We start from the raw sequence: 72,089 nt of genomic DNA on the forward strand, positions 1-72,089 counted from the left end.
TTCTTCATACATAACATTTTGCGATTCCTAAATAGCGATTCCTTAAAAATCGCTATTTAGGAATCGCAAAAGGCTCCAGACGTCAACCTCGCTAGCGCCGAACACCTTCACTTCCAGATCCACACCGACCCCAAGACCACACTCAGAGGCACCCTCCTCTACCGGCCTCCAGGACCCCGTGCACAATTCAGTGAAGACATCAATGACTTTTTCACCCCACACGCCCTCCCCTCCGAGGACTACATTCTATTGGGAGACCTCAATTTTCACCTGGAAAAGAGCAACGACAGCAACGCCACCACCCTTCTGGACAATCTCGCCAACCTCAGACTCAAACAATTTGTTAATACCCCCACTCACTACGCAGGTCACACACTCGACGCCATCTTCACCTCCAGCAAACATATCTCCTTCAGTCACACCACAGTTCTCCATTGGACGGACCACAGCTGCGTTCACTTTTTCTACAAAAAGACCACAACCCACAACCATCCTCAACCTACTCTGCGAAGAAATTGGAACAAAATCGCCATTGACCAGATCTCCTCATCGCTTCTTCAAAACCCCCCTGCCCACTCTTCGAACCCCAACCAAGCAGCCATTAACCTCACTCAATGGCTAACCAACAGCGCCGACAACCTAGCACCTTTGAAAAAACGTCAAATCAAACTAGGCAGCAAAAACGCTCCCTGGTTCAACGATGATCTTAAGAAATCCAAGAAACTCTGTCGCTCCCTTGAGAAGGCCTGGAAAAAAGACCCAAACAACAGCACCAGGGACGCCTTCAAAAACGCCACCCGCATACACCACCAACTGATCCGGACCGCCAAGAAAGCCGCATTCAAAGACCGACTAGACAACAACGCCCACAACAGCAAGGAATTATTCAACATCGTCAAAGAATTTACCAACCCCTCAGCCAACTCCAATGACATCACTCCCTCTCAAACCCTTTGCGACTCCCTAGATTCATTCTTCCACAACAAAATCGCAGACATCCACAACAGCTTCAACAACCAACCCGGAGACCAACCCACCCAACCTTCTGCCGTACCTTCACCCCCCTTGATCATCCTTAATGACTGGAACCCAATCTCCACTGAAGACACCATCCGCCTGATGAACTCCATCCACTCAGGATCCCCCACAGACCCATGCCCTCACCACATCTTCAACAAAGCAGACTCCATCATAGCACCACACCTCCGAGACATCATCAACTGCTCCCTCAACTCCCGGAAAGCTGGAAACACGCCGAACTCAGCGCACTTCTGAAAAAACCCACAGCAGACCCCACCGAACTCAAAAACTACCGCCCCATCTCGCTCCTTCCATTCCCGGCCAAAGTCATCGAGAAAGCTGTCAACAACCAGCTCGCCGCCTTCCTCAAAACCAACAATTCCCTCGACTCCTCACAGTCCGGCTTCCGAGCAAAACACAGCACTGAGACCGCACTCATCGCAGCAACAGACGACATTCGAACTCTACTGGACAATGGAGACACAGTCGCCCTCATCCTCCTTGACCTCTCCACAGCCTTCGACACAGTCTGTCATAGCACCCTGCTACAACGCCTCAGAAACATCGGAATCCAAGGAAAAGCACTGGAATGGATCACCTCGTTCCTTACCGGAAGAACTCAGAGAGTCCGCCTTCCACCATTCAAGTCAGAGGCCACTGAAGTCATTTGCGGCGTGCCACAAGGATCTTCATTAAGCCCCACCCTCTTCAACGTATACATGAGCCCCCTCGCGACCATCGCACGCCAACACAACCTCAACATCATCTCCTACGCTGATGTCACTCAACTGATCCTCTCACTCACCAATGACCCGAACACCGCCAAAACCAACCTACATGAAGGAATGAAAGAAGTAGCCGAATGGATGAAGCACAGCCGTCTGAAACTGAACTCAGACAAAACAGAAGTCCTTATCTTAGGTACCCCCCCTCTGCCTGGGATGACTCTTGGTGGCCAGAGGCCCTTGGAAAAGCACCCATCCCGACGGACCACGCACGGAACCTGGGCGTCATCCTGGACTCCTCACTCTCAATGAACAGACAAGTCAACGCCGTTTCATCATCTTGCTTCAACATTCTTCGCATGCTCAAAAAACATTTCGCTGGATCCCCACCGAAACTAGAAAAACGGTCACCCACGCACTGGTCACGAGCCGCCTGGACTACGGAAACACCCTATACGCCGGTACCACCGCAAAACTTCAGAAAAAACTCCAACGCATCCAGAACGCATCAGCCAGACTCATACTAGACATCCCGCATAAAGACCACATTTCTAGTCACCTGAAAAACCTCCACTGGCTCCCCGTTAATAAGAGGATAACATTCCGCCTCCTAACCAACGCTCACAAAGCACTTTACGAACTTGGACCCGAATGCCTCAACACACGACTTTCCTTCTACACCCCCTCCCGCCAGCTACGCTCCACCAACCAAGCCCTTGCTGCTGTACCTCGCATCAACAAAACCACCATGGGAGGAAGATCCTTCTCCTACCTGGCAGCTAAAACCTGGAACTCACTTCCCACTCACCTTCGCCTCACTCAGAACCACCTAGCATTCAGAAAGCAACTTAAAACTTGGATATTTGACAAGTAATTCCCCACCCTTCATCAAGCGCCTTGAGACCCTCTGGGTATGTAGCGCGCTATATAAATTATTTGACTTGACTTGACTTGACTTGTTGATACATATGGCCCCTAGAACTTTAAAATATTCACCTAAAATCATCCGAACAACAAATTCTGATTTACTCACCTGTTATTAGGAGAGAACCCAGTGCTGCATCTTTTAGCCCAGCACTGACCCTTAAAAGTAATTCTAACCATACTTACAAGTAACTTGTATTTCCTTCCATAGGAATCCATTGTCTGGTTTTCACCAACTACAAATATTCCTTAAAATTTGCCTGTATGACTTAAACGCATTCTTTCAACTGTTTACAGGAGATGCACCAGTGCTGGATCCAGGATCCACCACTGAGTAAGAAAAAGTAACGATAACACTACTTACTTACCAGAGACCACCTATGAGGCCTTCATGGGGGAACTGGACCTACCCCAACTCACCGACATGCAAAGCAAAGACCTACAGCGCAACATCTCACTAGCGGAAATTAGGCAGGCAATACGAACCCTCCCTAGGAACAAGGTCCCCGGAACCGATGGCCTCCCAGCCGAATTCTATACAACATTCATTGATCTCCTGGCCCCACGTTTACACGCTGTCTATTTGGAAGCCTTATGGTCGGTCCCCCTACCACAATCAACCATGCAAGCATTGATCACATCCCTCTTAAAACCAGGCAAAGACGGGCTACAGCTGGTCGACTACAGACCTCTGTACCTCCTTAATACTGATTCAAAGATCTTGAGCAAAGTGCTGGCGATGAGACTAGTGCAATATATACCACAGTGGATCCATCCAGACCAATGTGGTTTTGTACCGGGCCGGAGCACGGCCATGAATCTTAGACGCTTAGCCCAGCTGATGCTAGGAAACCTGGTGGGCGCGGGCTCGGAGGGCTGCATATCACTGGACCTGAAGCAGGCGTTTGACTCCCTTAGATGGGACTACATGTTTGCCACACTTTCGAAATTCGGGATACCACCCAAATTCGTCGCCTGGGTCAGACTTCTGTACACTCTCCCTACAGCGAGAGTACGCACTTCCAGGCACATTTCGGGACCCATGAGATTGGATCGACCCATTAAAACTGGAGGAGGGCTAGCCATTGTGTTTAAGCAGGAGCTAGACGTTACTATCATTGAGACAGTGTGTACTCCCCAGATGGAACTTTTAATTTTTAGACTTAACTCTAGCTCTAAAGAAAATAGAAAGGGAGCGGTAGTTTATCGCCCCCCAGGCCCATGTGAAAACTTCTCCATACTGCTGGTTGAGGCCCTGGCACCATATGTACAGGAGAACTCAGACTTTCTTTTGGTAGGGGATTTCAACACCCATAGCGAACTAGATAACTGTGTTGAGGCCATGACCCTATTGACAGATCTGGACACTTTGGGGCTTAAAAAGATCAACCAGGGGCTAACACACCGGGCAGGCCATACTTTGGACTTGGTGTTGTCTAATTCAAATGCTATAATATGTACACCTCCCATTCAGGTGGAATGGACAGACCATTCCATCATCACATTTCATACTAGCATTAACAACAAACCGCAACCCACTCAGAGGGTGATGGCAGATACCAGGAGACCCTGGCACAAATTGACATCATATGGTTTTAAGGGGAAATACATTGAACCCAGTTGTGGCAAATGTACAGCCAACGTAACCACTGCGTTATGTAACTTCGAGAAAGCAGTGACAGTGGCCACAGAGGAGGTTATACCTTTGAGAACTTTTAAATCTTGACCTGCTTCTAAACAAGAAGTATGGCTCACAGAGGACCTAAGATTATTAAAATTAACTACCAGAAAATTAGAAAAACTCTGGAGGGGAACTCACAAGGCAGAGGATTGGGTGAATTATAATATCTCTCAAAATATCTACCACAAAGCCATCCGCGCTGCACAAAAACAACACATAGCAGCACAACTATCAGCAGCAGGAAACAACGCAAGGGTTTTGTATCAAGTTCTACAAACCTTCACTAAACCTGCTGCCTGTGAACCATCGAGATAGCATCCAAGGAACTCTGCGACAATATATCCCAATTTTTTGATAATAAGATCAAGGCTATATATGATAAAATAATAGCTACCAAAGATAAGAACATAGTGGACAACATGGCTCACCTAGCCACGGGAGTACATATGGATATTATCCACCCTAATAAGATGACAGAATTCCCTCCTATAACAACAGAGGAGGTAATTACTTTGATTAACTAGACAAAGAGCGGGTGCCCCTCTGACATCATCCCAGCATGCATTATGCCATCCGTGGCTGATGTTTTGGCCACAGGAATCCAGCAGGTGATCAACTTGTCCCTGAGTACAGGGGAAGTCCCCTTAGATTGGAAACGGGCACTGGTAAAACCCCTGAGGAAAAATAACACCATCCCCTGGACTGAATTGACAAACTTAAGACCCATTTCACTCCTTCCACATCTTGGAAAACTGACGGAGAAGTTTGTCAATCGGCACTTATCAAATTACATTGAGAGTGCAGGGGGGTTGGATCCCTCCCAGTCTGGGTTTAGACCTAGGCACAGCACTGAGACTGCCCTGTTGTCCGTCGCTGACGATCTTCGCATGCTACAGGATGCAGGCTTTTCCGCTATCCTGGTGCTTTTAGATTTGTCAGCGGCGTTTGACACGGTGTCTCATGACATCATGACCGCCAGACTAATTGACATCGGCCTGGGAGGCAGAGTGCTGTCCTGGTTAAGGAGTTTTCTCACTAACCGTACCCAAAGTGTCACCATGGGGACGTATCGGTCAGAGGAGCTGGAGATCTCTAAGGGGGTGCCACAGGGCTCATGTTTGAGCCCCACTTTATTTAATATCTATGTGGCCCCCCTGGCGAACATCATGAGATCTCACGGCTTTATTCCAGTATCGTATGCGGACGATACTCAACTCCTCTTTCCGTTTAAAACTCTGACATCTGAAGTGCGAAACTCATTTGCCCGGAGTATGAAAGAAGTGGCCCACTGGATGGCCTCAAACTATCTACAATGCAACGTTTCCAAAACGGAGGTGATGCTCTTTGGGGAAGCCAAATGCCTGTGGACTCCTGACTGGTGGCCGCAAGATCTAGGCCCAGTCCCTGAACCCAAACAATGTGTGAAAAATCTTGGAGTAAAACTGGATCAGGAGCTTTCATTGAAACAACATGGAAACCAAGTGGTGGGCTCCTGTTTCCATGTCATTGGGCTTCTCCGTAGAGTGTTCCCCCTGCTCCCTGATACCACTAGAAAAACCTTGGTACAGGCGCTTGTGCTGAGCAGGCTTGATTACTGCAATGGATTGCTGTTAGCTGCCAACGAGGGGGTCATCTCCAGACTGCAGGTTGTACAAAACACTGCTGCACGCCTTGTCCTCAATGTCCCTGCACGTACTCCATCTAAACCTCTGTTAACTAAGCTTCACTGGCTTTCAGTGAAACAGAGAGTACTGTTTAAGACATGTTGTGTCATCCATAAGTGCCTTACAGGGAAAGGCCCTGAATACCTGACAAAAACATTTAATGCCTACGTTCCCTCCCGATCTCTTAGATTGGGAGATCAAGAACTCCTATGTGTTCCTAGGATTAAGAAGGCAAGGCAAGGGGGTAGGGCCTTGTCAGTGGCTGGCCCGAGGCTGTGGAACATTCTCCCCAGAGAGATCAGACAATGTAGGGATCATCTTCCTTTTAGGAAGAAACTAAAAACTTTTTTCTTCCAATATTAGTTATATACCTTATTGTAATATCTCTACTATCAGGACCTGCTCTGTTCAAAGATGATGCCAGAGGCGCGGAGATACTCCTTCGGGAGTCGATTCCCAGCGCGGTACAAATCTGTAATAATAATAATAATAATATTAGCTATAGCGAGGGGCACCCGACAGGGCTGCCCACTCTCCCCTCTCCTATTTATCCTTGCCCTCGAACCATTGCTCTGCAGACTAAGGACGGTGGCCCCCGCTATGGTATTCAGAGGCATGGGACGGCACACATTGTGTCCGCTTATGCCGACAACATCATATTATACCTTCGGGACCTACGGGGCGACCTGGGCCCTATACCCCAAATATTTGAGGACTTCAGGGCGATCTCAGGCCTTACCATAAGCGAACCCAAGTCTTATGGATTCACCTTCAGGAATGCAGACTCATCCACTCCCCTACCCTTCGCCCCACACGAATTCCAGATAGCAGGAACCACCTTCCGATATCTTGGGATGCACATCTACAGGGAAGCTGACATGATGATTGACGGCAACCTTGGGAGGACCATGAGAGCACTGAAATCACAAATTCAATTCTGGCTGACGCTGCCCCTCTCTGTTGCTGGCAGAGTGGCCATTTCTAAGATGGTAATGCTCCCTCGCCTCGTTTACCACTTCACCAACCTGCCATTCCGGATCCCAGCAGCGACATTTAAACATCTCGACACACTACTCACGGAACTTGTATGGGGACACGGGCGCAGACGCATAGGCCTCGCTAAACTGCAGCTCCCCTCAGGCTCTGGTGGTATGGGCCTACCGGACTTTAGGGCATACAACTATGCGTGCCAGCTACAATGGCTGGCCTACTGGGTGGCAGGCCGCAACCTACACGAGATCGACATGTCAGAGAGGGAGCATGAAAGAGGGGACATACACAAGTTGCTTCTACCCCAATCGGACTTGCCGAGAGATGCCCCACCGCTCCTCCGGCTGGCGGTGACATATTGGCGGAAGGCAGTGAAATACACTTCGCCCGCGACATCTTATGCCCCCACGATCCCACTTTTGGGTATCCCGCTGGGCTCGGGAGCACTCACGACGAACAAGCTAATGCCTTGGCAGGACGCAGGTGTGACACATGTGGGCGACCTGTTCGCTGAGGGGCACCTACTGTCCTTTGAAGACTTCAGGGCTGCGCATGGCATTCCTAGAGGCTCATTCCTTTTACACACAGGCCTTCGTCACTATATAACGCACAACTGGGCACCTGAAGGACAAGAGCCAGCTATAAACCCCCTGATAACAATGCACTACCTCATGGGCACGGGCGGCCATCTGACCAAATGGCTCACTGCTAGTATCAAAACGGGGAGGGCGGTCCCTCTATCATCACTCAGGACAGCATGGGAAGGAGATGTTGGTAGGCCACTGAGGGACAAAGAATGGGAACGCATTCTCCGGTTTCCCAAGAAGGTAGCTAGAAACCCCAAATTCAAGTTTATTCAGCTGATGTTACTACATAGAGCCTACCTGACCCCACATCGCATACACATGATGTTCCCCGACGCGAGTGGCAACTGCCCCCGGTGCGACACTGACGACGCATCGCTAATACATATGCTATGGCAATGTCCCAAGTTGGGTCATTACTGGACCACCATCGCTGACTCGCTTGAAAGTGCTGGCACCCTGTCCCAATCGCTCACCCTAGAATATACACTATTGGGGCTGGGACCGTCAGCACGCACGAGACCGTGGCGACACGTTTCACAGACTTGGCCCTATTACTAGCGAAGCGAGCAATCACGATGAGTTGGAAATCCCCCAGACCACCTGACCCGGATTTATGGAAAGCAGAGGTAATACGATGGGGCAAGGGAGAAGGCGAAGCGCTACAGCGAGAGGAACGCAGAGGTCTCAGGAAAACACTGATTTCCCTGGACTGGTTCACTGTACTGGGGACCTTCGAGGCTGGGGATGAGGGGGATGATGGGGATACGGATAACTCAATACATACAAGATGAATGGGTCCAGCCCTTCGGGACATTATTTTATTTTATTTATTTATTTTTAATATTTATAGAGCGCTGCATATACCCTTGGGCGTCTTGGCGCACAAATATCATCACGATGTAAGGTGCACTGAGTTGAGGTACGGAGAACCCCGTACCATTGACAATTCTATCCCAGCCTGCCTATGTGTATGGGGAAAAACTGCAATTTACGGAGAAACAAGTGACCAAGATGTAAATATCACAATTATACGCCTGTTGGAAGAGTGTCGGGAGGGATTCTAGAGGGTGGGGGAGGGTGTGGGAATGTTAGGGGATTGTTAAGTTGCAACGGTTCCGGACAAAAACGAAAAATCAATGGTACTAAGTACCTGTAAGTACTGAGCAAACATATAAATGTGACATTCTGATTATTGCTGTGCCCGAATATGTATGTAACTGCTCCAATTACTATGCTAATAAACAGATTTTCCAAAAAAAACACTGCTTACTTACTTACTTGCTAAGGGAATTTCCTACCATAGGATAACATAGGTGATTCTATGTGAAAAAGTTTCTAAGTGTAAACTTTTAAAATACAATAATATTAATCAAAAATCACTACTGTAACCACAACGCTTTTACTCAACTGTTTAAAGGTGATGTCCCAGGACTGAATCTAGGATGCAGTCCTGTGGTTAGAAAAGTAGTCCAAAAGTGGTACAAAAGGGGGTGGTGATGGACGGAGCATCTGAATCAATCAAACACTCACACCCAGTCAAAAGATCTGGGTTTAATCCATCACCGTTCTTTAGCCCACTCTGCCACCCCAGTTCAGACATGGCTGTATGCAAATCAGTCTGACCCTGTGCCTCATGGGAACAGTCCAGCCCGAACTGCCAAGCCATGTCTTCCCTGGACCGGAAACAAGCTTCCGAGGACCGGTTTCTGGCATTCCAGACGTCTTCAGCCTGGTTTGCTTGAATCCAGTGGCAAAGTGAGCAAGGGACTCACGTCTGAGCATACCCTGCCACACTTATGGCGGCCAAAAGCGGTACAAAAGGGGGTGGTGATGGACGGAGCATCTGAATCAATCAAACACTCACACCCAGTCAAAAGATCTGGGTTTAATCCATCACCGTTCTTTAGCCCACTCTGCCACCCCAGTTCAGACATGGCTGTATGCAAATCAGTCTGACCCTGTGCCTCATGGGAAGAGTCCAGCCCGAACTGCCAAGCCATGTCTTCCCTGGACCGGAAACAAGCTTCCAAGGACCAGTTTCTAGCATTCCAGCCGTCTTCAGCCCGGCTTGCTTGAATCCAGTGGCAAAGTGAGCAATGGACTCACGTCTGAGCATACCCTGCCACCCTTATGGCGGCCAAAAGTGGTACAAAAGGGGGTGGTGATGGACGGAGCATCTGAATCAATCAAACACTCACACCCAGTCAAAAGATCTGGGTTTAATCCATCACCGTTCTTTAGCCCACTCTGCCACCCCAGTTCAGACATGGCTGTATGCAAATCAGTCTGACCCTGTGCCTCATGGGAACAGTCCAGCCCGAACTGCCAAGCCATGTCTTCCCTGGACCGGAAACAAGCTTCCGAGGACCGGGTTCTGGCATTCCAGCCGTCTTCAGCCCGGCTTGCTTGAATCCAGTGGCAAAGTGAGCAAGGGACTCATGTCTGAGCATACCCTGCCACACTTATGGCAGCCAAAAGCGGTACAAAAGGGGGTGATGGATGGAGCATCTGAATCAATCAAATACTCACAACCAGTCAAAAGATCTGGGTTTAATCCATCACCGTTCTTTAGCCCACTCTGCCACCCCAGTTCAGACATGGCTGTATGCAAATCAGTCTGACCCTGTGCCTCATGGGAACAGTCCAGCCCGAACTGCCAATCCATGTCTTCCCTGGACCGGAAACAAGCTTCCGAGGACCGTTTTCTCGCATTCCAGCTGTCTTCAGCCCGGCCTGCTTCAATCCAGTGGCAAAGTGAGCAAGGGACTAACGTCTGAGCATACCCTGCCACCCTTATGGCGGCCAAAAGCGGTACAAAAGGGGGTGGTGATGGACGGAGCATCTGAATCAATCAAAAACTCACACCCAGTCAAAAGATCTGGGTTTAATCCATCACCGTTCTTTAGCCCACTCTGCCACCTCAGTTCAGACATGGCTGTATGCAAATCAGTCTGACCATGTGCCTGACAGTCCAGCCTGAACTGCCAAGCCATGTCTTCTCTGGACCGGAAACAAGCTTCCGAGGACCGGTTTCTGGCATTCCAGCCGTCTTCAGCCCAGCTTGCTTGAATCCAGTGGCAAAGTGAGCAAGGGACTCATGTCTGAGCATACCCTGCCACACTTATGGCGGCCAAAAGCGGTACAAAAGGGGGTGGTGATGGACGGAGCATATGAATCAATCAAACACTCACACCCAGTCAAAAGATCTGGGTTTAATTTAGAAAAGTAGTTCATACAGTAACTAATTGCATTTAACTAGAAATTCCCATTCAGCTCAAAGTTGCATTGTGTTTGAAATTGTGTTGCCCATTGCAACAACTGTAACTACTGTACTTAAAAGTCTATTGCCTATTTGCAAAGTATTTAAACTAAAGTAATTCATTGTGAGAAAGTATATTTTGTAATGTCATGTATAATGTAATTATAATGTCATATAAAAAATAAAATATCTAAAAATAAACAGTTAAAAAAATAGTACATCAGTATAAAAAAAAATATATAACAATTAATACATTTAAAAATTGTCATTTACAAAACCCTCGAAATTCACTGAAAAAACCATAGGTTTCAGACATGTTATAGTTAGGAATTAGCATTTAAAAAACCTTCAAAATTCACTGAAAAAACCATAGGTTTCATACATGTTATAGTTAGGAATTAACATTTAAAAAAACCTAAGAAAGTCACTGAAAAAAAACATAGGTTTTGGGGGTGTTATAGTTAGCTGGACATTTCACTCGTACAAAACCATTGAAATTCCTCCGTTATAGTTAGTTGTACTAACTGTAACTCTCGCGACCGCAATCCACTGCTGATGATGTAACATATTACATCATTCATGACATGGTCAGTGACTTCACTGATGACATCACTGATGACATCTCAAATGACATCACTGATGACATCACTGATGAAAATCACCCACTTGACAATCTGATATACCTCATCATACACTAGTATAACCTTTCAACACTCATTATAAAATATGGAGTACCATATTGGAATCCATTAACACACCAATACAAGTTTCTAAAAACTCACTCAGTGATTCCTACATCTACACACACACATCTAAACACTTACCTATAGAGTCACTCATACATGCTAACATAGAACACTATTAAATATACTGATACTCCTACATCGACATTACACACCAGCACACATCCTATTCACTTATGCAGTCATCCTGCTCACTTATGCAAACAATTGATCATACTTACATTTACTAGGGTGCACACTTATACAAACAACACTTTCTTTATTTATATAGATAGAAACTCATACGTAGTGTGTTATAAAATCACTATTACAAGTATACAGTTTTCGATACAGTCGCTCATATAATCACTGAGTCTTATGTATACATATTTACATAGAACAACTGTCACATACACTGCCTTTTATAATTCTTCTTTGTTGGACTTGTATCATTGAGAAATATATTTACTCATCATCACACATATAAAGAGATTCACTCACCCAAACAACTGTTCCCACATGCAGTTTTACCCTCATGTACCTACTAAATCAACTATTTACACATCTTTGGACAGTCACACACCTCCCACCAAACCACACACACATGCACTATCCCACACAAATACTCACTTAACTAATTAATACTAATATAGACTTTCACATAGCTAGTAACCAACTTATGCAGTAGAGTGATACAGATATTCACACAGTTTAATCACTATCCCATACATTTAGTAAGACACTTTAAATTAGTCACTTAGACAGTCAATCACAGTACTACTAAATCCTGCTTCCAGACACTTATACATCCACGCAGTCTTCAATGCAGATTGTTATATATATATATATATATATATATATATATATATATATATATATATATATATATATATATATATATATATATATATATATTCCAACGTAACCCAGTTTAGAAAAATAAATAAATCCACTGGTGCCGTGGCCACATTTCATAAACGGTCTTTATTTCAGGCTTTCGGGTAGACCCGACGCGTTTCGCAGTTACCTCACTGCTTTGTCAAGGGTGATTCAATAAAGTGCAATACACACATTTAAAGGTGCAGGGTTCAAACTTAATAAACATAGTAAAAATACTTCCGTTTTTGGTTTCAAGCAGAGTAAACATACTTAGTTTCCCTTGTTGCCCTTGAATACATTGTAGCCATTCATTAATCGTGATTTTTCAAACATATCTAGCCCAAGTGGGCTGGTGTCATAATATTGTTGATAACAAATCAAAGAAAATTCATAACATGCAAATAATACGTTTCAACATTATATCAGTCGTGGCTTTCAATATAGTCTCTTTGTGATGTAGCTCTAGTGAGCAAATACACCGCTCTGGGCAAAACATCTTTGGAAATTACGTATTTTTGTCTGCAAAGAAACAAATGGAAAACTGACTTTAAAACTAGTTTGAACTCTTAGTGTCCAAAACATACAAAGCTTCAAACTTTAAAATCAAATCAAAGCAACAACGCTGTTATAATGGCTTCGGAGAGAAGCAGTAAGCGACGAGAGGCAGCAACTAAGCTGTTTACGAAATCTGTGGATACAGACAGTATTGGTGCAACAGCAAGCAATGCGACTGCTGTAATTGACGAAAAACGAAAACTATGGGATGCGTTGTGGAAGGCATTAAAGAGAGAGCAAGCGAAGGGTTGGGAAGCAATGGCCCTCCAACAATATGTGGATGTCGGACGAGTACCACGAGGGCTGCGAATATACACGATCCCCACCTTTCAGAATCCAGACCCAGATTTAATTGAGGAATGGATGCAAAACAATGAGGAATGCTCCAGAAATATGCTTAAATTGCTTATAAAATATGCAGAAAAAGAATGCATGAAATTGAATGAAGAAATCGAGGGATTAATGGATAAACTAAAAAGCCTATACACCGCAGATGAGTTTGATATGGAAATGAGCAAAATCACTAAAAAACTATTCAAAATTGAGGAAGAAATTAAATTGAAGAAATTATCGAAATTTGAGCGAGATGAGACTGATTATAAAAATGGACAGATCCTAACATTTAGCAAAAAGTTCGATCTTTTGAGAAAAAATACTCAACAGCCTAGCAAACAAGTGGTATCATCTCCTCCAAGTACAGAAGAAGTACCTGCATTAGAAGGGAGTAGCAATTCGATGACAGGGAACACCACACCAGATTCAGCCTCCAATGAGGTATCCACGTCAGAGGGAGTAAAAGAAGGTTTTTTAAAAGAAGTTACGCTAATGACAAAAGGAAGAGTCCAGAATCTTCAAGTCAACAGCAAAAGCCCAATAAGAGGACGTGGTCGAGGAGGCAGAGGAGGAAGAGGGAGGAATTACGCCACAAACAGCACAGGAGGAACCCCAGTGGGAATGGTGACCAGGGAAAGAGAGGCATCAAAGAAATGAAGAATCAAACTGTGGTAAATCTCTATAATTATTTATTGACTGATGATGAACTTGATGTACTAGCAAAAGGACTGTCATTTTGCCCATCTTCCAAGTTTAACTATACAGAAACTAGAATTGACCTTTTTAATTTTACTAGAAAGTTAAAGTTAAAAAAATGGTTTGCTAATCACAAAAATAGACAAACAAATAACTCTAACCAAACTCCAATCAATTTGAATATATCTGACATAGAAACATTACATGTGATACATGAATTGGGCAATACAGAAAATTTCATTGATGATCCCTTTTTGAACCTTATAAACACAGACATTGACATCGGGATGAGTGGTGGAACTAGTTTCAAACCCAAATCCACTTTTATCCCTCAGATTAATAACGATGCGATCAATTGTTTTGAGAGAGGCATGATTGAAGACCTCAGAAATATTGAGAAGAAGGGCTGTAAAAGAAAACAAAATCTGTCGAAGAATCAAAGACATGCAATTAAATCGTTGGAAGATCGCAGAGACATAGTAATTAAAAAGGCGGACAAGGGGGGAAACGTGGTTGTCTGGCCGTTACAAATGTATTTGGATGAAGGTTTGAAACAACTATCAGATTGTACTAAATACAATGTAGCTACTAGAAAAGAATATGATAACACCATTGATGAAGTGTCTAAAAAATTGATGAGTTGGAGGAATGATGGTATTTTAGAACAAAATGAATATCTGTTTTTACAATGCAAAGATCCCAAAATCCCAATTCTATATCTCTTGCCGAAAATCCATAAACATGCCACTATACCACCAGGGAGACCTATAGTATCTTCAAGGGGTAGTGCATTGGAGAATGTATCAAAGTACGTAGATTATTTTCTTCAACCCTACGTACAAGGTCTACCGGCATATGTCAAGATACGGGAGATTTTCTGAAAAAAATCAACGGAATTGAATGGAAGGACAGTTATCTCCTTATGAGTTTGGATGTGTGCAGTCTCTACACCAGCATCCCTCAGGCGGCTGGTGTAGATGCATGTAGATATTTTCTAAGAGAAAGGTCATTATCGTTTCTGTTACATACAGACATGGTACTTGAAATGATTGCACTGTGTTTGAAGAATAACTTCTTCATTTTCAATAAAGTTTAGTACAAACAGACCCAGGGGACGGCAATGGGAACCTGCTTCGCCCCCAGCTTTGCAGGTCTTTACCTCGGCTGGTGGGAGGAGCAGGTTGCCCGGAAGATCGATCAGTACCAAGATCATGTCGTCCTCTGGGCAAGGTACATTGACGATGTATTCTGTATCTGGGATGGTGAACAACAACAGGCAGAAGAGTTTGTTATCAAACTGAATCAAAACGATTGTAACTTGCAATTTACTTGTGAAATGAGCAAGAAGAAAATCGAATTTCTTGATTTAGAACTCAATATTGTCAACAACACGATCTGTAGTAAATTGTACAGAAAAAAGACAGCTGGCAACAGTTTACTGTTAGCTCAGAGCTGCCACCCGAGAAACCTTATCAATAGCATCCCCTATGGGGAATTGCTGCGTGCTAAACGCAATTGCAGCTCTTCCGGGGATTTTGAAACAGAACAACAAGTGATGGTATCTAGATTTAAAGAGAGGGGATATAGCTCTTCAACTATTCAAACAGCTGTTGACAAAGTTGCCTTAGTGAAAAGAGAGGATTTGCTCATTCACAAAGAGAAGGAACTGTCTAGTGACAATAAGATGAGATTCATTACTACATACCATAACCAGGCATGGGAGGTACGTAGGAGTTTGAGAAAGTTCTGAGAGGTTCTTAGAACCGATGAAGATTTGAAAGAAAACCTGTCTGATCAGCCATCTATAACGTTCAGACGAAATAAATCATTGAAGGATATACTTATGACAAGTGAGATTAGAGAGACTAAGAAAAGAAACCCAGTACAAGGATTCTTTATATGTTCTAAGTGTAAAGCTTGTCGTTTTAGCCAGAACTGTAAAACTGTGAAACTAAACAAAGACCTTGCTGCATTTCAAATATTGAAACACCTATCCTGTGAAACAGAATTTGCTATTTATGCCCTGAGATGCCCATGCGACCTATTTTATATAGGCAGTATGATCAAAAAGGCTAAAATGCGCATCTTAAAGCATCTGCGTGCAATCACTAAGAATGATAGGCAATACCCGGTTGCTCGACACTTTTTTGAAAAACACAACCAAAACCCTAACCTGCTTAAATTCTGTGTGCTAGACACAATACCCCTGAGAGAAAGATGTGGGAATCGCACAATAGAATTAAGTAAACTAGAGTCAAAGACAATTATAAAATACAACACCGTGATTCCTTATGGTCTGAATGTGGATAATGAGATTTCTATACACCTGAGATGAATCATGTTCTGTATCCTTACCTCGTTCTAACTGCATATCTTTGTTTGATTTTAAAGTTTGAAGCTTTGTATGTTTTGGACACTAAGGGTTCAAACTAGTTTTAAAGTCAGTTTTCCATTTGTTTCTTTGCAGACAAAAAGACGTAATTTCCAAAGATGTTTTGCCCAGAGCGGTGTATTTGCTCACTAGAGCTACATCACAAAGAGACTATATTGAAAGCCACGACTGATATAATGTTGAAACGTATTATTTGCATGGTATGAATTTTCTTTGATTTGTTATCAACAATATTATGACACCAGTCCACTTGGGCTAGATATGTTTGAAAAATCACGATTAATGAATGGCTACAATGTATTCAAGGGCAACAAGGGAAACTAAGTATGTTTACTCTGCTTGAAACCAAAAACGGAAGTATTTTTACTATGTTTATTAAGTTTGAACCCTGCACCTTTAAATGTGTGTATTGCACTTTATTGAATCACCCTTGACAAAGCAGTGAGGTAACTGCGAAACGCGTCGGGTCTACCCGAAAGCCTGAAATAAAGACCGTTTATGAAATGTGGCCACGGCACCAGTGGATTTATTTATTTTCCTAAACTGGGTTACGTTGGAATTTTAGGGAGTGTCATTCCCTGCCGTGTTGCCCGCCGTGATTGTGGCTTGGTTTTCTGCCACAAAATACGTTGGGATATATATATATATATATATATATATATATATATATATATATATATATATATATATATATATATATATATATATATATATATATATATATTCACTGAAAAAACCTGAGGTTTCACACCAGTTATAGTTAGCTGGAAATTTTTCTGACATAAAACCATTGAAATTCCCACGTTATAGTTAGTCGGACTCACTATAACTTGCGCATGCAATGCACTGCTGATGACATCACATATTACATCACTCATGACATGGTCAGTGACATCACTCATGACATCACTGATGACACCATCCAGTGAATGTATGTCTTTCTGAAAAATAAGTATGTTTTATATATGTATATGTAAAGGTCGATGGAAGAATAAATGTTTAAATTATTGTCTTAATGTATTTTTTTTTAAATTGATTGGTTAACTGGCTTATTAAGTGTATCTTAGTGAATAGATATATTAGCGAGTAATATTTAAATATTTAAATATATGTATCAGTGTTTCACTTTGTGTATAAGTGGCTGTATGGGTTGATGAGTGGCTACATGTGTGTGTATATGGGTTATTATATGTTTTTTAGTATCAGTATGAGTGTCTGTATAGTTTGGTGGGGGTGTTACTTAGCACATAGATGTATCAATGTCTGACTCACTGTTTGTATGATTTTTGAAAACTGCATATGTGCAGGACTGTATGAGTGGATAAGTGTGTATATGTGTGTGTTAGTGATTAAATGCCTGTCTCACTAGTGTGTTTATCAGTAACAAGATATATTTTAATCTAGTATATGTGAGTATTGATTTATATAAGTCAGTATATGTGTAAGTGATAGATTGTAAGAGTTCCTGTTTAAATAAGTATGTGTTTCTATAAGTGATTGTTTAAGAGAGTACATGTGTGTAAGTTTCCTTAGAAGTAAGGTGGTAGTGTGTGTAAATCTTTATATTCAAATAAATGGATGTTTATTAGTTTATTTGCATGTGTGAGTATATGTATGAGTAACTTTTTGATGACTGTCGGTGTGTAACAGGATGAATAGAGGTATCACTACATATGATGAGTGAGTATATGTATGAGTGAATATATAAAACTGTTGGTGAATGTGTGAATTTTCTATATAGATGGTGTAATTACTGAATTGGTTGTTGTAACTGGCATGGGTATATCCACTTTTTTGAAAATGTTAGTTTCTATTTTTGAATATGTGTTTCAAAGGTTACTTTACAGTGAGAGAAGGTCTGTCACTGTGTCACAAGGATGGTGTCATCAGTGATGTCATGAGTGATGTCACTGACCATGTCATGAGTGATGTAATATGTGATGTCATCAGCAGTGCATTGCATGCGCAAGTTATAGTGAGTCCGACTAACTATAACGTGGGAATTTCAATGGTTTTATGTCAGTAAAATTTCCAGTTAACTATAACTGGTGTGAAACCTCTGGTTTTTTCAGTGAATTTAATAGGTTTTTTAAATGCTAATTCCTAACTATAACTGGTGTGAAACCTCTGGTTTTTTCTGTGAATTTCAAAGGTTTTTTTAAATGCTAATTCCTAACTTTAACTGGTGGGAAACCTCTGGTTTTTTTCAGTGAATTTCATAGGTTTTTTTAATGCTAATTTTTAACTTTTTGTAGGGCTTCATACCTATGTACTTTTTAGTAAATTTCTAAGCTTATTTTTTCAAAAATGTCTATAGCTGAGAAGGGTATGTTTTTATAAAAATGAACACTATAATGTATATTAAAATAATATTTTTTGTTTTAAAATATTATTTTTTTTTATATTTTCATCTCTGATGCGCTCCCGGTGCGCGCACCGGTGAACGCCCCGGTGCGCGTACTAGTGCGCGTCCCGTCAGCGCACCAACAAAAAAAAGTATGAAGCTAAAAGGAATGGGGACAGAGAGAGTGGTGTTAAGAGAAAGAGAGCTAGAGGGAAGAACACAGAGGGACTGTGTAATAGATAGTAAGACAGAGAAAAAGTGTAAGAGGAAGTAACTGAGAAAAAGAAAAAGAATAAGGGAGCAAAAGAAGAGAAAAAATAGGAAGAAGACTAAAGCAGAGGTTCTGGGAGAATGTGAATGGATGATGAAAGTAAAAGGAAGGACAGTTAAGTATTGGGAATGACAGATAGTGACGGAACCAGAGAAAAGGAACAGCAGTGACGGAGGGAATGAAAATAGCAGTGAGTGTAAGTAAAGAGGAGTGAAAGAGGGTATATATAAGTGAATAAGAATAAGACATGGAGAGTAACAGAGAGAAAGAAGAGAGAGAGTAAAAGAAGGAGTGTCACAAAGGAACTACGTGAACCAGTAAAAAAGGTAAGTGAAGGAGTGTGGATAAGCAGAGGTACTGAAAGAAGTTGAATGTGGTAGGAAGTAAACATGGAGGATAAGAATAAGTGAGGGAAGCAAAGTAAAGAAACAGGGGTGAGGTAGGGTGAGAGAAAAATAGTGAAAATAAAACAAAAGGTGATAACAGAAAATATTTTTTAAACACACTTACCATATAATTGTAGTTTGAGAAAAAAGAAGGAAAAAGAAATAGAAAGAGAACAAAATCCTAAAGGTAAGTAAGATAGTAAAAGAATGTAAGATATCAAAACAAAATCAGTAAAGATAAGAAAGTAAAAGGAAAATGAGTGAAAAGGAGAGGAGTCTGAATGAGAAACTATTAATAAAAAAGAGGAATAGAAGATGACTGAGAGTGAGTGAAGTGAAGTCACAGAGTGAAGGGATGAAAGGAATGAGGTTATTATAGAACGATGGATAAAACAGGAGTGAGAGAGTAAGTACACAGAAAAAGAAAAGGACGGACTGAGTGAACTACAGTACAATGAGTGCGAAAGAAAAAAAAAGGAGAAAAAGAAAGAGAGGGTAAGAAAACTAAAGCAGTGGTTCTGAGAGAATATGAAAAAGATAAAAAGTGGTGGAAGGAAGAGAGAAATGCAGACAGTTCCAATTAGATTGAGAAGTTGTGAATGAAGTGCAGTAAAGAAACAGCGATGAAAAAAGAGTGTAAATTAGTAAAGAGAGGTAAATAAGGGTGAAAAAGGAAAATGAGTGTGAGACAATGTGAACACAAAATAAATTACACAATGTAAACTACACAATAACTTCTACAATATGTTACATTATTTATTTTTGCTGTTCTCAGAATATATTGAATTTCACTTAAATTAGTGAGTTCAAAGTCTTCATCATTTAACAGCGGGAAAAAAAAACACAATCTAAAAGATTGTGTTTAAAAAAAACCATTCAAACATACATCTCATAAATGTACACTAATCTTTGATTCACTTACTTTTCCGTGAGGCCAAATAGAAGATAGTGAAGGTCCTTTAGGTGGAAAAAAAGTCTGCTGTGCTCTATAACTTCCATTTCATCAACTTCCTATGAAAAAAGATCTAACAACATCATACCTTACACTTTCCTCACGGCCAGTTTGTGTCAGATATATCAGTATTTTTTACTTTGAGATCCACTTAAAGTATGTACATGAGATAAATAATTTAAAATATTAGATTAACTAACTAACTAACTAACTTTTAATATCTATTCCCGACTTCAAAGGCCAATTCCCTTTACTAAAACTTTGGTTTTAAAAACACTAGATAAGAATTTGTAGAGTCATAAGGCAAACGTTGTTTATAAGTTAAATGAGAATCATTGCAGTAACTCCATCCTTTTTCAGATTTTAAGTAGCATGTATAATGTCCTGAGGTTGTCGAAGAACCGTCATGATAAATAATAGCTTCAGTTGTAAAGGTTCTTCCTGAAATTGATAACTGAGAAGCCACAAAATTTTTAATAGAAGTTGTCAATTTAGTTCCATCAGGTTTACATTGTTGGAAAACTAAAATGATATACTGCCCATAACTTTGTATACATAATGTGGACAGCATTGTACAGTTACATTGGGTACACACCATATTATGATCTGCTGCTTTAACTAGATTTTTAAATGACACTGATTTACAGTCAGGTAAAGTCAAATATATAAATCTTTCAGTGTCTATTCTAGTAGTACTTGATAAACTACAATTGTGGCAGTCATGCTGCCATTGATAAGAAAGGCTGAAAAGATTATCTACATCTACACCTTCATCTTCCAAAACACCAAACATATACATTAAAAATTCCTGACAATCCTGCTGAATGTTCTGTGAAAATTTATCTTGACCAGAACACATATCTAAAATATTTCGAATTTCTGTTACACTTTCTATTTCTACTGTATCACTGCTACATTTCTCAAACACAGAATTCAATAAACCACTCAATCTTTGATCCCGATTTTCAACAATCTGTTCTTGTAAACTTTTAAGGAAAAAAACAACATTAACCACTACATTAGCATAGCAGTTGACACCAGAACTAATTTCAAACTGAAATCCAACAACATTTTCTTCACAATTCTTTTTCTTCCTGTTTTCAATTACATTTTTCTCTACTTTTTGTCTTTTTGCAACTACCTCACTGCAATTATCCTCATTTCTTCTTTTTCGGCCTACCACACGTTTTTCAAACAGAGGATATTGAGGCAAATGTGGAGCATATTCTCTTCTTAACCTATTGTATTCTTTAACACAATCTAGATCTGCACAAATTTTTGTCTCATCACACTCAATCAAGTACAATCCTGATAAAGTTCTGACTCGGGATAATGCCACATATGCCATACCCTCTTTAAACACAGATCTTCCAATGTTCACCAAAGCATTATCTACACTTAAACCTTGAGATTTATGAATTGTTACTGCATATGCCAAACATACAGGAAACTGTTTTCGGCGAACATATAAGTCTTTTACAAGTAAAAATCTAGCAGAACCACGACTTATTTGTTGTACTTGTTCAATTCCATCAAATTTTATTTTTAAAAATTCAATTCCATCTCTATTTCTGTAATTCACAAAATCAACAACATAACCCATTGCTCCATTTACCAGCCCTCTTTCAACATTTAAATTCCTTCTCAAAATGATACGACAATTTAAACACACATTCAGAGTCTTTTCAAAACCAGCTGTTTTAGAAATACTTTTCTCTAATGAATCCAGTTTAGTTTTCAAATTTTCAGACAAAACAATTGTTGCACCCATGTGCTCTATTTTATCTATTGCTTCCAGTTTCACAATCTCTTCATTTTCTAACTCTAATATTTTGTTGTTGAAGATGGAACATTCTTGCAGAGTTGGCATCAAACATATCCCAGATTTCTTCTCAGTCATTTTTTAAAAAATATTCTCTGGAAGAATGTTTTCATTTGGATACAAATTTGAAATTAATCGATCATGTAAAGCTTTTTTCCCAAGATCGCTTACTTTTCCAATTATTACATCTTGTAGAATATTTTTATAATCTTCATCCTTTGCCTGTCGCATATTTTGAAGCAGTTCAGCATATTTAAAATTTAACCATATATTAACGTTTCCAATGCTTCCAAGGGACTTCCTGGTATCTTCATGTGTGAGCATTTTAAACACTGGTTGTCCTTTTACTGGAGTCAACTGCAATAGATCTCCAAAAACAATAATGTGTTTTCCTCCAAATAACACATCATACTCTGTTCTAAGAATTTCTTGCATTCTCAAATGCACAAAAGCAAGCATTAGATTTGAGACCATGCTTACTTCATCAATGATAAGAAGTTTCATTTTCTTCAAGACTCTTGAAACTTCAGAACAAGCATCTCCAGATAACTTGTTGTAATGCAATTTATTATCATGCTCAACTGGCAGCATCAGTAAACAATGTAGAGTAATCCCTTTAATATTATGTGCAGCCAGACCAGTTGGAGCAGTTACATCACAAGACAGTGGTGAATCAGTCTTTTTCTGTAGATAACTTGCAATGGCTTTAATTAGAAAACTTTTTCCTGTCCCTGCTTCCCCACTTACGTACAGTCGGACAGGGTCAAATGATGTACATGAACACTCTTTTTCCTCATGTCTGAATCCATGTTCAATTTGCTCTGTGACTTCGTCATATATCTTTTTCTGCTCAACGTTTAGTTGCTTTACCAAATCTTCTAAGTTCACTCCATCCTCTTGAGCTTGTTCCATAGCTCTTTCCACCTCATCCATGGCAGTGGCAGCTTCATTTTGGATAATAGGTCCTCCTAGTGGATCCTGAGACAATTAAGTAGAACTCTGACTATCTTGAGAACTGTCTCTAGCTATCTCTTCAGCAATTGTGGTTTCTTGCTCCATTTCTTCATTCAACATTTGCAGATCATTTAGAAAAATAGGACATACTATAGTATCCTTAGTTGCATTAAAAGAGTCTTCATAACAGAGAAAATCTCCAAGTAGTTCCTCTTCTGTACGCCATGGCTTAAAGACTTGCAAAAGAGCTAAATAGTAAAATTCTCTTTTGTCTGGAGCTTCACAACTCAATTTTTGATGATTAATCAAATGGCCTTTTTTCTGCTTCACTAGACATCCTTCATAGCCAATGACTGCATATTTTCCATTATTGATATCTTCTGTGATGTTCCTCTTATAACTGTAGTTTTGCAGAACTTCATACAAACAAGTGTTCTCAAGGTGAGTACTTCTATTTGGATAGTATGTATCCAACATATTTGTCTTCAAAATATCTGTACTGTTTGGTTCTTTTTCCGCCAAATATTCAATTTCTTGTACAGATTTCAAAACTCGGTTTCGTGTTGCAGCAAGACCTAGACTCACCCAAATGATTGTTCTTGATTTGGCATAGAGACTTGCTGATGATAACCGATCAGAACATTCATATGCTCCAATTTCTCGATGCGACAACATCTTCAGACTGAAACTGTATAATTTCTTGCTTAGACTCTTTTCATGTGAAATGTCCTCCCACATTTCCTTCAGTTCTGTCTTTTCTTTTTTGGTGATGTAAGATGTCACATATGGAGCCACAGCAATAGAGTTGTCAGCAACGAACTGAATATCCATGTTAGCATTCCACATGGACAAAATCACTGGGTTGTAATCGTTGATGTCCTTTATTTTCTTAATTTCTTTTCAAATTGTATGTATTTTTGGGAGATTTCCTCGTCACAGTATGTCGTAGAGATGATATCAAATTATTTACTCTTCCCTTAGAAATCACTGGTCGTGGAAATGCAAAACGACATTTCGTGTAGTACTTTTCCTTGTTTTAAAATTTTTGACGACAGTACTTTCCACAACGATGAGATTGAAAACGTAAAACTTGTTGCCTTAAACTGTTTTCTACAGTAGATTTTGGAACTGCACATGTTGAATACTCTTCAATGAAACTCATCACTGTTTCATCTGAATCTGATCCAAATTTGGGTGCATCTTTAATCCACAACAACATATGTATATGAGGAGCACCTCTCGCTTGATATTCCTTCCTCCAAAAGAAATCCAAAACCTCTCCAAGAGGAGGATTTTTTTTGTTGGTAATAAAAGACATCATAGCTTCAAATCTATGATTAAAATATCTGCAAACATTCACTGGATCCAAAGAACACAGTTCTCCAGGTGTTTTTAATTCTATATTTGGTATGTTTCCATTTGCCTCTCGTAGAAATTCAAGTAAGTCATCCCATGCATACTCAGCACAGCTAAGAGTGAGGAACCATGTAGGAGTTCCTAAGTTTCTTAGCATACATTTCAATTCTCCATGACGACGGAACCAATACTCATTGGTTCCACGTTGACAGGCCATGAGATTGATTAGCTGAGATTCCAAAATACTATCTTGCAGATTAACTTTCTCCATAAAGTCCCTTGCAGAAACATTTTGCAAATGAGCTCCACTTTTTAGTATATGATTAACTGCATAAGAAAGCCCAGACAAATCACTTTCAAACAGTAGATGAAACAAATATGGAATGCATTGACGAAACCTTGGATCTTCAGCATATAATCTTAAAGTCCGGTATTCAGCTGCAGGAATTTGAACTGGTCGATCATCATACCGTCCACCACAACCTGTTGGAAATAATTGTGGAAAACAACGAACTTCCAAACTTTCTTCCCATACACTAATGGGACTTCCTTTTGCTGCTTTCATTTGAAACAAGTCAATTGCATTTCCCATTACTTCTTTGGAATGCAAAGGATGAACAGTATAATGTTCATATATTTCTTCACTTCTAGACACATCAACTTTTTCAATTTGACCAACTGAACAATCACTGTCTTCTTCTGTAGCTGTTTCCTCTGCTCCAACACTTACATCTTTGTAGTACTCATTGTTTTTGACCAAATACAACGTTGCCTTTTTGACTTTTCTAACATCCACTAAATCTTGCCAGATTTTCTTACTCCTTGTCGGAACCCCATTAACTAGAATAACTAGAGGATCCTCTTCTACTCTTTCTACACCAATTGTATCAATATTTTTCTTTACATCTAGAGGCAAATAAACAACTCTTCCCTTTAATCCTCTCTGTAAATCTGATGGAGGCAATTTCCCTGTCTTAGGCTCCATGCGTACAATAGCCTGAAAAGGATGGACACATTGAATCAAAATAGATTCATAAGTATTTAGATCCATCAATTCAGAAGGAATATCTATCAACTGAAGATTATCATGAACTGCTCTAGCAGGCATTCTATTTTCATTTAATTTTTTTAAACAATAATTACAAATACGCTGATCAAAACTCAAATCAAAAGAATTCTCCACCAACAAATAACTTACAAAATCCTTCCATTCACTATTATTTTCCAATTCACTTTTTGCATATAAATCAACTAACCTAGTCTGAATCTTATAATGAGTCCGTCGACAACACACACAAGTTAAATTATGCCTTTCACTTGATTTCACCTTAAACTTGGTAATTTCCTCGTCAAACTTTTCTATACTTGAAATCTGTCCATTATCTTCCACATTACCATCCATTACTATATCTATTTCTACACTGTCCTCTTTGTTCCCAAAATAACAAAACTCAATTTCTTCACAAATAGTCTTCACATTCACTTCAGATCCATGCAAAAGAGCACTGTTTAACTGTTTAAGCTTAAGTGCTGGACTTTTTGCATAATACAACTTTCTCACTAATTTCCTCACCTTATTATGATGCACTGCTAACATCCTAAAATGATGAAAAACACTCTGACATACTTTTCTAGAAAGACAAGCTAGTGAATGCCCATGCAAACCTGTGCTTTCTCTCACTCTGCAAGGATCTAACTCTTGCAAGATCTTCATTTTTTGTTTGAGACTTTTCTTACTATATGTACGTAAGAAATTTCGAAGCAAATCGATTGAATCCTGTCGCACACTACAAATACTACTGCACTTCCATGTGTACAGTGGACCCTTAGTACGTCTCCCTAAAACTTCATCAGCTAACACCTCTTCTGCATCTCTAGATACAAGTTTCTCTTTTTCCATCACACAACCATCTTTCACCTCATATGCTCGACCACTGGTGTAAACTGCATGCACCAAATCATTTTCCTGAAAGTAACTCTCCTCATTGAAAAACGGCTCAGAACTTGAACTATGCATCCATTCACCAGAAAATACTTCACAAAAATTACTCCGATTAATAATTCTTTTCCATCTACTGTTCGATTTGAAAACATCAATTGCCTTATTAAGTATCCTAATTCTATTGATTATTAAAATAAATAATTTTTTCTTAACTTCAAAAGCCTGATCAACAATCTTTTCTACACTTTTCTTTTTCTTGTAAAAAGCAGCTCTCAGTTTACTTTTCTTATCATTTTTTAGCAAATTTAAAACTACCCTATTGCGAAACATTCGCCTACGTATGTCCCTAAAATGATTTACCCTTCTATTGCTATCCATTCTCTTCTCTCCTGCTCCAGTCGAGACATTTTTTGTGGGCCTCTCCTTCCTTTTTAGATTTGTTGACTTTTTCTGAATACTCACATTAGCAATATCATTTCTTTTTCTACGACATATGTTGCGAAGAAAAGACTTAATTGGCTTACCAGAAGCTTTTCTGGTGTTTTTTGAAGTAGTTGTTGTAGAGGATTCCATAAATTCTGTTGTTGATGTTCTCCTTTTCCGTATGGTATTTTTGATAATTCTTTGCCTTGAAGGCATTTTTGCTTGCTTTTCAGAAGTTGATTTGAATCTGTTGTTCTGTAAAAAAACACATGAAAGACCACTATTAGCAAACAACAAAGTAATGTCAAAAAGCAAACAATGTAAACAATAAATTGCAACATATTTAAGTTTATACAATAGCAACTCAGGGCTTTATTTATAAAGGCCTTGCGCCACCAGTGCGTCACTTATTACCCATGTTTAAAGTGATGCATCAGCTGCACAAGGCAATCATAAAAAAGGGCCAAATGCAAATACCAATCAATTGCACCCAAAAATCGTGTTTTCAATAACATGTAAGAAACACTGCGCAGAACCTATGTACAACCACTCAATATCAGCAAACAAAGTCAGGGCCTTATTTATGAAGGTCTTGCGCCACAAGAATGTCACTTATTTCCCATGTATAAAGTGATGCACCAGTTGCATAAGGCAATCATAAATAAGGGCCAAATGAAAATACCATTCATTTGCACCCAAAATCGTTTTTTGAATAACATTTAAAAAACACTGCGCAGAACCTATGTACAAGCACAGAATATCACTTTTGAAACGTCACTGTTTCCCCAAATACAAATCCTCTATCTTTCAAATGTTGATATCAAGCATTATCAAAAATCCAAAAACAAATCAACAGCAAACAAAGTCAGGGCCTTATTTATGAAGGCCTTGCGCCACCAGTGCGTCACTTATTACCCATGTTTAAAGTGATGCATCAGCTGCACAAGGCAATCATAAAAAAGGGCCATATGCAAATACCAATCAATTGCACCCAAAAATCGTTTTTTGAATAACATTTAAGAAACACTGCGCAGAACCTATGTACAACCACTCAATATCAGCAAACAAAGTCAGGGCCTAATTTATGAAGGTCTTGCGCCACAAGAATGTCACTTATTTCCCATGTATAAAGTGATGCACCAGTTGCATAAGGAAATCATAAATAAGGGCCAAATGAAAATACCAATCAATTGCACCCAAAAATCGTTTTCTGAATAACATTTAAGAAACACTGCGCAGAACCTATGTACAACCACTCAATATCAGCTTTGAAAGATCACTGTGTCCCAAAATACAAATCCACTATCTTGCATATGTTCATAATAAGTATTATCAAAAAGCAAATAACAAATTAACAGCCAACAAACTCAGGGCCTTATTTATGAAGGCCTTGCGCCACAAGAGCGTCACTTATTTCCCATATACAAAGTGATGCACCAGTTGCACAAGGCAATCATAAAAAAGGGCCAAATGAAAATACCATTCATTTCCACCCAAAATCGTTTTTTGTATAACATTTTAGAAACACAACACAGGACGTATATACTAGCATACAATTTGACTTCTGAAACATAACTATCTGCTTCCAAATATTCTCCATAGAGCAAACAAGTCTCTATCTAAATTAAATAAATCATTACTTACCTTTACAAATGCTTTGGGAGATTGAAAACAGTGTCAAACACACACACCAATTTCTCTTTAGCAGAGCAAAAAGTGTGCACTCAATACACTGAAACCAAGACTGGCATAGAAAATCTCTAACTTTGTACACATATGCCATAATTCAACCAATCAAAAGTCTTCCCTCACTATTTTCAAACCAACACCCTTCCCCCTCTCAGATCTTTCTATCTGTTACCATAGCAACACCCTCCTAACTGAACTCTCAGGTTCAAAAGTTTATTGTACAATGTTGCAAATTAACTCAGCAAGGATGTTTGACCTCTCAATACACCAGCTTATCCAGGGTATTTTAGCTTTTAGTGACTTTTTTTAACCATTCAAATTGCTTCTTTCACACAACACAACCATGCACCCTAACTTTCAGTTTTCAACTATCTGAATCCACCAATCATTGCTTGTGATTCAAGAGCAGTGAAACTCCACAATTATTTTTTTGTAAACTCCTACTGTTCCAACTGCCATTTCATTCCTACACTTCATCTGACTGCACCAGAACCTTCTCACATCATGTATTCTGTATGGATTATAGGACATAGCTACATCCACTGGGCTCAAAGGTATGCAACAAGCAGAAATTATCACAGCCTTGATTTATCAAATGTGGAAATCAAGTGGATTGGCCAGAGAGGATTAAAATGTCATCAATTGATACCATTGGTGAAAACCTTTTTACATCTTCCAAGCCCTGACCTCTTAATAGTGCACAGTGGTGGAAATGATTTGGGCACTATGACTGGGGTTGGTCTGGAAATGCTCTTAAAGGACACCTTTCATCAATTGATGACACTTTTTCCACAAACTGCCTTGGTATATTCAAATATATGCCAAAGACAGAAATGGAACTGGTCCAACCAATTTTGTCCACAATTTGAGAAAGCACGGAAACATGTGAATAAATCTGTTTCTGCTTACATGAGAGACTGTGGAATGGGTTCAATATACAATAATAACTTGCGTTACAACATGCAAGACATCTACAGAGGAGATGGTGTGCACTTCTCAGGTGAGGGAAATAGAATATTCCTCCTGAATTTAAGACTGTGCATTGGAACCTACTTGTAGGTACCTAAATCAGCCACAGAACCCAAAAGCTCTTTTCAGAGCTACCCTACCTCTGATCATTCAAACTGTTTATCTTTTTCTAACTTTTTTCACTATTTTTCACCAAAGTACGCTTCCCGGTACACTTACCGGTGAGCGTACCGGGCGCATCCCCCGCGAAAAATTAAAGATTTTTTTTTTTTTACGTTTATGAACCTCCTAAGCCCCCCTCAGAAAACCTGGAGTGTCAAGAAGTCTCTACTGTGCCCCCTTCTAGCCATACCGAACATTGTTTGCCCTCCATCTTGTGTCTCGATTGTACCAAAACACAAAATGGAGGACTCCCGTTACGCTGCCGGTGCGCGTACCGGAGCGCACACCGGTAAGCGCTCCATAAAAAAAGGTGGGAAAGTAATTTTCAGAAAAACCACTGGAGACACTTTCAACAAATATAGAATAGGCCCTACTACATAGCAGTCCCTACCATTTGCCCAAATTTGGTGGAATTCCATTGAGACATTTAGGCTACAGGCATGTCTAAATATCCTGAGGTAAATTACATACAATTTACAACCAATTAAAAAGTTTCTTTCATTTTCTACGATTATTTCCTGACATTTGATTGGTTATGTACAAAAATATATATAAAAGAAGAGAGGGAAACACAGCCATTTTGACTACTGCTTCCAGAAGTACATTTGAAAACAAATAACACTGACAACTTCAACTGATTTCTCCAAGGTAAGTTGTTATTTTGGAAATATGTTGTACACTTTAAGTTAATTTCAGAAAAAATATTCTGTTAGTTATATACTATCCCTCTGTAATAGTTATAGATTGAGATAGACTTCTCAGTAATAGTTATGGATTGAGTTACGCTTCTCTGGTATACAGTACCCTAACTCTACTAATATAGTTAATTTGTATGCAATTTTCAGAAAGAAAATGGAAGGAGAAAATCAAGCAAATGTTACTTCTATCGAAGTAAAGGTGGAAAAACCAGAAGAGCAAAAAGGTGAAGTTGATTTCATGGATGACTCTTTGGATCAACAGTTTATAGAATGTTTGGAACAAATGGAATCATGTACTTATAATTATGAGGAAATACCGGACAATATTATGTTACAAGTTTTATTAAATTATGAAAAAGAATCAGAGGAATAAATGTATATTTAATAATTTTAAATTGTTTGAGACAATATTCATTTTTATATGTAATTCATAAAGTATTACCAAAATAATTATATTATAAAATGAGACTTATAGTATACTGTGCAACTTTTTTTTTGTTACATACTAAGTTTACTCATAGTTACTACCTTTCTCCCACTATATTATCTCCTATGTATATTTTACACCTCTTTTTCATCATAAGGGATCAGGATAGACTACCCATGATCCCCTAGAAATTCTCAGGGAGTGCTTAAAAGATCTGTTTCTGCTTTCCTGACAGACTATGTTATGGATTCCATATACCACAATAACTTCTGTAACAACACACAAGATATCTACAGAGGAGATGGTGTACATTAAATTTAAGTCTCTGCATTGATACCTACATGTAGGTACTTACATAAAATAAAAAATAAATAAATAAAAAAATTGATAAACATAAAAAAAATTTAAAGTGATTATTTTTCCCATAGTACGCTCTCCGGTGCGCTCCCCGGTGCGCGTACCGGGCGCTCCCCCCGCGAAAATCTAAATTTTTTTTTTTTTAAAAACGAGACCCCGCGGGGCCCTTTAATGGCCCCCACATCAAACCTAGGGGGACAGGGGTTGTCTACTCTGCCCCCTTATATTCTTTTACCCCTTTGTTTTGGCAACCTCTCATGTCTCGATCCTACCAAGACACAAGATGGCGGCCGCTCCGGACTATTTAGAATGTTTACAGACAACCGACAGCCAATCAGCTTTCCGTGCACAAGTCGCGTGGCGCGCCTGGTGCGCTCCCCGGTGCGCGTACCGGGGCGCTGCTATAGATATATATATTTTTTGGAACCTAAATTACTCAAAATCCACTGGAGCACATATCTTGAGACATAGCAAAGGCACATCGGGCTACCAGTCCCTACAATTTTGCCTAGTTTGGTGGAAATCCATTCAGCCGTTCGGGCTAAAAGTGAAATCGACCGCCCTATAGAAATTAACATGGGGAAAACGCGTTTTGGGACCCCCCTTTTATCTTGGCCCCCGCTTTACGTATCCCCCCCAAACTTTCAGGGAAGGACCAGAGCGCCGCGGGGCCATTTTCAGGAACTTTTCAGGCAGATTCGTCAACCGGCGCCAAAGTTATTCCAAATAGAATTTTGAGATTCAACATTGAAAAAAATCCTAACTATAACTACCTACTGGCGACCGCCAGTAGGTAATATATATATATATATATATATAAAGGTCCGCAGTTTGCCCCCAAGAGCGAGGTGCACTCACATTTGGCGTTTGTCGGGTCAGGGAAAGTCGCAAGCGTGCCCATGCCTGCAGCGACCTGACATGTTTCGGGCTCCGCCCTTCCTCAGAGGTTTGTGCTGCCGCTCAGAAATGCCAACATGTGACTTTCCAACATATATCCTTTAATCACACATCAAACTCAGGTGAGTAAGTACGCAATGAATCCTGGTATTGGAAGTCCAAATAACACCCCAGTGGGCTGGTCAGCATTTCATGAGCAAAATAAAGTTTATGAATCGCTGGCACACTGCTGGCACCTTCCCTCATTCTGCCTCTCGCCTTTTGTTCCGCCGTGTCCTCCAAGAACAGCCGCAGAGCCGCTCGCTATGCGGCGGTGCACCCCCCGGCCGGGCCGGCCGTATACATAAAGGTCCACAGTTTGCCCCCAAGAGCGAGGTGCACTCACATTTGGCGTTTGTCGGGTCAGGGAAAGTCGCAAGCGTGCCCATGCCTGCAGCGACCTGACATGTTTCGGGCTCCGCCCTTCCTCAGAGGTTTGTGCTGCCGCTCAGAAATGCCAACACGTGACTTTCCAACATATATCCTTTAATCACACATCAAACTCAGGTGAGTAAGTACGCAATGAATCCTGGTATTGGAAGTCCAAATAACACCCCAGTGGGCTGGTCAGCATTTCATGAGCAAAATAAAGTTTATGAATCGCTGGCACACTGCTGGCACCTTCCCTCATTCTGCCTCTCGCCTTTTGTTCCGCCGTGTCCTCCAAGAACAGCCGCAGAGCCGCTCGCTATGCGGCGGTGCACCCCCCGGCCGGGCCGGCCGTATACATAAAGGTCCACAGTTTGCCCCCAAGAGCGAGGTGCACTCACATTTGGCGTTTGTCGGGTCAGGGAAAGTCGCAAGCGTGCCCATGCCTGCAGCGACCTGACATGTTTCGGGCTCCGCCCTTCCTCAGAGGTTTGTGCTGCCGCTCAGAAATGCCAACACGTGACTTTCCAACATATATCCTTTAATCACACATCAAACTCAGGTGAGTAAGTACGCAATGAATCCTGGTATTGGAAGTCCAAATAACACCCCAGTGGGCTGGTCAGCATTTCATGAGCAAAATAAAGTTTATGAATCGCTGGCACACTGCTGGCACCTTCCCTCATTCTGCCTCTCGCCTTTTGTTCCGCCGTGTCCTCCAAGAACAGCCGCAGAGCCGCTCGCTATGTGGCGGTGCACCCCCCGGCCGGGCCGGCCGTATACATAAAGGTCCACAGTTTGCCCCCAAGAGCGAGGTGCACTCACATTTGGCGTTTGTCGGGTCAGGGAAAGTCGCAAGCGTGCCCATGCCTGCAGCGACCTGACATGTTTCGGGCTCCGCCCTTCCTCAGAGGTTTGTGCTGCCGCTCAGAAATGCCAACATGTGACTTTCCACCATATATCCTTTAATCACACATCAAACTCAGGTGAGTAAGTACGCAATGAATCCTGGTATTGGAAGTCCAAATAACACCCCAGTGGGCTGGTCAGCATTTCATGAGCAAAATAAAGTTTATGAATCGCTGGCACACTGCTGGCACCTTCCCTCATTCTGCCTCTCGCCTTTTGTTCCGCCGTGTCCTCCAAGAACAGCCGCAGAGCCGCTCGCTATGCGGCGGTGCACCCCCCGGCCGGGCCGGCCGTATACATAAAGGTCCACAGTTTGCCCCCAAGAGCGAGGTGCACTCACATTTGGCGTTTGTCGGGTCAGGGAAAGTCGCAAGCGTGCCCATGCCTGCAGCGACCTGACATGTTTCGGGCTCCGCCCTTCCTCAGAGGTTTGTGCTGCCGCTCAGAAATGCCAACACGTGACTTTCCAACATATATCCTTTAATCACACATCAAACTCAGGTGAGTAAGTACGCAATGAATCCTGGTATTGGAAGTCCAAATAACACCCCAGTGGGCTGGTCAGCATTTCATGAGCAAAATAAAGTTTATGAATCGCTGGCACACTGCTGGCACCTTCCCTCATTCTGCCTCTCGCCTTTTGTTCCGCCGTGTCCTCCAAGAACAGCCGCAGAGCCGCTCGCTATGCGGCGGTGCACCCCCCGGCCGGGCCGGCCGTATACATAAAGGTCCACAGTTTGCCCCCAAGAGCGAGGTGCACTCACATTTGGCGTTTGTCGGGTCAGGGAAAGTCGCAAGCGTGCCCATGCCTGCAGCGACCTGATATGTTTCGGGCTCCGCCCTTCCTCAGAGGTTTGTGCTGCCGCTCAGAAATGCCAACACGTGACTTTCCAACATATATCCTTTAATCACACATCAAACTCAGGTGAGTAAGTACGCAATGAATCCTGGTATTGGAAGTCCAAATAACACCCCAGTGGGCTGGTCAGCATTTCATGAGCAAAATAAAGTTTATGAATCGCTGGCACACTGCTGGCACCTTCCCTCATTCTGCCTCTCGCCTTTTGTTCCGCCGTGTCCTCCAAGAACAGCCGCAGAGCCGCTCGCTATGCGGCGGTGCACCCCCCGGCCGGGCCGGCCGTATACATAAAGGTCCACAGTTTGCCCCCAAGAGCGAGGTGCACTCACATTTGGCGTTTGTCGGGTCAGGGAAAGTCGCAAGCGTGCCCATGCCTGCAGCGACCTGACATGTTTCGGGCTCCGCCCTTCCTCAGAGGTTTGTGCTGCCGCTCAGAAATGCCAACACGTGACTTTCCAACATATATCCTTTAATCACACATCAAACTCAGGTGAGTAAGTACGCAATGAATCCTGGTATTGGAAGTCCAAATAACACCCCAGTGGGCTGGTCAGCATTTCATGAGCAAAATAAAGTTTATGAATCGCTGGCACACTGCTGGCACCTTCCCTCATTCTGCCTCTCGCCTTTTGTTCCGCCGTGTCCTCCAAGAACAGCCGCAGAGCTGCTCGCTATGCGGCGGTGCACCCCCCGGCCGGGCCGGCCGTATACATAAAGGTCCACAGTTTGCCCCCAAGAGCGAGGTGCACTCACATTTGGCGTTTGTCGGGTCAGGGAAAGTCGCAAGCGTGCCCATGCCTGCAGCGACCTGACATGTTTCGGGCTCCGCCCTTCCTCAGAGGTTTGTGCTGCCGCTCAGAAATGCCAACACGTGACTTTCCAACATATATCCTTTAATCACACATCAAACTCAGGTGAGTAAGTACGCAATGAATCCTGGTATTGGAAGTCCAAATAACACCCCAGTGGGCTGGTCAGCATTTCATGAGCAAAATAAAGTTTATGAATCGCTGGCACACTGCTGGCACCTTCCCTCATTCTGCCTCTCGCCTTTTGTTCCGCCGTGTCCTCCAAGAACAGCCGCAGAGCCGCTCGCTATGCGGCGGTGCACCCCCCGGCCGGGCCGGCCGTATACATAAAGGTCCACAGTTTGCCCCCAAGAGCGAGGTGCACTCACATTTGGCGTTTGTCGGGTCAGGGAAAGTCGCAAGCGTGCCCATGCCTGCAGCGACCTGACATGTTTCGGGCTCCGCCCTTCCTCAGAGGTTTGTGCTGCCGCTCAGAAATGCCAACACGTGACTTTCCAACATATATCCTTTAATCACACATCAAACTCAGGTGAGTAAGTACGCAATGAATCCTGGTATTGGAAGTCCAAATAACACCCCAGTGGGCTGGTCAGCATTTCATGAGCAAAATAAAGTTTATGAATCGCTGGCACACTGCTGGCACCTTCCCTCATTCTGCCTCTCGCCTTTTGTTCCGCCGTGTCCTCCAAGAACAGCCGCAGAGCCGCTCGCTATGCGGCGGTGCACCCCCCGGCCGGGCCGGCCGTATACATAAAGGTCCACAGTTTGCCCCCAAGAGCGAGGTGCACTCACATTTGGCGTTTGTCGGGTCAGGGAAAGTCGCAAGCGTGCCCATGCCTGCAGCGACCTGACATGTTTCGGGCTCCGCCCTTCCTCAGAGGTTTGTGCTGCCGCTCAGAAATGCCAACACGTGACTTTCCAACATATATCCTTTAATCACACATCAAACTCAGGTGAGTAAGTACGCAATGAATCCTGGTATTGGAAGTCCAAATAACACCCCAGTGGGCTGGTCAGCATTTCATGAGCAAAATAAAGTTTATGAATCGCTGGCACACTGCTGGCACCTTCCCTCATTCTGCCTCTCGCCTTTTGTTCCGCCGTGTCCTCCAAGAACAGCCGCAGAGCCGCTCGCTATGCGGCGGTGCACCCCCCGGCCGGGCCGGCCGTATACATAAAGGTCCACAGTTTGCCCCCAAGAGCGAGGTGCACTCACATTTGGCGTTTGTCGGGTCAGGGAAAGTCGCAAGCGTGCCCATGCCTGCAGCGACCTGACATGTTTCGGGCTCCGCCCTTCCTCAGAGGTTTGTGCTGCCGCTCAGAAATGCCAACACGTGACTTTCCAACATATATCCTTTAATCACACATCAAACTCAGGTGAGTAAGTACGCAATGAATCCTGGTATTGGAAGTCCAAATAACACCCCAGTGGGCTGGTCAGCATTTCATGAGCAAAATAAAGTTTATGAATCGCTGGCACACTGCTGGCACCTTCCCTCATTCTGCCTCTCGTCTTTTGTTCCGCCGTGTCCTCCAAGAACAGCCGCAGAGCCGCTCGCTATGCGGCGGTGCACCCCCCGGCCGGGCCGGCCGTATACATAAAGGTCCACAGTTTGCCCCCAAGAGCGAGGTGCACTCACATTTGGCGTTTGTCGGGTCAGGGAAAGTCGCAAGCGTGCCCATGCCTGCAGCGACCTGACATGTTTCGGGCTCCGCCCTTCCTCAGAGGTTTGTGCTAATATGTGACATCATCAGCAGTGGATTGCGGGTGCGCAATATATAGTTAGTGCAACTAACTATATATGGAATTTCAATGGTTTTGTGTGAGTAAAATAAGGTTTTGTAAATGCGAATTCCTAACTATATATGGTCTATAACCTATGGTTTTTTCAGTGAATTTTCAAGGTTTTGTAAATGCTAATTCCTAACTATATATGGTCTATAACCTATGGTTTTTTCAGTGAATTTTCAAGGTTTTGTAAATGCTAATTCCTAACTATATATGGTCTATAGCCTATGGTTTTTTCAGTGAATATATATATATACATACATATATAAACATATATCATCTGTATATCTATATAAATACAAACATAAATGCATGCATACATATACTTATATGCATTTTAGGGTTGTTAGGGCGTTTTCGTGTGTATTATGTTGCTTTTTTAGGGCTTTTGGGTCAATTAAGTAGGGTTCCCGGAGCCTAGGGCTGAGGGGCCAGATCAGTTTCGTGCGTATTGGTGTTGGCAAGGTTTTGAGGGATTTTGGTGGTTTTTGGTCGAGATTTGGCCGTTTTATGGCTTTTTTTGTGTTTGCGGGGGGCGCGTATTCGGGTTGAAATTCGTCCCCGTTCCAGTGGATCGGAGCAGTGGAAGTGCTTTAAAGAGCAATTTTTGTGCGGAGTAGCGAATTGCCATGTTATTCAATGGGAGTTTTTGGTGCGCATGGAGAAGGTGAATTTGGGGTGTTCCAGTTGCGCTAGAGGGACGGGGCTTGGGTGAGCTGTAGGGAGAGTGGATCGGCAGGTGTGCCGAATTTTTGGGATTTGTTGGCCAAAGGGAAGGGTGTGCTTGGGCAAAGTCGATTTGGTTAAAACGGTGCGTTATTTACATGAAAGTTGAAAAAACACTAATGAAAGCAAAGCTAAAAAGCCACCTCATTACAAACAGAATTGTTTTAACATAAACCAGGGCGAGATCTATTGCATTTTCAATGCTTGTTTACTTTGGTTCCATCAAGAAGGCATTCAGATGTGTCACACATTTGCCATAAATTCTGAATGTTAGCACTCTAGTTGCACATTAGATCACTGTAGTAAAGCTACTGCTCACCAGGGACGTCTGCTGCTGGTATTCAAAGTGCATGTTTCAGTCTGCATGTCAGAATTTTTTTAATGAAATAGAAGAGGATTTGAGAAGTCACTCAAAATGATCCCTAATTTTTCTTTCTGAAGCACTAATCATACTTTCTATGGCAAAATTAACCCCCTCATGTCGTTCCTTTTTAAATTGAGTGTTTTCAGACTTACCACTTCATTCCAATCAAGATGGCTTCTGGTGTGCCATACTTTTGTCATAAGTAAGACTGTTAGCGCTCTAGTTGTTCTTTAGAACACTCTGGGACATTCTGTCATTGGGCTATACTTGGGGTACATCTGGGTGATATTTGGGCTACATTTAGGCTCTTTTGTCTCTGGTGGCCATCTTGGGAGACTATGTCAGAATTTTTTAATGAAATTGAAGAGGGTTTGAGAAGTCACTCAAAATGTGCCCTAATTTTTCTTTCTGCAGCACTAATCATAATTCATATGGCAAAATATACCCCCTCATTTTGTTCCTTTTTAAATTAAATGTTTTAAGAGTTACCACTTTATTCCAATCAAGATGGCTTCAGGTGTGCCATACCTTTGTAATAAGTAGGACTGTTAGCGCTCTAGTTGTTCTTTAGAACACTCTGGGACATTCTGTCATTGGGCTATACTTGGGCTACATCTGGGTGATATTTGGGCTACATTTGGGCTCTTTTGTCTCTGGTGGCCATTTTGGGAGACTGCATGTCAGAATTTTTTAATGAAATAGAAGAGGATTTGAAAAGTCACTCGAAATGTGCCCTAATTTTTCTTTCTGCAACACTAATAATACCTTCTATTGCATAATATACCCCCTCATTTTGTTCCTTTTTAAATTAAATGTCTTAAGAGTTACCACTTTATTCCCATCACGATGGCTCCAGGTGTGCTATACCTTTGTAATAAGTAGGACTATTAGCGCTCTAGTTGTTCTTTAGAACACTCTGGGACATTCTGTCATTGGGCTATACTTGGGCTACATCTGGGTGATATTTGGGCTACATTTGGGCTCTTTTGTCTCTGGTGGCCATTTTGGGAGACTGCATGTCAGAATGTTTTAATGAAATAGAAAAGGATTTGAGAAGTCACTCAAAATGTGCCCTAATTTTTCATTCTGCAGCACTAATCATACTTTCCATGGCAAAATATACCCCCTCATGTTGTTTCTTTTTAAATTAAATGTTTTAAGAGTTACCACTTTATTCCAATCAAGATGGCTTCAGGTGTGCCATACCTTTGTAATAAGTAGGACTGTTAGCGCTCTACTTGTTCTTTAGAACACTCTGGGACATTCTGTCATTGGGCTATACTTGGGCTACATCTGGGTGATATTTGGGCTACATTTGGGCTCTTTTGTCTCTGGTGGCCATTTTGGGAGACTGCATGTCAGAATGTTTTAATGAAATAGAAAAGGATTTGAGAAGTCACTCAAAATGTGCCCTAATTTTTCATTCTGCAGCACTAATCATACTTTCTATGGCAAAATATACCCCCTCATGTTGTTTCTTTTTAAATTAAATGTTTTAAGAGTTACCACTTTATTCCAATCAAGATGGCTTCAGGTGTGCCATACCTTTTGTAATAAGTAGGACTGTTAGCGCTCTAGTTGTTCTTTAGAACACTCTAGGAGGCTGCAGTAGAACACAAAGGAATCAACTGACAGTCTCTGTCCTTGTTGGATGTACATGTTTTACTGAGAATGTCAGACTTCATTTTCACATGACTGAGAAAGATAATGTGAATTTACAGAAAATATGCTTTCAGTTTAGCTTATAGATCCCCTTCCAAACCACTGTGGGAAAATCATGTGATATTAGTTTTCTGTCAAACAATATTCATGATATCACAGCAGAAGGTTTTTTCACATGGTAAAATCACCTTAGAACCCACCACAATTCCTAAAACGAGTATGGTACCATCAACAAATGATTTATAATGTAACTAAAGTCCTAAAACCCTCTATTAACTACAATGCTTTTTAATGAGGTGCTATCATGTATATTGGTCCCAAGATGGCTGCCAACACTTCTTGGATGAAGTGCTGACAGCCAATCAGATCAGATGTGTGGTTAGGCTCCGCCCAGATATATATCTTTTTTTGAACCTAAATTACTCAAAATCCACTGGAGCACATATATTGAGACCTAGCAAAGGCACATCGGGCTAACAGTCCCTACAATTTTGCCAAGTTTCGTGCAAATCCATTCAGCCGTTCGAGCTAAAAGTGAGGCCAACCGCCCTATGGAAATTAACATGGGAAAAATGCGTTTTGGGACCCCCCTTTTTTCTCGGCCCCCCCTTGATGAAACCCCCCCAAATTGTCAGGGGCTGCTCAGAAACAAAATGTTCAATTTTCCTGAAAATTTCAGCCAATTCCGTCCACAAACGCCAAAGTTATTAGACATAGAATTTTCAAAAATCCCATAGAGAAAAAATCCTAACTAAATCCATAAACATGCCACTATACCACCAGGGAGACCTATAGTATCTTCAAGGGGTAGTGCATTGGAGAATGTATCAAAGTACGTAGATTATTTTCTTCAACCCTACGTACAAGGTCTACCGGCATATGTCAAGATACGGGAGATTTTCTGAAAAAAATCAACGGAATTGAATGGAAGGACAGTTATCTCCTTATGAGTTTGGATGTGTGCAGTCTCTACACCAGCATCCCTCAGGCGGCTGGTGTAGATGCATGTAGATATTTTCTAAGAGAAAGGTCATTATCGTTTCTGTTACATACAGACATGGTACTTGAAATGATTGCACGGTGTTTGAAGAATAACTTCTTCATTTTCAATAAAGTTTAGTACAAACAGACCCAGGGGACGGCAATGGGAACCTGCTTCGCCCCCAGCTTTGCAGGTCTTTACCTCGGCTGGTGGGAGGAGCAGGTTGCCCGGAAGATCGATCAGTACCAAGATCATGTCGTCCTCTGGGCAAGGTACATTGACGATGTATTCTGTATCTGGGATGGTGAACAACAACAGGCAGAAGAGTTTGTTATCAAACTGAATCAAAACGATTGTAACTTGCAATTTACTTGTGAAATGAGCAAGAAGAAAATCGAATTTCTTGATTTAGAACTCAATATTGTCAACAACACGATCTGTAGTAAATTGTACAGAAAAAAGACAGCTGGCAACAGTTTACTGTTAGCTCAGAGCTGCCACCCGAGAAACCTTATCAATAGCATCCCCTATGGGGAATTGCTGCGTGCTAAACGCAATTGCAGCTCTTCCGGGGATTTTGAAACAGAACAACAAGTGATGGTATCTAGATTTAAAGAGAGGGGATATAGCTCTTCAACTATTCAAACAGCTGTTGACAAAGTTGCCTTAGTGAAAAGAGAGGATTTGCTCATTCACAAAGAGAAGGAACTGTCTAGTGACAATAAGATGAGATTCATTACTACATACCATAACCAGGCATGGGAGGTACGTAGGAGTTTGAGAAAGTTCTGAGAGGTTCTTAGAACCGATGAAGATTTGAAAGAAAACCTGTCTGATCAGCCATCTATAACGTTCAGACGAAATAAATCATTGAAGGATATACTTATGACAAGTGAGATTAGAGAGACTAAGAAAAGAAACCCAGTACAAGGATTCTTTATATGTTCTAAGTGTAAAGCTTGTCGTTTTAGCCAGAACTGTAAAACTGTGAAACTAAACAAAGACCTTGCTGCATTTCAAATATTGAAACACCTATCCTGTGAAACAGAATTTGCTATTTATGCCCTGAGATGCCCATGCGACCTATTTTATATAGGCAGTATGATCAAAAAGGCTAAAATGCGCATCTTAAAGCATCTGCGTGCAATCACTAAGAATGATAGGCAATACCCGGTTGCTCGACACTTTTTTGAAAAACACAACCAAAACCCTAACCTGCTTAAATTCTGTGTGCTAGACACAATACCCCTGAGAGAAAGATGTGGGAATCGCACAATAGAATTAAGTAAACTAGAGTCAAAGACAATTATAAAATACAACACCGTGATTCCTTATGGTCTGAATGTGGATAATGAGATTTCTATACACCTGAGATGAATCATGTTCTGTATCCTTACCTCGTTCTAACTGCATATCTTTGTTTGATTTTAAAGTTTGAAGCTTTGTATGTTTTGGACACTAAGGGTTCAAACTAGTTTTAAAGTCAGTTTTCCATTTGTTTCTTTGCAGACAAAAAGACGTAATTTCCAAAGATGTTTTGCCCAGAGCGGTGTATTTGCTCACTAGAGCTACATCACAAAGAGACTATATTGAAAGCCACGACTGATATAATGTTGAAACGTATTATTTGCATGGTATGAATTTTCTTTGATTTGTTATCAACAATATTATGACACCAGTCCACTTGGGCTAGATATGTTTGAAAAATCACGATTAATGAATGGCTACAATGTATTCAAGGGCAACAAGGGAAACTAAGTATGTTTACTCTGCTTGAAACCAAAAACGGAAGTATTTTTACTATGTTTATTAAGTTTGAACCCTGCACCTTTAAATGTGTGTATTGCACTTTATTGAATCACCCTTGACAAAGCAGTGAGGTAACTGCGAAACGCGTCGGGTCTACCCGAAAGCCTGAAATAAAGACCGTTTATGAAATGTGGCCACGGCACCAGTGGATTTATTTATTTTCCTAAACTGGGTTACGTTGGAATTTTAGGGAGTGTCATTCCCTGCCGTGTTGCCCGCCGTGATTGTGGCTTGGTTTTCTGCCACAAAATACGTTGGGATATATATATATATATATATATATATATATATATATATATATATATATATATATATATATATATATATATATATATATATTCACTGAAAAAACCTGAGGTTTCACACCAGTTATAGTTAGCTGGAAATTTTTCTGACATAAAACCATTGAAATTCCCACGTTATAGTTAGTCGGACTCACTATAACTTGCGCATGCAATGCACTGCTGATGACATCACATATTACATCACTCATGACATGGTCAGTGACATCACTCATGACATCACTGATGACACCATCCAGTGAATGTATGTCTTTCTGAAAAATAAGTATGTTTTATATATGTATATGTAAAGGTCGATGGAAGAATAAATGTTTAAATTATTGTCTTAATGTATTTTTTTTTAAATTGATTGGTTAACTGGCTTATTAAGTGTATCTTAGTGAATAGATATATTAGCGAGTAATATTTAAATATTTAAATATATGTATCAGTGTTTCACTTTGTGTATAAGTGGCTGTATGGGTTGATGAGTGGCTACATGTGTGTGTATATGGGTTATTATATGTTTTTTAGTATCAGTATGAGTGTCTGTATAGTTTGGTGGGGGTGTTACTTAGCACATAGATGTATCAATGTCTGACTCACTGTTTGTATGATTTTTGAAAACTGCATATGTGCAGGACTGTATGAGTGGATAAGTGTGTATATGTGTGTGTTAGTGATTAAATGCCTGTCTCACTAGTGTGTTTATCAGTAACAAGATATATTTTAATCTAGTATATGTGAGTATTGATTTATATAAGTCAGTATATGTGTAAGTGATAGATTGTAAGAGTTCCTGTTTAAATAAGTATGTGTTTCTATAAGTGATTGTTTAAGAGAGTACATATGTGTAAGTTTCCTTAGAAGTAAGGTGGTAGTGTGTGTAAATCTTTATATTCAAATAAATGGATGTTTATTAGTTTATTTGCATGTGTGAGTATATGTATGAGTAACTTTTTGATGACTGTCGGTGTGTAACAGGATGAATAGAGGTATCACTACATATGATGAGTGAGTATATGTATGAGTGAATATATAAAACTGTTGGTGAATGTGTGAATTTTCTATATAGATGGTGTAATTACTGAATTGGTTGTTGTAACTGGCATGGGTATATCCACTTTTTTGAAAATGTTAGTTTCTATTTTTGAATATGTGTTTCAAAGGTTACTTTACAGTGAGAGAAGGTCTGTCACTGTGTCACAAGGATGGTGTCATCAGTGATGTCATGAGTGATGTCACTGACCATGTCATGAGTGATGTAATATGTGATGTCATCAGCAGTGCATTGCATGCGCAAGTTATAGTGAGTCCGACTAACTATAACGTGGGAATTTCAATGGTTTTATGTCAGTAAAATTTCCAGTTAACTATAACTGGTGTGAAACCTCTGGTTTTTTCAGTGAATTTAATAGGTTTTTTAAATGCTAATTCCTAACTATAACTGGTGTGAAACCTCTGGTTTTTTCTGTGAATTTCAAAGGTTTTTTTAAATGCTAATTCCTAACTTTAACTGGTGGGAAACCTCTGGTTTTTTTCAGTGAATTTCATAGGTTTTTTTAATGCTAATTTTTAACTTTTTGTAGGGCTTCATACCTATGTACTTTTTAGTAAATTTCTAAGCTTATTTTTTCAAAAATGTCTATAGCTGAGAAGGGTATGTTTTTATAAAAATGAACACTATAATGTATATTAAAATAATATTTTTTGTTTTAAAATATTATTTTTTTTTATATTTTCATCTCTGATGCGCTCCCGGTGCGCGCACCGGTGAACGCCCCGGTGCGCGTACTAGTGCGCGTCCCGTCAGCGCACCAACAAAAAAAAGTATGAAGCTAAAAGGAATGGGGACAGAGAGAGTGGTGTTAAGAGAAAGAGAGCTAGAGGGAAGAACACAGAGGGACTGTGTAATAGATAGTAAGACAGAGAAAAAGTGTAAGAGGAAGTAACTGAGAAAAAGAAAAAGAATAAGGGAGCAAAAGAAGAGAAAAAATAGGAAGAAGACTAAAGCAGAGGTTCTGGGAGAATGTGAATGGATGATGAAAGTAAAAGGAAGGACAGTTAAGTATTGGGAATGACAGATAGTGACGGAACCAGAGAAAAGGAACAGCAGTGACGGAGGGAATGAAAATAGCAGTGAGTGTAAGTAAAGAGGAGTGAAAGAGGGTATATATAAGTGAATAAGAATAAGACATGGAGAGTAACAGAGAGAAAGAAGAGAGAGAGTAAAAGAAGGAGTGTCACAAAGGAACTACGTGAACCAGTAAAAAAGGTAAGTGAAGGAGTGTGGATAAGCAGAGGTACTGAAAGAAGTTGAATGTGGTAGGAAGTAAACATGGAGGATAAGAATAAGTGAGGGAAGCAAAGTAAAGAAACAGGGGTGAGGTAGGGTGAGAGAAAAATAGTGAAAATAAAACAAAAGGTGATAACAGAAAATATTTTTTAAACACACTTACCATATAATTGTAGTTTGAGAAAAAAGAAGGAAAAAGAAATAGAAAGAGAACAAAATCCTAAAGGTAAGTAAGATAGTAAAAGAATGTAAGATATCAAAACAAAATCAGTAAAGATAAGAAAGTAAAAGGAAAATGAGTGAAAAGGAGAGGAGTCTGAATGAGAAACTATTAATAAAAAAGAGGAATAGAAGATGACTGAGAGTGAGTGAAGTGAAGTCACAGAGTGAAGGGATGAAAGGAATGAGGTTATTATAGAACGATGGATAAAACAGGAGTGAGAGAGTAAGTACACAGAAAAAGAAAAGGACGGACTGAGTGAACTACAGTACAATGAGTGCGAAAGAAAAAAAAAGGAGAAAAAGAAAGAGAGGGTAAGAAAACTAAAGCAGTGGTTCTGAGAGAATATGAAAAAGATAAAAAGTGGTGGAAGGAAGAGAGAAATGCAGACAGTTCCAATTAGATTGAGAAGTTGTGAATGAAGTGCAGTAAAGAAACAGCGATGAAAAAAGAGTGTAAATTAGTAAAGAGAGGTAAATAAGGGTGAAAAAGGAAAATGAGTGTGAGACAATGTGAACACAAAATAAATTACACAATGTAAACTACACAATAACTTCTACAATATGTTACATTATTTATTTTTGCTGTTCTCAGAATATATTGAATTTCACTTAAATTAGTGAGTTCAAAGTCTTCATCATTTAACAGCGGGAAAAAAAAACACAATCTAAAAGATTGTGTTTAAAAAAAACCATTCAAACATACATCTCATAAATGTACACTAATCTTTGATTCACTTACTTTTCCGTGAGGCCAAATAGAAGATAGTGAAGGTCCTTTAGGTGGAAAAAAAGTCTGCTGTGCTCTATAACTTCCATTTCATCAACTTCCTATGAAAAAAGATCTAACAACATCATACCTTACACTTTCCTCACGGCCAGTTTGTGTCAGATATATCAGTATTTTTTACTTTGAGATCCACTTAAAGTATGTACATGAGATAAATAATTTAAAATATTAGATTAACTAACTAACTAACTAACTTTTAATATCTATTCCCGACTTCAAAGGCCAATTCCCTTTACTAAAACTTTGGTTTTAAAAACACTAGATAAGAATTTGTAGAGTCATAAGGCAAACGTTGTTTATAAGTTAAATGAGAATCATTGCAGTAACTCCATCCTTTTTCAGATTTTAAGTAGCATGTATAATGTCCTGAGGTTGTCGAAGAACCGTCATGATAAATAATAGCTTCAGTTGTAAAGGTTCTTCCTGAAATTGATAACTGAGAAGCCACAAAATTTTTAATAGAAGTTGTCAATTTAGTTCCATCAGGTTTACATCGTTGGAAAACTAAAATGATATACTGCCCATAACTTTGTATACATAATGTGGACAGCATTGTACAGTTACATTGGGTACACACCATATTATGATCTGCTGCTTTAACTAGATTTTTAAATGACACTGATTTACAGTCAGGTAAAGTCAAATATATAAATCTTTCAGTGTCTATTCTAGTAGTACTTGATAAACTACAATTGTGGCAGTCATGCTGCCATTGATAAGAAAGGCTGAAAAGATTATCTACATCTACACCTTCATCTTCCAAAACACCAAACATATACATTAAAAATTCCTGACAATCCTGCTGAATGTTCTGTGAAAATTTATCTTGACCAGAACACATATCTAAAATATTTCGAATTTCTGTTACACTTTCTATTTCTACTGTATCACTGCTACATTTCTCAAACACAGAATTCAATAAACCACTCAATCTTTGATCCCGATTTTCAACAATCTGTTCTTGTAAACTTTTAAGGAAAAAAACAACATTAACCACTACATTAGCATAGCAGTTGACACCAGAACTAATTTCAAACTGAAATCCAACAACATTTTCTTCACAATTCTTTTTCTTCCTGTTTTCAATTACATTTTTCTCTACTTTTTGTCTTTTTGCAACTACCTCACTGCAATTATCCTCATTTCTTCTTTTTCGGCCTACCACACGTTTTTCAAACAGAGGATATTGAGGCAAATGTGGAGCATATTCTCTTCTTAACCTATTGTATTCTTTAACACAATCTAGATCTGCACAAATTTTTGTCTCATCACACTCAATCAAGTACAATCCTGATAAAGTTCTGACTCGGGATAATGCCACATATGCCATACCCTCTTTAAACACAGATCTTCCAATGTTCACCAAAGCATTATCTACACTTAAACCTTGAGATTTATGAATTGTTACTGCATATGCCAAACATACAGGAAACTGTTTTCGGCGAACATATAAGTCTTTTACAAGTAAAAATCTAGCAGAACCACGACTTATTTGTTGTACTTGTTCAATTCCATCAAATTTTATTTTTAAAAATTCAATTCCATCTCTATTTCTGTAATTCACAAAATCAACAACATAACCCATTGCTCCATTTACCAGCCCTCTTTCAACATTTAAATTCCTTCTCAAAATGATACGACAATTTAAACACACATTCAGAGTCTTTTCAAAACCAGCTGTTTTAGAAATACTTTTCTCTAATGAATCCAGTTTAGTTTTCAAATTTTCAGACAAAACAATTGTTGCACCCATGTGCTCTATTTTATCTATTGCTTCCAGTTTCACAATCTCTTCATTTTCTAACTCTAATATTTTGTTGTTGAAGATGGAACATTCTTGCAGAGTTGGCATCAAACATATCCCAGATTTCTTCTCAGTCATTTTTTAAAAAATATTCTCTGGAAGAATGTTTTCATTTGGATACAAATTTGAAATTAATCGATCATGTAAAGCTTTTTTCCCAAGATCGCTTACTTTTCCAATTATTACATCTTGTAGAATATTTTTATAATCTTCATCCTTTGCCTGTCGCATATTTTGAAGCAGTTCAGCATATTTAAAATTTAACCATATATTAACGTTTCCAATGCTTCCAAGGGACTTCCTGGTATCTTCATGTGTGAGCATTTTAAACACTGGTTGTCCTTTTACTGGAGTCAACTGCAATAGATCTCCAAAAACAATAATGTGTTTTCCTCCAAATAACACATCATACTCTGTTCTAAGAATTTCTTGCATTCTCAAATGCACAAAAGCAAGCATTAGATTTGAGACCATGCTTACTTCATCAATGATAAGAAGTTTCATTTTCTTCAAGACTCTTGAAACTTCAGAACAAGCATCTCCAGATAACTTGTTGTAATGCAATTTATTATCATGCTCAACTGGCAGCATCAGTAAACAATGTAGAGTAATCCCTTTAATATTATGTGCAGCCAGACCAGTTGGAGCAGTTACATCACAAGACAGTGGTGAATCAGTCTTTTTCTGTAGATAACTTGCAATGGCTTTAATTAGAAAACTTTTTCCTGTCCCTGCTTCCCCACTTACGTACAGTCGGACAGGGTCAAATGATGTACATGAACACTCTTTTTCCTCATGTCTGAATCCATGTTCAATTTGCTCTGTGACTTCGTCATATATCTTTTTCTGCTCAACGTTTAGTTGCTTTACCAAATCTTCTAAGTTCACTCCATCCTCTTGAGCTTGTTCCATAGCTCTTTCCACCTCATCCATGGCAGTGGCAGCTTCATTTTGGATAATAGGTCCTCCTAGTGGATCCTGAGACAATTAAGTAGAACTCTGACTATCTTGAGAACTGTCTCTAGCTATCTCTTCAGCAATTGTGGTTTCTTGCTCCATTTCTTCATTCAACATTTGCAGATCATTTAGAAAAATAGGACATACTATAGTATCCTTAGTTGCATTAAAAGAGTCTTCATAACAGAGAAAATCTCCAAGTAGTTCCTCTTCTGTACGCCATGGCTTAAAGACTTGCAAAAGAGCTAAATAGTAAAATTCTCTTTTGTCTGGAGCTTCACAACTCAATTTTTGATGATTAATCAAATGGCCTTTTTTCTGCTTCACTAGACATCCTTCATAGCCAATGACTGCATATTTTCCATTATTGATATCTTCTGTGATGTTCCTCTTATAACTGTAGTTTTGCAGAACTTCATACAAACAAGTGTTCTCAAGGTGAGTACTTCTATTTGGATAGTATGTATCCAACATATTTGTCTTCAAAATATCTGTACTGTTTGGTTCTTTTTCCGCCAAATATTCAATTTCTTGTACAGATTTCAAAACTCGGTTTCGTGTTGCAGCAAGACCTAGACTCACCCAAATGATTGTTCTTGATTTGGCATAGAGACTTGCTGATGATAACCGATCAGAACATTCATATGCTCCAATTTCTCGATGCGACAACATCTTCAGACTGAAACTGTATAATTTCTTGCTTAGACTCTTTTCATGTGAAATGTCCTCCCACATTTCCTTCAGTTCTGTCTTTTCTTTTTTGGTGATGTAAGATGTCACATATGGAGCCACAGCAATAGAGTTGTCAGCAACGAACTGAATATCCATGTTAGCATTCCACATGGCCAAAATCACTGGGTTGTAATCGTTGATGTCCTTTATTTTCTTAATTTCTTTTCAAATTGTATGTATTTTTGGGAGATTTCCTCGTCACAGTATGTCGTAGAGATGATATCAAATTATTTACTCTTCCCTTAGAAATCACTGGTCGTGGAAATGCAAAACGACATTTCGTGTAGTACTTTTCCTTGTTTTAAAATTTTTGACGACAGTACTTTCCACAACGATGAGATTGAAAACGTAAAACTTGTTGCCTTAAACTGTTTTCTACAGTAGATTTTGGAACTGCACATGTTGAATACTCTTCAATGAAACTCATCACTGTTTCATCTGAATCTGATCCAAATTTGGGTGCATCTTTAATCCAAAACAACATATGTATATGAGGAGCACCTCTCGCTTGATATTCCTTCCTCCAAAAGAAATCCAAAACCTCTCCAAGAGGAGGATTTTTTTTGTTGGTAATAAAAGACATCATAGCTTCAAATCTATGATTAAAATATCTGCAAACATTCACTGGATCCAAAGAACACAGTTCTCCAGGTGTTTTTAATTCTATATTTGGTATGTTTCCATTTGCCTCTCGTAGAAATTCAAGTAAGTCATCCCATGCATACTCAGCACAGCTAAGAGTGAGGAACCATGTAGGAGTTCCTAAGTTTCTTAGCATACATTTCAATTCTCCATGACGACGGAACCAATACTCATTGGTTCCACGTTGACAGGCCATGAGATTGATTAGCTGAGATTCCAAAATACTATCTTGCAGATTAACTTTCTCCATAAAGTCCCTTGCAGAAACATTTTGCAAATGAGCTCCACTTTTTAGTATATGATTAACTGCATAAGAAAGCCCAGACAAATCACTTTCAAACAGTAGATGAAACAAATATGGAATGCATTGACGAAACCTTGGATCTTCAGCATATAATCTTAAAGTCCGGTATTCAGCTGCAGGAATTTGAACTGGTCGATCATCATACCGTCCACCACAACCTGTTGGAAATAATTGTGGAAAACAACGAACTTCCAAACTTTCTTCCCATACACTAATGGGACTTCCTTTTGCTGCTTTCATTTGAAACAAGTCAATTGCATTTCCCATTACTTCTTTGGAATGCAAAGGATGAACAGTATAATGTTCATATATTTCTTCACTTCTAGACACATCAACTTTTTCAATTTGACCAACTGAACAATCACTGTCTTCTTCTGTAGCTGTTTCCTCTGCTCCAACACTTACATCTTTGTAGTACTCATTGTTTTTGACCAAATACAACGTTGCCTTTTTGACTTTTCTAACATCCACTAAATCTTGCCAGATTTTCTTACTCCTTGTCGGAACCCCATTAACTAGAATAACTAGAGGATCCTCTTCTACTCTTTCTACACCAATTGTATCAATATTTTTCTTTACATCTAGAGGCAAATAAACAACTCTTCCCTTTAATCCTCTCTGTAAATCTGATGGAGGCAATTTCCCTGTCTTAGGCTCCATGCGTACAATAGCCTGAAAAGGATGGACACATTGAATCAAAATAGATTCATAAGTATTTAGATCCATCAATTCAGAAGGAATATCTATCAACTGAAGATTATCATGAACTGCTCTAGCAGGCATTCTATTTTCATTTAATTTTTTTAAACAATAATTACAAATACGCTGATCAAAACTCAAATCAAAAGAATTCTCCACCAACAAATAACTTACAAAATCCTTCCATTCACTATTATTTTCCAATTCACTTTTTGCATATAAATCAACTAACCTAGTCTGAATCTTATAATGAGTCCGTCGACAACACACACAAGTTAAATTATGCCTTTCACTTGATTTCACCTTAAACTTGGTAATTTCCTCGTCAAACTTTTCTATACTTGAAATCTGTCCATTATCTTCCACATTACCATCCATTACTATATCTATTTCTACACTGTCCTCTTTGTTCCCAAAATAACAAAACTCAATTTCTTCACAAATAGTCTTCACATTCACTTCAGATCCATGCAAAAGAGCACTGTTTAACTGTTTAAGCTTAAGTGCTGGACTTTTTGCATAATACAACTTTCTCACTAATTTCCTCACCTTATTATGATGCACTGCTAACATCCTAAAATGATGAAAAACACTCTGACATACTTTTCTAGAAAGACAAGCTAGTGAATGCCCATGCAAACCTGTGCTTTCTCTCACTCTGCAAGGATCTAACTCTTGCAAGATCTTCATTTTTTGTTTGAGACTTTTCTTACTATATGTACGTAAGAAATTTCGAAGCAAATCGATTGAATCCTGTCGCACACTACAAATACTACTGCACTTCCATGTGTACAGTGGACCCTTAGTACGTCTCCCTAAAACTTCATCAGCTAACACCTCTTCTGCATCTCTAGATACAAGTTTCTCTTTTTCCATCACACAACCATCTTTCACCTCATATGCTCGACCACTGGTGTAAACTGCATGCACCAAATCATTTTCCTGAAAGTAACTCTCCTCATTGAAAAACGGCTCAGAACTTGAACTATGCATCCATTCACCAGAAAATACTTCACAAAAATTACTCCGATTAATAATTCTTTTCCATCTACTGTTCGATTTGAAAACATCAATTGCCTTATTAAGTATCCTAATTCTATTGATTATTAAAATAAATAATTTTTTCTTAACTTCAAAAGCCTGATCAACAATCTTTTCTACACTTTTCTTTTTCTTGTAAAAAGCAGCTCTCAGTTTACTTTTCTTATCATTTTTTAGCAAATTTAAAACTACCCTATTGCGAAACATTCGCCTACGTATGTCCCTAAAATGATTTACCCTTCTATTGCTATCCATTCTCTTCTCTCCTGCTCCAGTCGAGACATTTTTTGTGGGCCTCTCCTTCCTTTTTAGATTTGTTGACTTTTTCTGAATACTCACATTAGCAATATCATTTCTTTTTCTACGACATATGTTGCGAAGAAAAGACTTAATTGGCTTACCAGAAGCTTTTCTGGTGTTTTTTGAAGTAGTTGTTGTAGAGGATTCCATAAATTCTGTTGTTGATGTTCTCCTTTTCCGTATGGTATTTTTGATAATTCTTTGCCTTGAAGGCATTTTTGCTTGCTTTTCAGAAGTTGATTTGAATCTGTTGTTCTGTAAAAAAACACATGAAAGACCACTATTAGCAAACAACAAAGTAATGTCAAAAAGCAAACAATGTAAACAATAAATTGCAACATATTTAAGTTTATACAATAGCAACTCAGGGCTTTATTTATAAAGGCCTTGCGCCACCAGTGCGTCACTTATTACCCATGTTTAAAGTGATGCATCAGCTGCACAAGGCAATCATAAAAAAGGGCCAAATGCAAATACCAATCAATTGCACCCAAAAATCGTGTTTTCAATAACATGTAAGAAACACTGCGCAGAACCTATGTACAACCACTCAATATCAGCAAACAAAGTCAGGGCCTTATTTATGAAGGTCTTGCGCCACAAGAATGTCACTTATTTCCCATGTATAAAGTGATGCACCAGTTGCATAAGGCAATCATAAATAAGGGCCAAATGAAAATACCATTCATTTGCACCCAAAATCGTTTTTTGAATAACATTTAAAAAACACTGCGCAGAACCTATGTACAAGCACAGAATATCACTTTTGAAACGTCACTGTTTCCCCAAATACAAATCCTCTATCTTTCAAATGTTGATATCAAGCATTATCAAAAATCCAAAAACAAATCAACAGCAAACAAAGTCAGGGCCTTATTTATGAAGGCCTTGCGCCACCAGTGCGTCACTTATTACCCATGTTTAAAGTGATGCATCAGCTGCACAAGGCAATCATAAAAAAGGGCCATATGCAAATACCAATCAATTGCACCCAAAAATCGTTTTTTGAATAACATTTAAGAAACACTGCGCAGAACCTATGTACAACCACTCAATATCAGCAAACAAAGTCAGGGCCTAATTTATGAAGGTCTTGCGCCACAAGAATGTCACTTATTTCCCATGTATAAAGTGATGCACCAGTTGCATAAGGAAATCATAAATAAGGGCCAAATGAAAATACCAATCAATTGCACCCAAAAATCGTTTTCTGAATAACATTTAAGAAACACTGCGCAGAACCTATGTACAACCACTCAATATCAGCTTTGAAAGATCACTGTGTCCCAAAATACAAATCCACTATCTTGCATATGTTCATAATAAGTATTATCAAAAAGCAAATAACAAATTAACAGCCAACAAACTCAGGGCCTTATTTATGAAGGCCTTGCGCCACAAGAGCGTCACTTATTTCCCATATACAAAGTGATGCACCAGTTGCACAAGGCAATCATAAAAAAGGGCCAAATGAAAATACCATTCATTTCCACCCAAAATCGTTTTTTGTATAACATTTTAGAAACACAACACAGGACGTATATACTAGCATACAATTTGACTTCTGAAACATAACTATCTGCTTCCAAATATTCTCCATAGAGCAAACAAGTCTCTATCTAAATTAAATAAATCATTACTTACCTTTACAAATGCTTTGGGAGATTGAAAACAGTGTCAAACACACACACCAATTTCTCTTTAGCAGAGCAAAAAGTGTGCACTCAATACACTGAAACCAAGACTGGCATAGAAAATCTCTAACTTTGTACACATATGCCATAATTCAACCAATCAAAAGTCTTCCCTCACTATTTTCAAACCAACACCCTTCCCCCTCTCAGATCTTTCTATCTGTTACCATAGCAACACCCTCCTAACTGAACTCTCAGGTTCAAAAGTTTATTGTACAATGTTGCAAATTAACTCAGCAAGGATGTTTGACCTCTCAATACACCAGCTTATCCAGGGTATTTTAGCTTTTAGTGACTTTTTTTAACCATTCAAATTGCTTCTTTCACACAACACAACCATGCACCCTAACTTTCAGTTTTCAACTATCTGAATCCACCAATCATTGCTTGTGATTCAAGAGCAGTGAAACTCCACAATTATTTTTTTGTAAACTCCTACTGTTCCAACTGCCATTTCATTCCTACACTTCATCTGACTGCACCAGAACCTTCTCACATCATGTATTCTGTATGGATTATAGGACATAGCTACATCCACTGGGCTCAAAGGTATGCAACAAGCAGAAATTATCACAGCCTTGATTTATCAAATGTGGAAATCAAGTGGATTGGCCAGAGAGGATTAAAATGTCATCAATTGATACCATTGGTGAAAACCTTTTTACATCTTCCAAGCCCTGACCTCTTAATAGTGCACAGTGGTGGAAATGATTTGGGCACTATGACTGGGGTTGGTCTGGAAATGCTCTTAAAGGACACCTTTCATCAATTGATGACACTTTTTCCACAAACTGCCTTGGTATATTCAAATATATGCCAAAGACAGAAATGGAACTGGTCCAACCAATTTTGTCCACAATTTGAGAAAGCACGGAAACATGTGAATAAATCTGTTTCTGCTTACATGAGAGACTGTGGAATGGGTTCAATATACAATAATAACTTGCGTTACAACATGCAAGACATCTACAGAGGAGATGGTGTGCACTTCTCAGGTGAGGGAAATAGAATATTCCTCCTGAATTTAAGACTGTGCATTGGAACCTACTTGTAGGTACCTAAATCAGCCACAGAACCCAAAAGCTCTTTTCAGAGCTACCCTACCTCTGATCATTCAAACTGTTTATCTTTTTCTAACTTTTTTCACTATTTTTCACCAAAGTACGCTTCCCGGTACACTTACCGGTGAGCGTACCGGGCGCATCCCCCGCGAAAAATTAAAGATTTTTTTTTTTTTACGTTTATGAACCTCCTAAGCCCCCCTCAGAAAACCTGGAGTGTCAAGAAGTCTCTACTGTGCCCCCTTCTAGCCATACCGAACATTGTTTGCCCTCCATCTTGTGTCTCGATTGTACCAAAACACAAAATGGAGGACTCCCGTTACGCTGCCGGTGCGCGTACCGGAGCGCACACCGGTAAGCGCTCCATAAAAAAAGGTGGGAAAGTAATTTTCAGAAAAACCACTGGAGACACTTTCAACAAATATAGAATAGGCCCTACTACATAGCAGTCCCTACCATTTGCCCAAATTTGGTGGAATTCCATTGAGACATTTAGGCTACAGGCATGTCTAAATATCCTGAGGTAAATTACATACAATTTACAACCAATTAAAAAGTTTCTTTCATTTTCTACGATTATTTCCTGACATTTGATTGGTTATGTACAAAAATATATATAAAAGAAGAGAGGGAAACACAGCCATTTTGACTACTGCTTCCAGAAGTACATTTGAAAACAAATAACACTGACAACTTCAACTGATTTCTCCAAGGTAAGTTGTTATTTTGGAAATATGTTGTACACTTTAAGTTAATTTCAGAAAAAATATTCTGTTAGTTATATACTATCCCTCTGTAATAGTTATAGATTGAGATAGACTTCTCAGTAATAGTTATGGATTGAGTTACGCTTCTCTGGTATACAGTACCCTAACTCTACTAATATAGTTAATTTGTATGCAATTTTCAGAAAGAAAATGGAAGGAGAAAATCAAGCAAATGTTACTTCTATCGAAGTAAAGGTGGAAAAACCAGAAGAGCAAAAAGGTGAAGTTGATTTCATGGATGACTCTTTGGATCAACAGTTTATAGAATGTTTGGAACAAATGGAATCATGTACTTATAATTATGAGGAAATACCGGACAATATTATGTTACAAGTTTTATTAAATTATGAAAAAGAATCAGAGGAATAAATTTATATTTAATAATTTTAAATTGTTTGAGACAATATTCATTTTTATATGTAATTCATAAAGTATTACCAAAATAATTATATTATAAAATGAGACTTATAGTATACTGTGCAACTTTTTTTTTGTTACATACTAAGTTTACTCATAGTTACTACCTTTCTCCCACTATATTATCTCCTATGTATATTTTACACCTCTTTTTCATCATAAGGGATCAGGATAGACTACCCATGATCCCCTAGAAATTCTCAGGGAGTGCTTAAAAGATCTGTTTCTGCTTTCCTGACAGACTATGTTATGGATTCCATATACCACAATAACTTCTGTAACAACACACAAGATATCTACAGAGGAGATGGTGTACATTAAATTTAAGTCTCTGCATTGATACCTACATGTAGGTACTTACATAAAATAAAAAATAAATAAATAAAAAAATTGATAAACATAAAAAAAATTTAAAGTGATTATTTTTCCCATAGTACGCTCTCCGGTGCGCTCCCCGGTGCGCGTACCGGGCGCTCCCCCCGCGAAAATCTAAATTTTTTTTTTTTTAAAAACGAGACCCCGCGGGGCCCTTTAATGGCCCCCACATCAAACCTAGGGGGACAGGGGTTGTCTACTCTGCCCCCTTATATTCTTTTACCCCTTTGTTTTGGCCACCTCTCATGTCTCGATCCTACCAAGACACAAGATGGCGGCCGCTCCGGACTATTTAGAATGTTTACAGACAACCGACAGCCAATCAGCTTTCCGTGCACAAGTCGCGTGGCGCGCCTGGTGCGCTCCCCGGTGCGCGTACCGGGGCGCTGCTATAGATATATATATTTTTTGGAACCTAAATTACTCAAAATCCACTGGAGCACATATCTTGAGACATAGCAAAGGCACATCGGGCTACCAGTCCCTACAATTTTGCCTAGTTTGGTGGAAATCCATTCAGCCGTTCGGGCTAAAAGTGAAATCGACCGCCCTATAGAAATTAACATGGGGAAAACGCGTTTTGGGACCCCCCTTTTATCTTGGCCCCCGCTTTACGTATCCCCCCCAAACTTTCAGGGAAGGACCAGAGCGCCGCGAGGCCATTTTCAGGAACTTTTCAGGCAGATTCGTCAACCGGCGCCAAAGTTATTCCAAATAGAATTTTGAGATTCAACATTGAAAAAAATCCTAACTATAACTACCTACTGGCGACCGCCAGTAGGTAATATATATATATATATATATATAAAGGTCCGCAGTTTGCCCCCAAGAGCGAGGTGCTCTCACATTTGGCGTTTGTCGGGTCAGGGAAAGTCGCAAGCGTGCCCATGCCTGCAGCGACCTGACATGTTTCGGGCTCCGCCCTTCCTCAGAGGTTTGTGCTGCCGCTCAGAAATGCCAACATGTGACTTTCCAACATATATCCTTTAATCACACATCAAACTCAGGTGAGTAAGTACGCAATGAATCCTGGTATTGGAAGTCCAAATAACACCCCAGTGGGCTGGTCAGCATTTCATGAGCAAAATAAAGTTTATGAATCGCTGGCACACTGCTGGCACCTTCCCTCATTCTGCCTCTCGCCTTTTGTTCCGCCGTGTCCTCCAAGAACAGCCGCAGAGCCGCTCGCTATGCGGCGGTGCACCCCCCGGCCGGGCCGGCCGTATACATAAAGGTCCACAGTTTGCCCCCAAGAGCGAGGTGCACTCACATTTGGCGTTTGTCGGGTCAGGGAAAGTCGCAAGCGTGCCCATGCCTGCAGCGACCTGACATGTTTCGGGCTCCGCCCTTCCTCAGAGGTTTGTGCTGCCGCTCAGAAATGCCAACATGTGACTTTCCAACATATATCCTTTAATCACACATCAAACTCAGGTGAGTAAGTACGCAATGAATCCTGGTATTGGAAGTCCAAATAACACCCCAGTGGGCTGGTCAGCATTTCATGAGCAAAATAAAGTTTATGAATCGCTGGCACACTGCTGGCACCTTCCCTCATTCTGCCTCTCGCCTTTTGTTCCGCCGTGTCCTCCAAGAACAGCCGCAGAGCCGCTCGCTATGCGGCGGTGCACCCCCCGGCCGGGCCGGCCGTATACATAAAGGTCCACAGTTTGCCCCCAAGAGCGAGGTGCACTCACATTTGGCGTTTGTCGGGTCAGGGAAAGTCGCAAGCGTGCCCATGCCTGCAGCGACCTGACATGTTTCGGGCTCCGCCCTTCCTCAGAGGTTTGTGCTGCCGCTCAGAAATGCCAACACGTGACTTTCCAACATATATCCTTTAATCACACATCAAACTCAGGTGAGTAAGTACGCAATGAATCCTGGTATTGGAAGTCCAAATAACACCCCAGTGGGCTGGTCAGCATTTCATGAGCAAAATAAAGTTTATGAATCGCTGGCACACTGCTGGCACCTTCCCTCATTCTGCCTCTCGCCTTTTGTTCCGCCGTGTCCTCCAAGAACAGCCGCAGAGCCGCTCGCTATGCGGCGGTGCACCCCCCGGCCGGGCCGGCCGTATACATAAAGGTCCACAGTTTGCCCCCAAGAGCGAGGTGCACTCACATTTGGCGTTTGTCGGGTCAGGGAAAGTCGCAAGCGTGCCCATGCCTGCAGCGACCTGACATGTTTCGGGCTCCGCCCTTCCTCAGAGGTTTGTGCTGCCGCTCAGAAATGCCAACACGTGACTTTCCAACATATATCCTTTAATCACACATCAAACTCAGGTGAGTAAGTACGCAATGAATCCTGGTATTGGAAGTCCAAATAACACCCCAGTGGGCTGGTCAGCATTTCATGAGCAAAATAAAGTTTATGAATCGCTGGCACACTGCTGGCACCTTCCCTCATTCTGCCTCTCGCCTTTTGTTCCGCCGTGTCCTCCAAGAACAGCCGCAGAGCCGCTCGCTATGTGGCGGTGCACCCCCCGGCCGGGCCGGCCGTATACATAAAGGTCCACAGTTTGCCCCCAAGAGCGAGGTGCACTCACATTTGGCGTTTGTCGGGTCAGGGAAAGTCGCAAGCGTGCCCATGCCTGCAGCGACCTGACATGTTTCGGGCTCCGCCCTTCCTCAGAGGTTTGTGCTGCCGCTCAGAAATGCCAACATGTGACTTTCCACCATATATCCTTTAATCACACATCAAACTCAGGTGAGTAAGTACGCAATGAATCCTGGTATTGGAAGTCCAAATAACACCCCAGTGGGCTGGTCAGCATTTCATGAGCAAAATAAAGTTTATGAATCGCTGGCACACTGCTGGCACCTTCCCTCATTCTGCCTCTCGCCTTTTGTTCCGCCGTGTCCTCCAAGAACAGCCGCAGAGCCGCTCGCTATGCGGCGGTGCACCCCCCGGCCGGGCCGGCCGTATACATAAAGGTCCACAGTTTGCCCCCAAGAGCGAGGTGCACTCACATTTGGCGTTTGTCGGGTCAGGGAAAGTCGCAAGCGTGCCCATGCCTGCAGCGACCTGACATGTTTCGGGCTCCGCCCTTCCTCAGAGGTTTGTGCTGCCGCTCAGAAATGCCAACACGTGACTTTCCAACATATATCCTTTAATCACACATCAAACTCAGGTGAGTAAGTACGCAATGAATCCTGGTATTGGAAGTCCAAATAACACCCCAGTGGGCTGGTCAGCATTTCATGAGCAAAATAAAGTTTATGAATCGCTGGCACACTGCTGGCACCTTCCCTCATTCTGCCTCTCGCCTTTTGTTCCGCCGTGTCCTCCAAGAACAGCCGCAGAGCCGCTCGCTATGCGGCGGTGCACCCCCCGGCCGGGCCGGCCGTATACATAAAGGTCCACAGTTTGCCCCCAAGAGCGAGGTGCACTCACATTTGGCGTTTGTCGGGTCAGGGAAAGTCGCAAGCGTGCCCATGCCTGCAGCGACCTGATATGTTTCGGGCTCCGCCCTTCCTCAGAGGTTTGTGCTGCCGCTCAGAAATGCCAACACGTGACTTTCCAACATATATCCTTTAATCACACATCAAACTCAGGTGAGTAAGTACGCAATGAATCCTGGTATTGGAAGTCCAAATAACACCCCAGTGGGCTGGTCAGCATTTCATGAGCAAAATAAAGTTTATGAATCGCTGGCACACTGCTGGCACCTTCCCTCATTCTGCCTCTCGCCTTTTGTTCCGCCGTGTCCTCCAAGAACAGCCGCAGAGCCGCTCGCTATGCGGCGGTGCACCCCCCGGCCGGGCCGGCCGTATACATAAAGGTCCACAGTTTGCCCCCAAGAGCGAGGTGCACTCACATTTGGCGTTTGTCGGGTCAGGGAAAGTCGCAAGCGTGCCCATGCCTGCAGCGACCTGACATGTTTCGGGCTCCGCCCTTCCTCAGAGGTTTGTGCTGCCGCTCAGAAATGCCAACACGTGACTTTCCAACATATATCCTTTAATCACACATCAAACTCAGGTGAGTAAGTACGCAATGAATCCTGGTATTGGAAGTCCAAATAACACCCCAGTGGGCTGGTCAGCATTTCATGAGCAAAATAAAGTTTATGAATCGCTGGCACACTGCTGGCACCTTCCCTCATTCTGCCTCTCGCCTTTTGTTCCGCCGTGTCCTCCAAGAACAGCCGCAGAGCTGCTCGCTATGCGGCGGTGCACCCCCCGGCCGGGCCGGCCGTATACATAAAGGTCCACAGTTTGCCCCCAAGAGCGAGGTGCACTCACATTTGGCGTTTGTCGGGTCAGGGAAAGTCGCAAGCGTGCCCATGCCTGCAGCGACCTGACATGTTTCGGGCTCCGCCCTTCCTCAGAGGTTTGTGCTGCCGCTCAGAAATGCCAACACGTGACTTTCCAACATATATCCTTTAATCACACATCAAACTCAGGTGAGTAAGTACGCAATGAATCCTGGTATTGGAAGTCCAAATAACACCCCAGTGGGCTGGTCAGCATTTCATGAGCAAAATAAAGTTTATGAATCGCTGGCACACTGCTGGCACCTTCCCTCATTCTGCCTCTCGCCTTTTGTTCCGCCGTGTCCTCCAAGAACAGCCGCAGAGCCGCTCGCTATGCGGCGGTGCACCCCCCGGCCGGGCCGGCCGTATACATAAAGGTCCACAGTTTGCCCCCAAGAGCGAGGTGCACTCACATTTGGCGTTTGTCGGGTCAGGGAAAGTCGCAAGCGTGCCCATGCCTGCAGCGACCTGACATGTTTCGGGCTCCGCCCTTCCTCAGAGGTTTGTGCTGCCGCTCAGAAATGCCAACACGTGACTTTCCAACATATATCCTTTAATCACACATCAAACTCAGGTGAGTAAGTACGCAATGAATCCTGGTATTGGAAGTCCAAATAACACCCCAGTGGGCTGGTCAGCATTTCATGAGCAAAATAAAGTTTATGAATCGCTGGCACACTGCTGGCACCTTCCCTCATTCTGCCTCTCGCCTTTTGTTCCGCCGTGTCCTCCAAGAACAGCCGCAGAGCCGCTCGCTATGCGGCGGTGCACCCCCCGGCCGGGCCGGCCGTATACATAAAGGTCCACAGTTTGCCCCCAAGAGCGAGGTGCACTCACATTTGGCGTTTGTCGGGTCAGGGAAAGTCGCAAGCGTGCCCATGCCTGCAGCGACCTGACATGTTTCGGGCTCCGCCCTTCCTCAGAGGTTTGTGCTGCCGCTCAGAAATGCCAACACGTGACTTTCCAACATATATCCTTTAATCACACATCAAACTCAGGTGAGTAAGTACGCAATGAATCCTGGTATTGGAAGTCCAAATAACACCCCAGTGGGCTGGTCAGCATTTCATGAGCAAAATAAAGTTTATGAATCGCTGGCACACTGCTGGCACCTTCCCTCATTCTGCCTCTCGCCTTTTGTTCCGCCGTGTCCTCCAAGAACAGCCGCAGAGCCGCTCGCTATGCGGCGGTGCACCCCCCGGCCGGGCCGGCCGTATACATAAAGGTCCACAGTTTGCCCCCAAGAGCGAGGTGCACTCACATTTGGCGTTTGTCGGGTCAGGGAAAGTCGCAAGCGTGCCCATGCCTGCAGCGACCTGACATGTTTCGGGCTCCGCCCTTCCTCAGAGGTTTGTGCTGCCGCTCAGAAATGCCAACACGTGACTTTCCAACATATATCCTTTAATCACACATCAAACTCAGGTGAGTAAGTACGCAATGAATCCTGGTATTGGAAGTCCAAATAACACCCCAGTGGGCTGGTCAGCATTTCATGAGCAAAATAAAGTTTATGAATCGCTGGCACACTGCTGGCACCTTCCCTCATTCTGCCTCTCGTCTTTTGTTCCGCCGTGTCCTCCAAGAACAGCCGCAGAGCCGCTCGCTATGCGGCGGTGCACCCCCCGGCCGGGCCGGCCGTATACATAAAGGTCCACAGTTTGCCCCCAAGAGCGAGGTGCACTCACATTTGGCGTTTGTCGGGTCAGGGAAAGTCGCAAGCGTGCCCATGCCTGCAGCGACCTGACATGTTTCGGGCTCCGCCCTTCCTCAGAGGTTTGTGCTAATATGTGACATCATCAGCAGTGGATTGCGGGTGCGCAATATATAGTTAGTGCAACTAACTATATATGGAATTTCAATGGTTTTGTGTGAGTAAAATAAGGTTTTGTAAATGCGAATTCCTAACTATATATGGTCTATAACCTATGGTTTTTTCAGTGAATTTTCAAGGTTTTGTAAATGCTAATTCCTAACTATATATGGTCTATAACCTATGGTTTTTTCAGTGAATTTTCAAGGTTTTGTAAATGCTAATTCCTAACTATATATGGTCTATAGCCTATGGTTTTTTCAGTGAATATATATATATACATACATATATAAACATATATCATCTGTATATCTATATAAATACAAACATAAATGCATGCATACATATACTTATATGCATTTTAGGGTTGTTAGGGCGTTTTCGTGTGTATTATGTTGCTTTTTTAGGGCTTTTGGGTCAATTAAGTAGGGTTCCCGGAGCCTAGGGCTGAGGGGCCAGTTCAGTTTCGTGCGTATTGGTGTTGGCAAGGTTTTGAGGGATTTTGGTGGTTTTTGGTCGAGATTTGGCCGTTTTATGGCTTTTTTTGTGTTTGCGGGGGGCGCGTATTCGGGTTGAAATTCGTCCCCGTTCCAGTGGATGGATTGGACTGATTTTTGGTGAGATGTTAGGGAATCACTGGAACTAGTGTCCAGCCAAGTTTGAAGCGGATCGGAGCAGTGGAAGTGCTTTAAAGAGCAATTTTTGTGCGGAGTAGCGAATTGCCATGTTATTCAATGGGAGTTTTTGGTGCGCATGGAGAAGGTGAATTTGGGGTGTTCCAGTTGCGCTAGAGGGACGGGGCTTGGGTGAGCTGTAGGGAGAGTGGATCGGCAGGTGTGCCGAATTTTTGGGATTTGTTGGCCGAAGGGAAGGGTGTGCTTGGGCAAAGTCGATTTGGTTAAAACGGTGCGTTATTTACATGAAAGTTGAAAAAACACTAATGAAAGCAAAGCTAAAAAGCCACCTCATTACAAACAGAATTGTTTTAACATAAACCAGGGCGAGATCTATTGCATTTTCAATGCTTGTTTACTTTGGTTCCATCAAGAAGGCATTCAGATGTGTCACACATTTGCCATAAATTCTGAATGTTAGCACTCTAGTTGCACATTAGATCACTGTAGTAAAGCTACTGCTCACCAGGGACGTCTGCTGCTGGTATTCAAAGTGCATGTTTCAGTCTGCATGTCAGAATTTTTTTAATGAAATAGAAGAGGATTTGAGAAGTCACTCAAAATGATCCCTAATTTTTCTTTCTGAAGCACTAATCATACTTTCTATGGCAAAATTAACCCCCTCATGTCGTTCCTTTTTAAATTGAGTGTTTTCAGACTTACCACTTCATTCCAATCAAGATGGCTTCTGGTGTGCCATACTTTTGCCATAAGTAAGACTGTTAGCGCTCTAGTTGTTCTTTAGAACACTCTGGGACATTCTGTCATTGGGCTATACTTGGGGTACATCTGGGTGATATTTGGGCTACATTTAGGCTCTTTTGTCTCTGGTGGCCATCTTGGGAGACTATGTCAGAATTTTTTAATGAAATTGAAGAGGGTTTGAGAAGTCACTCAAAATGTGCCCTAATTTTTCTTTCTGCAGCACTAATCATAATTCATATGGCAAAATATACCCCCTCATTTTGTTCCTTTTTAAATTAAATGTTTTAAGAGTTACCACTTTATTCCAATCAAGATGGCTTCAGGTGTGCCATACCTTTGTAATAAGTAGGACTGTTAGCGCTCTAGTTGTTCTTTAGAACACTCTGGGACATTCTGTCATTGGGCTATACTTGGGCTACATCTGGGTGATATTTGGGCTACATTTGGGCTCTTTTGTCTCTGGTGGCCATTTTGGGAGACTGCATGTCAGAATTTTTTAATGAAATAGAAGAGGATTTGAAAAGTCACTCGAAATGTGCCCTAATTTTTCTTTCTGCAACACTAATAATACCTTCTATTGCATAATATACCCCCTCATTTTGTTCCTTTTTAAATTAAATGTCTTAAGAGTTACCACTTTATTCCCATCACGATGGCTCCAGGTGTGCTATACCTTTGTAATAAGTAGGACTATTAGCGCTCTAGTTGTTCTTTAGAACACTCTGGGACATTCTGTCATTGGGCTATACTTGGGCTACATCTGGGTGATATTTGGGCTACATTTGGGCTCTTTTGTCTCTGGTGGCCATTTTGGGAGACTGCATGTCAGAATGTTTTAATGAAATAGAAAAGGATTTGAGAAGTCACTCAAAATGTGCCCTAATTTTTCATTCTGCAGCACTAATCATACTTTCCATGGCAAAATATACCCCCTCATGTTGTTTCTTTTTAAATTAAATGTTTTAAGAGTTACCACTTTATTCCAATCAAGATGGCTTCAGGTGTGCCATACCTTTGTAATAAGTAGGACTGTTAGCGCTCTACTTGTTCTTTAGAACACTCTGGGACATTCTGTCATTGGGCTATACTTGGGCTACATCTGGGTGATATTTGGGCTACATTTGGGCTCTTTTGTCTCTGGTGGCCATTTTGGGAGACTGCATGTCAGAATGTTTTAATGAAATAGAAAAGGATTTGAGAAGTCACTCAAAATGTGCCCTAATTTTTCATTCTGCAGCACTAATCATACTTTCTATGGCAAAATATACCCCCTCATGTTGTTTCTTTTTAAATTAAATGTTTTAAGAGTTACCACTTTATTCCAATCAAGATGGCTTCAGGTGTGCCATACCTTTTGTAATAAGTAGGACTGTTAGCGCTCTAGTTGTTCTTTAGAACACTCTAGGAGGCTGCAGTAGAACACAAAGGAATCAACTGACAGTCTCTGTCCTTGTTGGATGTACATGTTTTACTGAGAATGTCAGACTTCATTTTCACATGACTGAGAAAGATAATGTGAATTTACAGAAAATATGCTTTCAGTTTAGCTTATAGATCCCCTTCCAAACCACTGTGGGAAAATCATGAGATATTAGTTTTCTGTCAAACAATATTCATGATATCACAGCAGAAGGTTTTTTCACATGGTAAAATCACCTTAGAACCCACCACAATTCCTAAAACGAGTATGGTACCATCAACAAATGATTTATAATGTAACTAAAGTCCTAAAACCCTCTATTAACTACAATGCTTTTTAATGAGGTGCTATCATGTATATTGGTCCCAAGATGGCTGCCAACACTTCTTGGATGAAGTGCTGACAGCCAATCAGATCAGATGTGTGGTTAGGCTCCGCCCAGATATATATCTTTTTTTGAACCTAAATTACTCAAAATCCACTGGAGCACATATATTGAGACCTAGCAAAGGCACATCGGGCTAACAGTCCCTACAATTTTGCCAAGTTTCGTGCAAATCCATTCAGCCGTTCGAGCTAAAAGTGAGGCCAACCGCCCTATGGAAATTAACATGGGAAAAATGCGTTTTGGGACCCCCCTTTTTTCTCGGCCCCCCCTTGATGAAACCCCCCCAAATTGTCAGGGGCTGCTCAGAAACAAAATGTTCCATTTTCCTGAAAATTTCAGCCAATTCCGTCCACAAACGCCAAAGTTATTAGACATAGAATTTTCAAAAATCCCATAGAGAAAAAATCCTAACTATATATACCTACTGGCGACCGCCAGTAGGTAATATATGCATACATATATATATATATATATATATTACTTATTTAAATATCAAACCAAACCAATTTCACTGGATGATGTCATCAGTGATGTAATTTGAGATGTCATCAGTGAGGTCACTGACCATGTCATGAATGATGTAATATGTGACCTTGATGCAGCGCTCCTCAGCAAATATTTTCTAAAATCATATCACTTTTCCCTGAAGTATATTTTCTAACATATTCTCAATCAGTGGGCCCATAACACCATCAATCATCCAATATCTACTTACACTCTACTTCATGGATCAGTGAAATTCAAAGAGGGGCTGTATCATAGTGGAGTATCCAAAAACTAATTTGCATATTTTTATACTATTTACACCTGCAGTTTAGATGCATTAACCATGGTTTTCATAAGTGCAACATTTATTTAGACACACCGCCATTGAAGTCAATGGATCTGCTACTAAAAGATTAGGCGTAGGAAAACTCAAGACCAGCTTGATTCTCTATTAATCTAATTTTTATTAATAGCAACTTCAGCATGTCTAAGATTTATTCATCTTAATTTATTTATTTATTTCAGGAAATCGACATTTACACATAAGGATTTAAACTCAAGACAGCTAACATCAGTTATTTAAGAAAAACTTCATGATAGATATTTCATTTTTATATATCAAATATTATCAAAAGACAGATAGTTCCCAAACTAATCGTCTATTTCCCTAACATCCCTAACTAAATTCTCAGATAAAGTGCATTTCCCTGTAAAAGAAAAACAGAGTTAGGCAAGTTCTTACATATCAGGAAAATCGATGTTCCAGCAGCATCTCCGGAAGAAATCGAAGAGAGGTTTTTTCTTCAGTAAAAACAGCACTTTTTATCCTTTTTCACTAGCTCTATCTAACTAAAAATGTAACTCTTAACCTAAATTCGAGTTCTGATTGGACAACTTTGGGGTGGATGAGCATCATTTCGTCATCAAAATTTAAATTTTCCTTCCGTTCACAACTTTCTAATGGGTCCTTTGTTCTAATGTGAGTCCAGTCCAGTCCTGTTCCCTAGTTGTAACTTCAGGTTCCTTTCTCACGTTCTGAACCACTGTGCTCATCATTTTGGCAGCCATCTATACTTCCAGGCCAGTCCGTCCTTGAACTGTAGTCACTCCAGGCACAAGCAGTTCGCATTCAGACTCGGGCTTTATCTACACATGCGCACTTGACCACAATAATCGAGTGACTCCATTTTCTTTCAGGCCTCATGAGTAAAAATGGGAATTATCATAGAATCAAACACAAATAAATGTTAATTTTAAATCATTTAACCCTTCTGTTTACCTCCCCCTTTACTAAGGTTTTCCCTGTTAATAGTTACTTAGCAAATAGCAACACTTAAACACGATATACTTACTTTAACCTCACGTTTTGTCACAAAGACACATAAACAAAAGCACATTTATGCCGCATTCCATTATTTTAAAGCTGCTCATTAGTTTAGAACATGACAAAATCACATAATTAGTTGATTATAGTTGCAACATAAGCAAGGTTAATTTCCCTCGTGTATTTGTGTAGGTGTATTTCTTATTCTATGTTGGTTAGTCATGCTTGGCACTCCATTAGTACGAATTATAATTATTGAAGTATGATTTCACAAGGGGTACACAAAATTTTGTTTCTCCACCTTGCTCCATCAACATCATCAGCAGTGAATTGCGGGTGCGCGAGTTATAGTTAGTACAGTTAACTATAACAGAGGAATTTCAATGGTTTTGTACGAGTGAAATGTCCAGCTAACTATAACACCCCAAAACCTATGTTTTTTTCAGTGAAAATATATATATATATTTACATATACACATGTATATATATATATATATAAATATATACATGTACACACATTGTACACACACACACAGAAATTCAAATTGTCATTTCACAACCACATATATACACATTTCATCCACATCAGAAGTAACAAACTTTCCAGACAGCAACTGAAGTGACTTTGCACACTAGTTTTTAAAATTTCGTGAATATTCGTCAAACGGGCCAGATTTTTTAGCAAAGCATAAAATGCTTTTCCTATGGAAACTAGGTCCTAACTGTATTACCTACTGGTGACCACCAGTATGTAATATATATATGGCCAGCACGAGGACCAGTTAGGTCACAAAGCATTCAAATATCTGTTTGCTGTGTCAGTGAATGTACAGCTTTTACCGCACTCAGGAAGGCTAAAGCTGAAACGCGTATGCGGGGAATAAAAGCCTATGAAAACACCTCATGATTGCTCCAACCCTTCTTGTAGTTGTTGAGTAACAAAGCAGGTCCCTCCCCCTGCCAACCTGCATGCACCCGCTAAGTGTTCAGTGGCCCTGGTGGAATCGCTGTTGGATATATATATATATATTTCTATATATATATTACCTACTGGCGGTTGCCAGTAGGTAGTTATAGTTAGGACCTAGTTTTCATAGGAAATCCGCAACATTCTATTTGGAATACCTTTGGCGCCGGTCGACGAATCTTCGTGAAATTCTCAAACATGATGGCCTGCTCCGGTCCGCTCGTTCTCTGAAAGTTTCGGGGTGATTTGTTAAGTGGGGGCTGAGAAAAAAGGGGGGTCCCAAAACATGTTTTTCCCATGCAATTTTCCATAGGGACCTTTAAGTAAGGCTATAGTTCGAACTGCTGAATGGAATTACACCAAATTTGGCAAAAAGGTAGAGTTTGTTTCGCAGATTACGCTTTTTGTTAAATGGTGTAAATCCGTTCAGTAGTTCCTGAGAAAGTCAAAAGTAAAATCATAGATATATCTATGGACGAAGTACGGTACGCGTACCTTCCTAGGAATATACGTGTACCATTACGAGCACGAGCTGCATACTAATTGGCTGTAAACTGTCTGTCAACATTCCAATCCAGGAAGTGTTGGCAGTCATCTTGTGCCTCGGTATAACCGAGACACAAGAAAACAGAAAAAGTAACGTGAAAAATGTGAAAAGGGGGCAGAGTAGAAACACCCTGACCCCCTAGGCCTGCTTAGGGGGTCCCACAAGGACCCCCAAGGAGAAAATGTATTTAAAAAAAAAAGAAAATGCAGGAAATGCGTAGGGTACGCATACACCGTGAAAAAAAAAACGAAGCCTGCTATATTGTTAATTAGCCCCCGGGGGGGCCAAATTCCGGGAGCAATGTTTTTATTTATAATGGCGGCCCATCACCCCCTGGGGCTTTAACAATATGTATGCGGGGGAACTCACAGCCCCCCCGCAGTCCCAGGGACCGCCACCCCCGGGACTTATTTTTTTAATTTTTTTTTTTAAAAACCTCTGTGGGGGGGCTCAAGCCCCCCACATGCCCCGGGGACCGCCACGTCCCCAGTACTCTAATATTCAAAATAGGGGGGTCTGTGACAGACCCCCTAGCCCTGGGGCCCGCCACCCCGGGGCTTTTAAATATTGGGAGGGGGCCGTGGGGCCCCCCTCCTGGAGCCTTGTGGTGGCCCTGGGGAAACCTGCTCTCTATTTCACATAGGAAAGCATATTGCTTTTCGTCAGAGGGAGCAGCATGTAAGCTGCTCTCTCTGACAAAAAGCAATGCCGGCTCCCGAAGGTCGTGGGGAGCCGGCTGGGGACCACGGGGCGTTGGGGCTCCCCCATGGTCCCCAGCGTTTTATTTGAGCCCCGGGGGATGGGGTCCCTGGGGATAATAAAAATTTGTGATAGGGTTTTTTTTTTTACAGTAAATTTACAGTACGCGAGCCATGCGCGGCCGTACAACGTATGGTGCGAGGTTCCTAAGTCGTCCCGTACGCGTACCTAAGCAAGAAAAAGAAAAATATTTTTCAAATATGTATCAAGTTTATGTGTTTAGATGTTGGGTGGCTCTAAAAATAGCCCTTGTGTATATTGGTAGATTTTAGTACCTACACAAGTAAGTACCGATGCAGAGTCCAAAGTTCAAGAGGAAGACTCTGTTTCCCTCATCTGTAAAATGTACACTATCTCTCCTATAGATAACATGCATATTGAAACGTAGATTGTTGTTGTAAATGGACCCCATTCTATTGTCTCGGAGAAAAGCAGAAACAGATTTATTCACATGTTTCCTAGCTTTCTCAATCTGTGGACAATGTGGGTTGGACCAGTTCCATTTCTGCCTTTGGCATATATTAGAATAGACAAAGGCAGTTTGGGGGAAAAGTGCCATCAACTCCACAAAGGGGTCCTTCATAAGCATTTCCAGACCTACCCCAGTCAAAGTGCCTAGGTCATTGCCACCACAGTGCACAATTATGAGGTCAGGGTGTTGGAGATGTAAAAAGGATTTCACCAATAGCATCAATTGGTGCCACTTTAACCCTCTCTGTCCAATCCATTTAATGTCTATATTTGGTAAACCTAGGTCTTTGTGATTTCCTTTCTGGTCTGCGTACCTTTGGCTCCAGAAAATATAGCTGTGTCCCACAATCCACACTCTAAGCATCTTGAAGAGAGGTCTGGATGCACTCAGATGGTTTCTGTAAATGAAGTGGCAGTTTGATAAGTAAGATTTTTGTAAAAGGGTGGATAACATGCTTTTTGGAAAAAAGGAAAGAAATGATTGGTTGTTTGAGATCATTGTACACTGAAAACTAGGGTGCATGTTTCAGTTTTTTGGAATCCTGATTTTTATTGGTTAACAAAAACAGATAGAAAAGAACGTTACATAAGATTAGCTGGTATATTGACAAGTCAAGCACACTTGGTGTTTTGATTTGCAACAATGTATGATGAACTTCTGACCTGTGTTCTCAGTTAGGTGTTTTATGAAGTGTTTCTATGGTAACAGGCAGAAGGCAGAATGGGGGTAGGGTAGAAAGTTATGTCATTTGGAAAGGGTTCAAATGTTCAAGTAATAAAAATGTGTGTTTGGTTTTGAATTGATGTGGGAAGAAATGTGATTTGTTATTTATATGTATATGTGTGTAGATTGAGTGTGTAGATTGACAGGAAAAGTTTGCTATTTGCTATAGGACTTCCTGACCCCCTAGGGCTGCTCAGGGGGTTTTACAATGACCCCCAAGGACAACATTTTTTTTTAAATCGCGGGATACGAGTAGGGTACGCGTACGCCATAAAAAAGAAAAAAAACGAAGTCCGCTTTATTGTTAATTAGTCCTCGGGGGGAAATGCCGGGGGCAATGTTTTCATTTAGAATGGGGGGCCCAGAGGGGCCCTCCAGCCCCGGGGACCGCCACCCCCAGGGCTTTAACAATATGTATGCGGGGGAACTCACGGGCCCCCGCAACCCCAGGGACCGCCACCCCCGGGGCTTTTTAAAAAAAAATGTTTGTAAACCTGTGTGTGGGGGAGGGGGGGGCTCAAGCCCCCCACATGCCCCGGGGACTGCCACCTCCCCGGGCTCTAATATTCAAAATAGAGGAGTCCGTGACGGACCCCCTAGCCCCAGTGACCACCACCCCCGGGGCTTTTAAATGTTGGGAGGGGGGCCATATGGCTCCCCTCCTGGAGCCTTGTGGTGGCCCTGGGGACCCCCACCCCCAAGGCCGGCTCCTGCAGTTTCCAGTGGTGCCCACCCCATGGACACTGCTGTCTGCTATGGTAGGACGGGAGCCTCGCCGTTCCCGTCCTACCAT

The sequence above is a fragment of the Lissotriton vulgaris genome, chromosome 8 (assembly GCF_964263255.1).
Source record: "Lissotriton vulgaris chromosome 8, aLisVul1.2, whole genome shotgun sequence".
Classification (NCBI taxonomy): Eukaryota; Metazoa; Chordata; class Amphibia; order Caudata; family Salamandridae; genus Lissotriton; species Lissotriton vulgaris.